The sequence below is a fragment of the Lactuca virosa genome, chromosome 4, assembly GCF_052849685.1.
Source record: "Lactuca virosa cultivar CGN04683 chromosome 4, Lactuca_virosa_CGN04683_v6, whole genome shotgun sequence".
Lineage (NCBI taxonomy): Eukaryota > Viridiplantae > Streptophyta > Magnoliopsida > Asterales > Asteraceae > Lactuca > Lactuca virosa.
In genome coordinates, this window is record NC_136429.1 from 67,595,887 (window position 1) to 67,667,975 (window position 72,089).

A 72,089-nucleotide genomic window follows, 5' to 3' on the forward strand; every position below is an offset into this window, starting at 1 on the left:
TACTTATCAGATGGAACTTAGTCATTCACTCTCTTTAAACTAGTATAACATAAAAGACCTTTAGTGGCTAATTCTATAATTCCTTAGTTTATACATCAAAGTTATATATAAGTAATATCCAATTGACAGTGAAATGTGTGACTTCCGCATTACTTCCTGTTCCTTGTTTGGTTGTGGGCTTAGGGCAGATTCACCCATTTAACTGTCCATTCGATATTAGGTTATATATAACTAGTATAAACTAAGTAATTGCATAGGGAACTATTGAGGTTATCATTTTATCACATCAGGAAATATAGGATTTTCTGGAGGAACCAACGAACTTTTCCAAGAACTTAGAGTATACTTTATATAACTAAAATACTTATGAACTCACCAGCTTAAATGCTGATCTACTCTTTCAAAATAGCTTGTATTCTTAGGAATCCAGTAGACATGTACACTCCCGAAGCTTTTGAGAAGACTACCTAGTACCGTACTGCGACTCTTGTCTTCTACTGTATCTACTTTGATGTTTGAATATGTAATGTTTAAACACTTATGTAAAACTTATACTTATTAATGCAATGGTTGTTTGTACTTTGATTACTATATTGCATGTGTTGTGGTACTTACATGACGTCCTCCGCCCCCGAACGTTTCCGCCGTTCTGGTTTGGGGGTGTGACAGATTAGTATCAGAGCATTGTTTATAGTGAACTCAGTATATTAGTCAAAAAAGATATACAACTATAAACCCATTGGGATAAAACACTCTGACCAAGAGTTATACTTTTAAAAATATAACAATATTTTATAAAAGTATAAGTACATGCAGAATATATATACTAGAATGAGTATCACAAGAAGAACAAAACAAAAGTATTTGGATGTTGGACATTACAGTTAAACCTGGACAGTTATGTAATCATATCTGGGATCAATATAGCCTGATCAACTATATTCATTGGAGATATGACCAACATGTGTTTGGGAGTGATTGTAGTTTTGCAACAAGTCTAAAACTTACCTAGGTACCAGAAGAATTCTAGAACCAAACATAAAGGTTAAAATATACTATAGGAGTATTTTAGGATGCTATAACAAGAAAACTGAAAACTTATCAACTTCTTATATCTAGAAGTCCAAGAATCAAACTTATAATTAAAATACCATGGAAGTATTTTAAATACCATAAATAAACTTTTGGAAAATTTTAAAAGATCTTTTCTAGTAAGTCTGTAATTACTAAGTGGATACATTAAGGTTATATATACTTGAGATTTTATAGACTTAGAATATGTGATTTTCACTCTACTTCCTTTTCCTTGTTTGGATGTGGTTTTAGAGTAGGATTACTTATTCGAATGTCTATTTGACCTGAATTATATATAATCGGTACACACTATGTGATTATAGAAGGACCAGAAAGGATCACCTTCGTAAAAATTTAAATTTTCTCATAGATTCTTTAGACATTCCCATTCTCGTATAAACCCCTTAGATAGATGTAGTCACTCCAACAATCAATAGAAGATTCAAGGAGGATCCAACAGAATTTCATTAGGAGAATTCTGAGAACGAAACAGATGAGAAGTAAAGAAACTATAGAAATCATTTAGTGCCCTTACCCTATTAAGGACACCAATGAGAGATTCGCATGAACTTCCAAGATTAAAAATCTTCATTATGAAGTAATGGGGATCAGTGTCAGAATCGGAAGTAAGACAGCTCAGGAATTCAATATACCTGCGGAGGAGAAGGACACCCTATAGATACCATGAGAGAACAAATCATTACCGCCCAGAATAGAACAGAGAACAGAGGAAAACCATGCGTGATTCATGTATAGTGTTTGAGCGCCTTTTCATCTAAGTAATAACTAGTAAATCGATTCAACCTAGAGAGTTAGTATTTACATTACTCACATTAGGTTTTGAGCTTATCTTCTTTTCCTGTCACGACTAATAACAATAAATCGGATCACAAAATCTCAATTGATAGTGATTACTTATCAAATTCATAAGTCTATTTTATGTAGACTTTATTATGAATTGTTTTCAAATCATTTCAAAAGTTGGAAAACGATATCCACCAATCGAAGGTAACTTAGTTCGGATGACACTCGGTTCATAACCATACTAGAAACTTATTTCTGCTCCTTACCAGGACTGCATCATAGGGATGTAGGTCGAAGCATTGAGAACAGTATAACAAAACGAAAATTTTATATGTAGATACAAATGATTAGAATACATCTAGAGCCAACGATAGTCGCTCACGAGCTCGTTTTCTTATCGTATAACAGGATCATGCCTCTGAAGAAACAAAACCAACCCACCAGCAAAACACCAATTCTTCAGATAGATTCGGCTACGTTTCAAGCTGCAGTCACAGCAGCTGTAGCAGTTGTCATGGCACACCTTAATGCTAACAACTCAAATGTTAGTGGTAATGCTATCGGCAATCACGATCGTAGTGATAACCAAGTACAGCAACGAGTACCTATTTGTAAGGACACTTCGAACCTCAAACTTAATATCCTGAAACGAAAGTTCGAGAACGAGAAAGGGATTTGTTCAACTCAAGAACCTAACAGAGGGCAACGATCTAGGGCAGTCAATACCCCCATCAGCCCTGTTATTCCAGCACCGACCACGCCGTACTTAGGAAACCTTCCACACTGCAACAAGTGTAACTAACATCATCATGGAGTTTGCCGAGAGCTGCATTGCAATAGATGCAACATGAAGGGGCACACTGCCCGCATCTGTAGAACTCCGGTTGAGTTCATCACTTCAACTACCAATGTTGGAACCATTCCAATATGTCACCTTTGTGGTGAAATAGGACATTTCAAGAGGGACTGTCCAACAGAGAATAACGACGGGGGAGCAGGAGGAGTTTGACCCCCATGGAATGGAGAAGCATCAAGGAACCCTGCTATATTTTGGTACGCTTCCAAACCCCAATAAATAATGTTAATTATGATTACTATCTCGTTCGAACCAAATCACAACATTCATATAAAACTTGAAACCCTAACAGGTAAGCTGTGATGGCTTAGTGTATACATAAGGGTCATTTATAATTAAGATTTGTAGACTTAGAGTGAGTGATCCCGCCTCATTTCCTGTTCCTTGTTTGGTTGTGGATTTAGGGCAGGGTTGCTCAGTCAAAGGTCTTACCAATCTTAATTATACATGACTTGTATACACCAAGCGATTATAGAGAGACCTAGTAAGGATCATTTCATGAAAGTTCATAATTTCAAATTATCAGAACCCTCGTATTGGTAGTACCCGCCAATTTCGAATCAAAAAGGGGATTCGTAACAGTAATAACAAAATAAAACCGGAAGCGCTGAAAACTTAGATACATAGGATAGTTCATCATTCTAGTAATCATTTCCCCCAGAACGACTTAATATCTATTTCGTCGAGAAAATTCCGACATCTTCATTCGACATGGTTTGGCCTGGCCCTTACCATGTAAAAATTATTATACTGTGTAAAAGAACTTTTTCCTTAATCAGCCGTAAGATGAAATTCTTCCAATCCATAACGCAAACCCTTATGTCATCTCTCACCTCAAGACCTCAGAAGTACCCATGCGAGGGATACCACACCTTTTAGCCTGCTCAGTAGATAGAAAACTTGAAGCGAAAAGCACCAAAGAAGTTTCAGAAGTCAGTAACCACCCGTAGTATACCAAATAGACCTCCGAAGAAGACTAAAGTTCAAGAATAAAGTATAAAGAACTCATTACACTAATCTATCACTGCTAAATGTATACTCAAGAGTGGCATATAGTTTAGACTCAACAAGATTTAGGATGTGTGATTCCACCCTATTTCCTGTTCCTTGTCTGGTTGTGGACTTGGGGCAGAGCCACCCAACTGAACGTTTTGTCAATCTAAATTATATATGACTCGTATACACGAGGTGATGATAGATGAGCCAAGTATGAGTCTTATTAAAGCAAAAGCTTGCAGGCTTACTACAACAACCAGAGATACCTGAGTGGAAGTGGTAGCGGATTACAATGGGCTTTATAATCAAGTTACCAAGGCAACAGGTGGACTTGATGCCATTTTGGGGGATCGTCGACAGATTAGCCAAGTCCGCGCACTTCCTACAATTTTGAAGAAACAAGCAAATAGATAAGATAACTAGAACGTGTGTTAGAGAGATTAGTCGGAGTGCACGATGTTCCAATATTTGTTATCTCCGTTGAGATAATAGAATCATCTCCCAGTTCAGGCAGTCACTTCAGAAATCTTTAGGAACTAGAGTAGTCATGAGCATATGTGATCGACTTTGGTAAAGTTTGGGATACCCATTTACCAATTAGTTGAGTCATTTACCATGCTAGCATTTAAAGTTGCTCCATTCGAAACCTTTTGTGGTCGCAAGTGCAGATCCTATCTGCACTGGACTAAAGTTGGTGACACGCAACTAACTAGAGGTCCAATTTCCAGACAGCACCCTTGCTGGACCGGAGTTATTCCAAGATACTACCAAAAAGAGAATACGAATCAGGAAGCGACATGAAGCTTCTAGAGTTAATCAAAAAAAGCTACGCCTTCGATAAGAGAAAACCCTTGGAATTCCAGGTTGGTGCCCTTGTCATATGAAGGTCTCACCCCGGAAGGGTAAGATACGCTTCAGAAAGCATGGAATACTAAATCCAAGGTACATAAGACCATTCGAGATTCTTACCAGAATCGGTCTTGTAGCTTATAAACTTAAACTACCACAAAAACTTAATAACATTCATCCCACCTTTCACATATCTAATCTAAAGAGGTGTCTATCCAATGAAACACTTGTTATTTCACTCGATGAAATCAAGTTAAATAAAATTCTACACTTTGTAGAAGAACCAATAGAAATCATGGATAGGGAAATCAAAAGAACCAAGCAAAGTCTTATCCCAACAGTGAAGGTTCGCTGGATTGCAAACCGGGGAGCTGAATTCAATTGGGAAAGGGAAGATTAGATGAAACGAAAATATCCACATCTTTTCCCTAGTCCATGACCATCACTTTAGACTTAATTTTAGGACGATATTCCCTCTAACGGGGGGATAATGTAACACCAGTCAAATTTAGGTTAAAAATAAATTGTTCAATAATCTTAATTGGGATGAACACAGTGGTAGAGATTTTAACAAGGTTTCCAAAAATATAAAGAACACTGAAATCCGAGTTATAACGAAGAAGTTATGACCAATCGAAGATCCGCGACAAAACCGGCAAAACATTGTTCAGTGTAAAAAGTGAATTTTCAATAAAAGGCTTTTTAGCCATAACAATCTAAATGAAAGTTGTATATTATGTTAAACCGAGAACTTTCATAAAAAGAACGTCAAAATCTGACTTCGTATGACGAAGTTATGATTTTTCTAAGTTTCAGTATAGCAATATACAACTAAAAACTCGAAATAAAGATCGAGTGATTTTTAGCCAACACAACCTAAACGAGAATTGAAGGTCTCGTCAATAGTAGTACAACGGTAAAAAGACATACAAAAACGGACGTCGGATAAACAAGTTATGAATTTTTAACAGATTTTCCTGTCCCGGTCTGTTAAAAATAATAATATTAAAAATAAATTCAAAATTAGCCGATGAAGTCTAAACGAAAATCGTAGAGTATAATTTTACCTACGGGTGCATATAAAGAATGTCGAAAACGGAGCTCGTATGCGAAAGTTATGAATTTCGCAAGTTTTGGGCACAAAAATCGAAAAATCTTGAAAACCGGGAAAAATCGCATGGCCACAATCCGGACACGTCACCTCGCATGCGAGACCTCCCCGTTTCAGACTGGTGTCCTATTCTGATTCGACCGAAGTCGCGGTCCACTCACGTTCCGACGCGCCTCGCCAGCTGTCCGAGGCGAAGCCTCCCCCTCGCCACCTGTCCGAGACACGCGTCTCCTTCCCCTTGCTTCGGATCCGAGGCTTCGGCCTATAAAAGGCCTGCGAGATCTCCCGGATCTTAACTCATTTTCACCCCAAATTTCATGATTTTTCACATTTTTCATCCCTTTAAACTTCCTTACAACCCCCCAAAGCCCTGATATCATATCTAACACTCGAAGCAAGCCCCGAAGCCCCAGAATTCTCGAGAAGCTAACCTCTTTCCAGTCGAAGTGCTGCCCGCGTAAAGCCCGGTTTTAATCAAAAACTCGCGGTTTCTTCGAGAAAGATCATTTATAGAAACGAAATGCTGCCCAAATCACCACTTATCAAGTGAGTTCATACCCCTATAATCTACCTTTTTAATAGTTTTAAATGCTTTTTAAGGGGGGGGGGGAATACAAGTTGAACACAATCTAAATTGTGTTAATAATTGTATGTGATATCAATCACACAAAGGATTTCCTTATGCTTTTAAGGATTACCAAATACTTCCAAAATGACTTAAAGTCATGCTAAATCTTTATAGTCATGTAAACTCTTTTTGAAATACTGTTAAAACTATTTTAATACTCTTAAACTCTTTGAAAAAGGTTTTATAAACTATTTCAAATTATAATTATCAATATCATGTTCATATATGTATAAGTATATAAATAAAACTTAAAGGGCTTAGGACTAATGAGTTGCCTTATCTCCTTTTCCTTATTTGGATGTAGATTTGAGGTGAGGTTATTTGTCCGAAGGTCGTTTCCTTCTTAATTATATACATTATACATATGGGAATATAAAAGGTTACTTCAGTCGGTATCATTACCTTTGTATCATGCCGAGCAAAGGGGTACATTCAGGAGAGATCATGTTAATCAGATAGAACGTATAAATTATAATAGGTATAATTTATGATTCAAAACTAAATATACAAGTATGATTCACGATTGTATACTTTTCATTCCGAGTATATTAGGAAAGGAAAGTACTAACAATTCATTTATCTACACCAGGATACGTATAATACTTTTAGTATATGGATAATATATTAAAGAAGTAATAATACATCATACCGGGTTTGCATTAACAGGGGTACAAATACAACGTACCAGTGTTAGCAATCACGGGGTAATAATACATCATACCGGGTTTGCATTAACAGGGGTACAAATACAACGTACCGGGGTTAGCAATCACGGGGTAATAATACATCATACCGGGTTTGCATTTACAGGGGTACAAATACAACGTACCAGGGTTAGCAATCACGGGGTAATAATACAAACTAAATTAGAAGCAAACGAGAAATCTATTTTTCTAAATAAGTATACGAGGTCTAAACTACTTTATCAAGAAAAGGATATAATTCGATCTTTACTCAAACTAAAATGTGATGGTATGTCTTCAGGACATAGCAATACTTGCTATGTTATATCCTTGTAACCAGAATCTCCTGGAGTGAGAGCGGGCATTGTGTGTATAGATCTATACGGGACCGACAATCCCACATCCCGACTGCTAGCTACAGTCCGGCAGACCAACCATGGGGTGACAAATGTCATATATTCAGTTTCGACACCAGTAGGTCGTCGTGTTCATTCTAGTCCAGCATGGTTACAACTTTATCACATTTTAAACCCTAATTAACCAGGTTAATATTAGGGTAGTTATTCATCGGTAGTTTATTTTTAAGAAATACTACTGTATTAATCTTCTTCCATAAATAAAAATACTATTCAGAAACGGATTTTTGGGGATTTAAAACTACTTATAAGAACGGTTTTATGGGGATTTAAAACTACTTATCAGAACGGTTTTATGGGGATTTAAAACTACTTATTAGATGGAACTTAGTCATTCACTCTCTTTAAACTAGTATAACATAAAAGACCTTTAGTGGCTAATTCTATAATTCCTTAGTTTATACATCAAAGTTATATATAAGTAATATCCGATTGACAGTGAAATATGTGACTTCCGCCTTACTTCCTGTTCCTTGTTTGGTTGTGGGCTTAGGACAGATTCACCCATTTAACTGTCCATTCGATATTAGGTTATATATAACTAGTATAAACTAAGTAATTGCATAGGGAACTATTGAGGTTATCATTTTATCACATCAGGAAATATAGGATTTTCTGGAGGAACCAACGAACTTTTCCAAGAACTTAGAGTATACTTTATATAACTAAAATACTTATGAACTCACCAGCTTAAATGCTGATCTACTCTTTCAAAATAACTTGTATTCTTAGGAATCCAGTAGACATGTACACTCCCGAAGCTTTTGAGAAGACTACCTAGTACCGTACTGCGACTCTTGTCTTCTACTGTATCTACTTTGATGTTTGAATATGTAATGTTTAAACACTTATGTAAAACTTATACTTATTAATGCAATGGTTGTTTGTACTTCGATTACTATATTGCACGTGTTGTGATACTTACATGACGTCCTCAACCCCCGAACATTTCCGCCGTTCTGGTTGGGGGGCGTGACATTTTCTGTTAGGCCTAGATGTTTGGACTATTGATGGGCCATCCAAGAACAAGTATATGGACTAGAATATTTGGATTGGGCTTTAGGACAAGTCTCATTGGACAGGCTTGGGCCTAATTTGGAAAATTAGGCCATAATTAGGCCTTGATGGTTATGAGATATTGGACCATCAGAATGTCAAGTGTTGGACCAAGAATAAATGGTTGGGTCTTAAGGCAAGACCATGTAGAGGTTTGGGCCCAATTTGAAAAATTGGGCCATAGTTTGGCCTTGGTTGACTATTAGTATTTTGGGCTTTCAGAGTACGAGTTTAGGCCTTAATCTTGGACCAAACTAGGTTAGGGTCAAAATGGTCCTTTTACCCTAGGTGGGGATTTTAGAGTTATGCATTGGAAACCCAAATGGTTAATTGGGTTTTATTTCGATGTTAACGGTTTAGGGATCTGTCAGCTAGCAACCAGATACTTATTTGCGGGACTCCAGTAGTGCGAGGTGAGTTTTCGTTCAGTAGGAATGGGTCTAAGGCACCAAGGCCGACCCGTATATGTGATATGTTAGTAGCTGAGTGTGGGCGGGGACCATATCTCATTATTATCAGAGTATAGATATCAGTCAGTTTGTTGGATTGCTATACTTTTTGTCTGTGTGATACTTGTATGTGTTTGTTTATGTATGTGAGTGTGGGCGGGGCCCGTATCTCAATATTATTTGAGGGCGGGGCCCGAATCTCATAGTAGTCGAGTGTGGGCGGGGCCCAAATCTCGTAGTATTATTTGAGTATAGATATGTGACTGCTTGATAGGAGTAGATATACTTGTTGTCTGTGTGATACTTGTATGCATGTTAGTAGTGGAGTGTGGGCGGGGCCCGAATCTCCTAGAAAGCGGAGTGTGGGCGGGGCCCGAATCTCCTAGACAGCGGAGTATGGGTGGGGCCATAATCTCCTAGACAGCAGAGTGTGGGTGGGGCCCGAATCTCCTAGACAGCAGAGTGTGGGCGGGGCCCGAATCTCCTAGACAACGGAGTATGGGCGGGGCCCGAATCTCCATAAGAGTGGGCGGGGCCCGTATCTCTTAGTTTCATGTTATATATATGGTATGTGGTAGTTTGGGGAGACTCACTAAGCTTCGTGCTTACGGTTTTTGGTTTTGGTTTCAGGTACTTCCGGTAGCAAGGGGAAGGGATCGGGATGATCGCAGCGCACACACCATTTGTTCAGCCTGGGATGTTTATACTATGATATTTTGATATACATTGATATGATGTTTGAGATATAATGACATGTGTTTTGGATAACTACGGTTTATTAATAATTAAAAACGAAATTTTTGGTCTTTATTTTTGGGAATTTTCAGCGTACTCATGCAAGGGTTTGATCGGGGTTCCAAAGGCGTACGTTGGGCGTACCGAAGTGTACGCGGGGTGTCTGTAATGAATATGAGAACGCTAATTTCTAGGGTTGGCCACTATATAATCACCTTTATGGGCATGGAACCCTCATTTTCTCAGCCTCCTCAAACCCTTAAGCATCGTACTCGAAAGTCGAAACCCTAAGCCCCTCTCTTGCATTTTGAGCTTATAGTGTTCATTTTGGTGTGTTTTGTCCCATTTTCAAGAAAAAGAAGACTGGAGCAAGGTGGTGGTTCAAAGAGGAGCTTGTAGATCCAGATTATATGCTCTATTTCTGAGCTTGTAAGGTATAAAGTTCTGAACTTGTTCTTTAGAAGCTTAGATCTTCTTGTTTAAGCTTTTGGACCCTTTTTGGTCCCATATAAGAGATCTTGTGGTTTAATATCCTTTCAGAAGATTAGAGTTGCCACTCTTGGTGTTTTTCTTGTCTTAGATTCATAAAGTTGTCACCTTTGAAGCTTAGATCCATCGATGCATGAGTAATGGCCATTTTTATGAAAGTAGAATGTTATAAACCGAAGTGGGGATCTTTTGGGGCATGCAAAGTCACCAAGTCAGTGACTTTATGGTTTTAGACGTTGAATATGACTCAGATCTGTGGTTTGGACCCTTGGACTTATGCATTTAAGAGCTTAATGGAGAAATGGCTTAATGGATAAGTACGTTGGGCGTACAAGCCCGTACACGCAACATACAAGCCATGCAGCGTGTAGGCTTAACGTACAACTGAGTACGCCCCGCATACTCAGTGGTTAGGCTTCACATCATTTTGGGCATCAAATGGGCTACTTCTTGGACATTGCTACTTTGGGTCTTAATGGACCATCTAAAATCGAGCCTTTGGACTAAGGAACTTTATTGGGATTAGGGGTAAGGCGTATTTTGGGGGTTTGGGCCCAACTTGGAAAATTGGGCCATAAATGGGCTTTAGAGGAACAATTGGTTTTGGGCCTTTTTGCTTTGTGGATTTGGGCCTTAGTCTTGGATCAAATTAGGTCAAGGGTAAAATGGTCATTTTACCCCAAGTATGGATTATTGGATATTGAATGGAACCCAAGTGTTAATTGGGTGTTATTTTGTACTGATAGCTCGGGGAGTCATCAGGGCAGCAGCTAGGGATTTCTTTCAGTGAGATTCAGCATTCAAGGTAAGTTTCCTCATTGGGTTTAATGGTCTAAGGCACCCATGCCGACCCTTATTGATAGTGCTAGGATGCTAAGAGTCTGCGTGACCCTTGCATGTGTTATGTGTTGCTATGTATATCGGGTGGGCTCGATGTCTGGCGAGGCCTGATGACTGCAACATATGTTAGTGTTTATGATCGTTATATGTGTTAACATGATTGTGTGAAATTTACTGTATGTGTATACTGGGCGAGGCCCAATGACATGCGAGGCCTAAGAATAACAGATTTGTATACCAAGCGGGGCCCGATGCCGAGCGACGCCTGATGTGGGGCAGGGGCCCCATATGTGATTTATTATGAATGGTATTGGGTAGTTTGGGGAACTCACTAAGCTTCGTGCTTACGGTTTCCAGTTTATGTTTCAGGTCCTTCCGATTCCAAAGGGAAGAGCTTGGAAAATTTAAATTTGGAAAATTTCCGGGTCTTTTTGGGGACGTTACAAGTTGGTATCAGAGCCTTGGTTTGAGGAATTCGGGCATACTCTCGGGTGTGTCTGAACTCTAACTATGGATTTGGTAAAGTTTTTTTAAATGAAAAAATGATTTAAAGAGGAAAAATACGTTTTTAAGACAAGAAATTGTGTGGTGTATGCAATCGACCGAGCTCAAGTAAGTTCTACCAAATTACCCATGCATGTTAATGTGTTATCTGATATGATTTGATTTATGAATCTGTGAATCGCATGCTAGTTAGGGCTAAGGATCTTCTCAGTATTTGCATGAAAGAATGCTAGGAGAGATGCCTTGTATCCCTATTGTATGAGCTTGTAGACTTGCATGCTAATTTTGCTTGGTCAGTGATAGATTGGCCTTTTATGTGATGCCTTGTAGCCTAGGAAGCATGGGATGCTGGTTTGGGTATAAATTGTATGCGTAAGGCAGTCTATAGCGAGAGTAAATGTTCCTAGTAGGCGTGTTCGTTTGGATGGATAGGTTTAATTCGATCCAATCAAGTGGATCAAAATTGATCTCGGTTTTCAAAACATGGATCCGAATAGTCCAAACCAAAATCAAATCCGATCCTATCCGATCCAATTAGAATTCGGTTGGATCGGTTTTTATAATTCGGTTTTCAAAAACCGAAACATTTTAAAACAACATAAAATTATAATATTACTCAACTTTACACAAGAAGCGAAAACAAATTATTTAGTTGTGATTTGAAATTTATAAACAACTAATAAGAAGATATATTATATTTATATATTTTACAAATAGAAAACTTTTGAGAGAAAATGCATATTAATATTTTTTTTATCAGGTGAAACGATTTGAACCTTTTTGAAAAAATAAATTACAAAATTAATAAATAACTATAGATATATATTATAAATAAATAAATTATATATGTTTATTCGGTTTGTTTGGACTACTCGGTTCTTATTTTATAAACCAAAACCAATCCAAAATCGAAAATAATAATTCGGTTTTGTTGAAAACCAATCCAAAGATCCGATTATCCGAACCAAATAGTCCAATCCAAATTGTCCAATTGGACAATTCGGTTTTATCCAAATAGTGAACAGTCCTAGTTCCTAGCAAGAGTTGTGGTGCGTGAGATTGGATGTTCCTTGGTTATTCTATGGATTGGAGTGCTACTGCACGAATGCTGCCTGCTTTGTGCTTTGTGGGGATCTTAAGTGGTATGAGTTAGTTGTTAAGTGAATACGTTAATTCACATGTAATAAAGGTTGAATTATCTCATAATGATGGATTTGACCCTATTGTGCAGCTCTTGTTTGAGTCTAACCGTTGTAGGGGTGAGTCTTTTACTCGAAGGATTATCTGAGCTTTGTTGCATGTGATTGTGTTTACGAAGTAGGTCACTGACATTATGAGGAGTTCTTCAATAGCTGATGGCAGGGTGAGGTAGGGAACCTATCGAAGCCTAGGTAGTGTTTCGGTGGGTTTGTTCACGCTGCGTAACGAGTATTAATAAATAACTATAGATATATATTATAAATAAATAAATTATATATGTTTATTCGGTTTGTTTGGACTATTCGGTTCTTATTTTATAAACCAAAACCAATCCAAAATCGAAAATAATAATTCGGTTTTGTTGAAAACCAATCCAAAGATCCGATTATCCGAACCAAATAGTCCAATCCAAATTGTCCAATTGGACAATTCGGTTTTATCCAAATAGTGAACAGTCCTAGTTCCTAGCAAGAGTTGTGGTGCGTGAGATTGGATGTTCCTTGGTTATTCTATGGATTGGAGTGCTACTGCACGAATGCTGCCTGCTTTGTGCTTTGTGGGGATCTTAAGTGGTGTGAGTTAGTTGTTAAGTGAATACGTTAATTCACATGTAATAAAGGTTGAATTATCTCATAATGATGGATTTGACCCTATTGTGCAGCTCTTGTTTGAGTCTAACCGTTGTAGGGGTGAGTCTTTTACTCGAAGGATTATCTGAGCTTTGTTGCATGTGATTATGTTTACGAAGTAGGTCACTGACATTATGAGGAGTTCTTCAATAGCTGATGGCAGGGTGAGGTAGGGAACCTATCGAAGCCTAGGTAGTGTTTCGGTGGGTTTGTTCACGCTGCGTAACGAGTATTTGGGTATCAATTGAGAATGTGACTTAGAGGATTATGGATGATTCTTGAGGAAGTTATAGATGGGTGTGGAAAGTTTCAAAGAATCTAGGAAACATGTGGGATGGGGATCCTTGAGTATGTCCTGCTCATTGCATGTAGTTTCTCAGCATGGTGATGAGCTCTCAGAAAGGAGGATCCTATTGCTAGCTCTTGTCATTGGGATTGGAGGTGGGTTAAGCACCATGTTTTCAGAAGGGTCGATCCCATGATTAAATTGTCGTGGAGGTTTCACTAGCCTTACGCGAGGAGTTACCCGACATCATTGGGAGTGTCATTGATAGATTGATCGTCGGGTTCAGGGGTCGGACCTTGGCTGTTTAGGCGGATGATAGATGGTCGGGGTAACCCAGGAGCAGGAGATTTATTTGGAGCCCCAGCTGGGAGGATCCAAATATTGCAGTGTCGGTCAGGGGAGACCAGGATTCCATTAGGTACTAGTGTGGGTATGTTATCTTTTACTTTATTCTTGGTTATTATCGGAAATTTGTATTGCTTTGGAATTTTGCTTTGGTCTGGCTAAGCATTATCTCGGGTTGGTTCTCTGCTATTGTATGGGTTATATTATCAAGAAATGTTATATGTCATTCTGCATACCGAGAGTCTTTAATGAATCATTAGTGGGTCATATCTTGTTGAGCTGGGTTCATTATGTTCGGTTGATATTTTGGTTCTTTGATGGGATCAATTCAGGGGTATCACTTGAAGGATCTATGGTCAAGATTAGTGGGTTAGTTCTCCAGTGAAGTCAGGGTTCAGTTGTTTTATCTTTTGATCTGGTGGGATCGGAAGTCGACTATGGAAGAACTTTTGGGTTCAAACACTACCGTTGCTAGGGAGGAGCGATAATAAGAAGATGGTGGTGACAGTTGCATGAGTTTTTTGGTTACTAGAAGTGTCAGAGGGAAATTTTATATTTCGTGGTGGATGATTAGAATTCAATAATTCTTTAAGGATGGAAGTTGGGGTGAAGATTCACCAGTTCAGAGCAAGGGTTATGGTTTTTAGTCACCAGCATAAGAACTTAATGGAATGGTGCGGTGTCATGGGAGGTGATTGGAGTTATCGGACTTGCAAAGATTTCAAGGAATATTCTTCTAAATTTCAAGAGTTAGGCGGTTCATGTTATATGAGGTTGGATGGGTTGGGAACCAGTCGGATTTATGGGATGGGAGAGCTTCGACGAATCCAAGTGGGGGAGAATCGATCAATTTTTTTCGGGAGTTGGATCAGATGTGGAACTAGGGTAAGTTTCACATGTTGGTCAGGAAGTGAGAGGACCCAAGTGGCAGTTTTGGATTGAGTTTGTTTAAGTGGGTGATGTGAATTGGTCCTCGTATGGTGGTGTCGTACATCTCTGATGATCTCGATGAACCTGCAAGGTCACAACGAGAAAGAATCGTCATCCGTTCTCCGGGAGGAGGCTCCCTGGAAAACGCTCTGACGGTCAAGTTAGTTGATAGACTTAGGACTGTATTATGTGTAAATTAGGAGAATACGACTTACCTTCCAATACACCTGGGATGGCCTTTTATACTGAGTCCCTCAGCTAGTCCATACGGGACAAGGGCATCAGACCCTACAAGATCAGGGATGCTGATTGGATGATTGTGCTCCTTAATCTGTCAGAGCCAATGATTGGTTCAGGCGTTAATGTTATGAGTATCTGCCTTGTCGCCTGAGACCATTATATTTGTCCAGGAATAGAGGGCGCCCCTGGCGGGGCCGAGCCTTCTCCACGAGCGCCCTGCTCTTAGAGGCACTGATGGGCACTAGATTCCGTCGGGCTTGGTCCGCTAGGCGCGGCATGCCTTGGGGCATTATATGGCACATCTACGCGCAACTTCTTCATTCGTTCCAGGGGTACGTCATCAATTCCCCTAGTCCAGTAGTCATAGCGTTGCTAGACTAGCTATAATGTTCTGGTCTTAACCGCTCGGTACACGCATCAAGCTCTGATTCGGTCGTCGCTTCGATTTTTACGGCGACGTGACTGCCCATTATGACAGTCGGTTATATCATCACGTCAGGGATTTTGAACACCCCACCTTTCCTTATTCTTTATAAGGTCAAGGGCGTTCCTTATTCACGCCACTTTTTCCTCTTATTTCTTATTATTCTTCTTCAACTAGGGCTTTCTTCTTGGTTCCATGGCTACTAAATCTGGTACCATTCCATCCAAAGTTGAATTCAAGCTCCTTAGTGATGCCTATGGCCTTTCCCCGACTGGCGGAGTAGAGTTCTCGTTGCCTGATTCGATGATCTTATCTCCTCCCCCAGGCACGATGGGTGTTTATCTGAAAACCTCGACGCTGGTCTGCACCTCCCCCTTACTGGTTTTCAAGAGGAGCTTTTGCAGAAGAACGGTTGTAGTATCCAAATGGTCACTCCAAATGCTGTCAACAAAGTGGTGGCGTTTGAGATGATTTGTCTGGCCAATGGGGTGCTCCGCGACTGCTTTGCCTTCAAGTTCTCCTTTAGATTATGCTCTATAGGTGACAAATATATGTTCTTTGTTCAACGAGGAGGGAACACCTTGGTTCCTGATGGCAAGACCCCGAAGAACTGGCAAGATAAGTGGTTATGGGTCAACCAGGATCGGGTCGGATGCAGGCGATATTGGGCGAACAACTTTGCCGATGTTACTCCTAATTTATACCCTCACAACTAGGCTATTGTTGATATTATAAATACCATTCAGGTTGTGCCTGAGGAGTATTCAGAGGTTTTGCTTACCGGTGTTGGGATGAGTCCCTCTTAGAGGCGCTGGGGGAAGATGCCCATCTTTTACACTGTTACTGATGGTGGGTGGTTCTACTTTCTTTCCTACTATTCTTCCTTCTCCCTCTTAGAGGCGCTGGGTGGTTCTACTTTCTTTCCTAAAAAGATAAAAAGAAGGGTTCGTTCCTGGAAATGTTGATTTCATTTATATATTATTGGCTTGCTTTTGCTTTTGTAGGTGCTGAATCCCCTCTTTCTATGGACGAAGTCCTGCAGAAGCGGTATCGGGGAAAGCTGGAGCATTGGGAGACTAATCTTGTTGAAACGCTTCCTCCGCCTTGCTGGGCCGATCGGCTTGCCGTGACTGCTCCTCCAGTGTTACCGGTTGTGGAAAGGTCATCAGTGACTGTCGGGGAACGGCTCCTGGCTTCCCAGCCTATCACGACGGTTGCTCCATCTTCTGTTGTCGGTTCTGTCCATACGGAGGTAGTCGAGGACAGCAAGGATGGCATTATTTCTTACGTTTGGCGAGCCATGACTAAGAGGAAGGTCATCCTGGACATGGGGGAGACCTCTACCGATGTCTTTAACATCGGTCGAGGCACAATTTTACTTATTTATTGAACTCGATCTCCTCCATGCCCGAGGCGGTTGTTCTGATCCCTGATGACAATGTGCAATAGTCCGAGGGGGATCAAGGGGCGATTAAGAAGCCCATTATTTTTGTTCAACCTATCCCGCAATCTTCTTCTGCTCTCCCCCCCCCCCCCCCCGAGGCTCCCGGGGGTGTTGAACTGCATCAAACCCCGACCCGCAGAGGGATCCCTGGGGGTAGACCTGGCAATTCAAGACACGAATACACGAATCTGTGAGAGACACGACACTAAACGAATACACAACACGAATACCTCTTGAAAATTTAGATAAAGCTTATTTCTCATCATGTAATTGTATCTGTCAAATTCATGGCCGTCACGTTTTCATGACACGAATACACGAATTGCCAAGTCTACATGGGGATGATTTTGGATCTAACGTGTGTGTTTCTGCTTGGAGTTTGCATAACGATTCCCATTTGTCTATCGACACCAATGTTGTAGAATTTGTTCGCCATGCATTTCCGCCTGCTGCCGTCGCTGATATAGAGGCCATGGGCAGCCCCGTCTTGTCTCATAACATGTCATATGTTGCTACCCAAGCCATATTTTATCTGGTCGCTGGTGCCCGTCTCATCCAACTACTTAACGATATGGAAGTCGCCCATACGGGTTGTGGTATTCGGGAGGTCAAACTGAAACGCCAGATTGTTGAGCTCGAGAAGGGTGTCCGTGGCTTTGACCAGAGGTGTGTCCTACTTGCTTCGGAGAAAACTGCTGCGGAAGAAATTCGATTTTCCCTGGAAGTGAAAGTGGACTCCTTGACCCAGGCTAACGAGGGGCTCATGATTCAAAATGAGAGTGTGGAGCAAGATGTTTGTGACCGTGATAAGCTCCTCGAAGAGGCTCGAGCTGAGGCAGAGGATGTTCGTCTTGACCAGGATTGGCTCTTACAGGTTGGAGTTGTGCGCATCATGGACAAGATATTGAGCATCCGGAGTTCACCAATGTCGTTAGTCGGATCAGGCATGTTGCGTTCATCGCCGGTGAGGAATCTGGCCACAACGGGTTGAAAGCTGAGGTGGATTCCAGTTCTTATGATCCCAATGCCAGTGATTCCCGATCCAGTTACACCACTAGTCTCAATGATTTCCTGCTCGCTTTTGCCATCATGGATCATGCTTCTCTCTTGGGCTTGGAGCATTTGGACATGGGGGTATACGACAGCTTTGTGCTCTAGAAGATGTTGACAAAGTTCCTTATGACATGCTAATTGAGGGAGCTGGTGGAGATGGTTGTGCCAATGACGGTGATGGCGATGGCAACAAGAGTGGTGGCGGCGGTAATAGTGGTGATGACGTAGTTGATTCTTATGGAAGTCGCCCATACGGGTTGTGGTATTCGGGAGGTCAAACTGAAACGCCAGATTGTTGAGCTCGAGAAGGGTGTCCGTGGCTTTGACCAGAGGTGTGTCCTACTTGCTTCGGAGAAAACTGCTGCGGAAGAAATTCGATTTTCCCTGGAAGTGAAAGTGGACTCCTTGACCCAGGCTAACGAGGGGCTCATGATTCAAAATGAGAGTGTGGAGCAAGATGTTTGTGACCGTGATAAGCTCCTCGAAGAGGCTCGAGCTGAGGCAGAGGATGTTCGTCTTGACCAGGATTGGCTCTTACAGGTTGGAGTTGTGCGCATCATGGACAAGATATTGAGCATCCGGAGTTCACCAATGTCGTTAGTCGGATCAGGCATGTTGCGTTCATCGCCGGTGAGGAATCTGGCCACAACGGGTTGAAAGCTGAGGTGGATTCCAGTTCTTATGATCCCAATGCCAGTGATTCCCGATCCAGTTACACCACTAGTCTCAATGATTCCCTGCTCTCTTTTGCCATCATGGATCATGCTTCTCTCTTGGGCTTGGAGCATTTGGACATGGGGGTATGCGACAGCTTTGTGCTCTAGAAGATGTTGACAAAGTTCCTTATGACATGCTAATTGAGGGAGCTGGTGGAGATGGTTGTGCCAATGACGGTGATGGCGATGGCAACAAGAGTGGTGGCGGCGGTAATAGTGGTGATGACGTAGTTGATTCTTATGGAAGTCGCCCATACGGGTTGTGGTATTCGGGAGGTCAAACTGAAACGCCAGATTGTTGAGCTCGAGAAGGGTGTCCGTGGCTTTGACCAGAGGTGTGTCCTACTTGCTTCGGAGAAAACTGCTGCGGAAGAAATTCGATTTTCCCTGGAAGTGAAAGTGGACTCCTTGACCCAGGCTAACGAGGGGCTCATGATTCAAAATGAGAGTGTGGAGCAAGATGTTTGTGACCGTGATAAGCTCCTCGAAGAGGCTCGAGCTGAGGCAGAGGATGTTCGTCTTGACCAGGATTGGCTCTTACAGGTTGGAGTTGTGCGCATCATGGACAAGATATTGAGCATCCGGAGTTCACCAATGTCGTTAGTCGGATCAGGCATGTTGCGTTCATCGCCGGTGAGGAATCCGGCCACAACGGGTTGAAAGCTGAGGTGGATTCCAGTTCTTATGATCCCAATGCTAGTGATTCCCGATCCAGTTACACCACTAGTCTCAATGATTCCCTGCTCTCTTTTGCCATCATGGATCATGCTTCTCTCTTGGGCTTGGAGCATTTGGACATGGGGGTATGCGACAGCTTTGTGCTCTAGAAGATGTTGACAAAGTTCCTTATGACATGCTAATTGAGGGAGCTGGTGGAGATGGTTGTGCCAATGACGGTGATGGCGATGGCAACAAGAGTGGTGGCGGCGGTAATAGTGGTGATGACGTAGTTGATTCTTATGGAAGTCGCCCATACGGGTTGTGGTATTCGGGAGGTCAAACTGAAACGCCAGATTGTTGAGCTCGAGAAGGGTGTCCGTGGCTTTGACCAGAGGTGTGTCCTACTTGCTTCGGAGAAAACTGCTGCGGAAGAAATTCGATTTTCCCTGGAAGTGAAAGTGGACTCTTTGACCCAGGCTAACGAGGGGCTCATGATTCAAAATGAGAGTGTGGAGCAAGATGTTTGTGACCGTGATAAGCTCCTCGAAGAGGCTCGAGCTGAGGCAGAGGATGTTCGTCTTGACCAGGATTGGCTCTTACAGGTTGGAGTTGTGCGCATCATGGACAAGATATTGAGCATCCGGAGTTCACCAATGTCGTTAGTCGGATCAGGCATGTTGCGTTCATCGCCGGTGAGGAATCCGGCCACAACGGGTTGAAAGCTGAGGTGGATTCCAGTTCTTATGATCCCAATGCCAGTGATTCCCGATCCAGTTACACCACTAGTCTCAATGATTTCCTGCTCGCTTTTGCCATCATGGATCATGCTTCTCTCTTGGGCTTGGAGCATTTGGACATGGGGGTATGCGACAGCTTTGTGCTCTAGAAGATGTTGACAAAGTTCCTTATGACATGCTAATTGAGGGAGCTGGTGGAGATGGTTGTGCCAATGACGGTGATGGCGATGGCAACAAGAGTGGTGGCGGCGGTAATAGTGGTGATGACGTAGTTGATTCTTATGGAAGTCGCCCATACGGGTTGTGGTATTCGGGAGGTCAAACTGAAACGCCAGATTGTTGAGCTCGAGAAGGGTGTCCGTGGCTTTGACCAGAGGTGTGTCCTACTTGCTTCGGAGAAAACTGCTGCGGAAGAAATTCGATTTTCCCTGGAAGTGAAAGTGGACTCCTTGACCCAGACTAACGAGGGGCTCATGATTCAAAATGAGAGTGTGGAGCAAGATGTTTGTGACCGTGATAAGCTCCTCGAAGAGGCTCGAGCTGAGGCAGAGGATGTTCGTCTTGACCAGGATTGGCTCTTACAGGTTGGAGTTGTGCGCATCATGGACAAGATATTGAGCATCCGGAGTTCACCAATGTCGTTAGTCGGATCAGGCATGTTGCGTTCATCGCCGGTGAGGAATCCGGCCACAACGGGTTGAAAGCTGAGGTGGATTCCAGTTCTTATGATCCCAATGCTAGTGATTCCCGATCCAGTTACACCACTAGTCTCAATGATTCCCTGCTCGCTTTTGCCATCATGGATCATGCTTCTCTCTTGGGCTTGGAGCATTTGGACATGGGGGTATGCGACAGCTTTGTGCTCTAGAAGATGTTGACAAAGTTCCTTATGACATGCTAATTGAGGGAGCTGGTGGAGATGGTTGTGCCAATGACAATGATGGCGATGGCAACAAGAGTGGTGGCGGCGGCAATAGTGGTGATGACGTAGTTGATTCTTAAGGTACTTTCGTACAGTGTGTTGCCCCTTCGGGTGTGAAAGAAATGTATGAAGCTTTTGTTATTTGTTGTTGCATGGTTTGGTAGTGTTTGATAGTGGTGGCCTTCTTAGCCTTGTTTTTAATAACTTTTCAACGTTTGGTAATATGAATGGTGTTTGTTTACGCTTGTTTTTATTGCTTTTGCTTGCGATCTGTTGTATCTTGTGTACATGGTTTTGTTTTGAACCCCTGTTATCGTTTCTTTTCATTATTCAAGCGTAGGATTGCAATGTAGTGATGGACGGTTGCTTTTGGTCACTAGGCGCAAGGGTTACGTCGGTTATCTTTGGTAATGGTTGTTATGCCTACGGGAGTGTCAGATACTAATGTAAATCGTCCCAATGTATTGGGTATAATGTGGCTTGTTCTTAGCCTTGTGAATACACTAAGTATTTTAATTAGATGGCTATTATTAGCCTTGTAAATACACTAAGTATTTTAATAAGATGGTTATTCTCAGCCTTGTAAATACACTAAGTATTTTAATAAGATGGCTATTCCTAGCCTTGTATATACATTAAGTATTTTAATTTGATGACTATTCTTAGCCTTGTAAATACGCTAAGTATTTTAATTCGAATACACTGAGTATTTTAATAGGATGGCCATTCAAATACAATGAGTATTTTAATAAAATGGCTATGCTTAGCCTTGTAGATACACTTACTACTTTGTTTTCGTAAAAAGAAAGGTGAAGTGGTGTGCCTAGGTGCACTGAGCCTTGGGCGCTGAACGCCCCCTAGGTGATCAGTCTAGGCGGCGTATTAGAAATGAAACTTCCTTAGATTTATGACGTTCCACGTTCTTGGGATTTTCCTTCCTTCCATTGTTTCGAGCGCATATGCGCCGCTGCGGTGGGCCTCAATGACCTTGTATGGTCCCTCCCACGTGGGGCCTAGCTTTCCTTACAGTTGGGCGTGGCTTGCCTCATTTCACCTTAGGACGTAATCCCCTACTTTGAAAGCTCTCACTTTGACTCTTTAGTTATAGTACCTTTCCACAACATTTTTGTAAGCCGCTTGACGGATTTTTGACCGTTCACGCTTCTCTCCGATGAGGTCCAAGTTTGCTCTTAGATCCTTGTTATTGCTTCCTTCTTCGAAATGGTTCGTTCGGAATGACCCAACCGTTAGTTCTACTGGCATCATCGCTTCCGTGCCATAGGTTAGGCTAAAGGGAGTTTCTTTTGTGCTCGCTCTTGGCGTCGTCCTGTACGACCAGTGCACTCCCGGTAGTTCTTCAACCCAATGACCCTTAGCTTTTCCCAAGCTCTTCTTAATTCTATTCACCAACGTCCTGTTGGACACTTCTGTTTGGCCATTGACTTAGGGGTTCGCTACCGACGTGAATCATTGCTCCATTCCTTTCTCGGCGCACCAACCTCAGAACGGGGTCTCGGAAAATTGCAATCCGTTATCACTGATGAGTACCTTCGGTATTCCTAACCTTGTTATAATATTTTTCCATAGAAACTTTATCATCTGTCTTCCAGATATGCATGCTAATGACTCAGCTTCTATCCACTTGGTAAAGTAGTCTACTGCTACTACCAGGTACTTTACTTTGCCCGGGGCATCTAGGAATGGTCCAACGATATCAATTCCCCACTGGTAGAAGGGCCACAGACTAGAGATACTTGTCAGAGGCGTTGGTGGGTTCCTTTGGATCGGGGAGTAAGTCTGGAACTCTACATATTTTCGTGTTACCTCCAACGCATTTTGGTGTATGGTCGGCCAGTAGATGCCCATCCAGAGTATTTTCCCTGTAAGGGCCCTTGCCCCTCCGTGTGCACCTGCTGAGCCGACGTGTATCTCTCGCAGTGCCTCTTTTCCCTTGGCTTCCTCTACGCATTTTAGCCATGGCATCATGAATCCCTTCCGATACAATATTCCATCCATGATTGTGTATAGTGGTGCTTTGATCCGTACTCTTCTAGCTTCTTCATGGCTATCTGGAAAAATGTCGTGTTACAGGTATTCAACTATCGGTGTCATACATGTATGCTGGGACAGCGCTAGAGTGTGTACCCTTCGTTCGTCTATACTTCTCTCTTTGAGTACTTCCACTAGGACCTTCTTAGACAGGTGATCGAAGCATGTTGACGCTATCTTACTGAGGGCGTCAGCTCTTCTATTTTCCCCTATTGGGATTTGTTTATGGTGAACTCTTTGAGAGGCTCGACAAGCCATTACACGACCTTAACATATTTCTCCATTCGCTTGTCTTTCGCTTCGAATTCTTCGTTGATTTTATTAGCTGCTAACCTTGAATCCGTCAAGGCTACTATCGTTTCTACGCCCATCTGCTTTGCTAGTCGTAGGCCGGTGAGTAAGGCCTCGTATTCGGCTTTGTTGTTAGAAGTGTGAATGGAGAGTGTAAGTGATCTCTACCCCTTCTGGGCTTGTTAAGATCAGGCCAACCCCCGACCCTTCTTTACTGGATGCTCCGTCGGTGTATAGGGTCCATCTCTAGCTATCCCTTGGTTGGCCTATCCCCAATGATTCTTTTGTCTGGATTGTTGTCTTTGCTTCGCCTGGAATTTCGAGGAGAGATATGATAACACTTGCCCCTTGATGCTGGTATGCGGGCGATAGCTGATGTCATGTTCCCCCAGCTCGATTGCCCATTTCGCCAGTTGCCCGGATGTTTCTGGCTTGAGTAGTATTTGTTTGATATGGCTGTTTGTTAGCACTTCTATCTGGTGCACTTGGAAATAGACCCTCAAGTTCTGTGTTGCGTTGATGAGTGCTAACACTAATTTTTCGAGGATGGGGTAGTTGGTTTCGGGGCTCTGTAGCGCTCGGCTAACGAAGTAATCTGGTACTTGCCTTCCTTCCCTTTCTACAACCAGTACCGAAGATATGGCTTCGTCTAAGGCTGAGAGGTATACTTGCAGCGTTTTCCTGGGACAGGACTGGCTAACGTAGGTAATTTGTGCATGGCTTCCTTAATTTGCTGGAGTGCTGCTTCCGTTGCTGTTGTCCATTGGAAGTTGTTCTTTTCGATGCATCCTTTGAGGGTGTGGAAGAGCGGCAGGGCTTTCTCTGCTGATTTGGAAATGAAATGGATTAGTGCGGTCAGTTTACCGTTCAACCCCTGGGCATCCCGCAAGGTATATGTGGATGGCACCTCCATCAACTCGTCCACCTTGGTTGGGCTAGGCTGAATTCCTTTTGTGGTGACGTAGTACCCCAAGAATTGGCCTTCCTCGACACCGAAGGTATATTTTCCTAGATTTAATTTCATCATGACCTTCTCCAATGTTTTGAATGTTTATTCCACGTCTTCCAGTAGCCTCCTGTCATCTGGGCTTTTATGACCATATCATCAACGTATACTTCGATGTTTCTTCCGATTTGTTTAGCGAAAATAGAGTCGACAAGGCGTTGATATGTTGCCCCTGCATTCTTCAGTCCGAACGGCATCTTGGTGTAGCAGAAAGCCCCGTGGTACGTGTAGAAAGCTATTTTCTCCTCGTCCTCTTTGCTCATCAAGATCTGATGGTACCCCTTATATGCGTCCAAGAAGCATTTTAAACTGAAACCTTGCAAGGATTCAACTTTTTGATCAATTTCTGGCAGGGGGTAGCAGTCTTTGGGGCACACCTTGTTTAGATCGGAATAGTCGATGCACATGCGCCAAGAGCCATTGTGTTTTCTCACCATGATGGGGTTGACAATCCATAATTTCTGATCGGATGAATGACAATATTGTTATGACATACATTAAGTAAGTTACTTGATTTACATTGTTGATTCTCGATAACACAAATATTGCAGATGCTATAGAAACCATAAAACCACATTCCCTAGAAGAATTCGAAGTTTTTGATGCATCGGTAATGAAAAACATCTAAAATATTAGATTTCTTATTTAATTCGGCTTCGTTTTCATAATAATTTTTATTTGGTTTACAGGATTTGACCGAAGAAGACGAATTATGTTGTTCTCCAATAATATCCTCTTCACTTGCTACTGATAGAAAAACAGAAAAAAAATTGAGGGTACCTTAGATGATAGAACCGAGAAACCTAGTCCTGTATCGGTTCTCGAGCCATTGTTCTCAGATGACGATATTAGCCCTGCCAGAACCATTTCTCGGTATGGTAAAAAAATTGTAGTTTTTGTCTCATTGACATCTGTTTTATTGTCTTAGTCTGCATACCAAATACAGTACAACCTGTTTCATGTTAACTTAATTTTATTCACATTTTCCAGGAGAAACTTCTATTACACCACTATGTGTTTGATTTGAAGAACCCGTTACACCAACCGAAAATCAAGAAACATCTATCCATACTCTTGTTGAAAATGAGGAATCTGCATTTGAATACATCGAAACGGTTCTTTTAGCATCGAATCTCAATTGGGATGAGTTTGAAAAAAAACGGCTTTCTAATGCTCAAATATTGGGTCGATCATTATACGAAGAACTACAAATCTTTTCAAGTCAACTAGTTTGCGATCAATGGCTCCTATTCGATTCCACTAATGAAATTCTCAAGGAAATATGTGATCAATCCTTGGGTTTGTTTCCCGAGTTACCGTTTTTTAAAACAAATAGATTTTTGATTCCGAAAGGAATGGAGCTGATAAATGAGGTATGGAAAAGAATCAAGTCACGTCTCAACTGTGTTTATCTTCGGTCGTTGGATCAACTTATAAGTAATGACATGGACATATCGAGAATGTGGATGGATCTTTTGTTGGGGACTCAAGAAATAGTTATGGAAACTGAAGAATGGATATTGGAGGATTTGATCGATGATACCCTTTTAAGCTTAATGGATATTAACTAACTAACCTTAAAATGATAGGTAACATAGTTGCTACTCTTTGTATTGGTAGAAACTAGAAAGTTTAAGTAGCGATAACATAGATTTGTAGGTCGGTTTGTGTGGAGAGTGTGTTGTGATTTGTGTAGTGTGCGTGTGTTTATTTATTTATTTTAGCCCTAGTTTGTAACTATATAATAAATGAATTCTCATAATAAGGCCAAAAGGAGTGGATTCGCCAAACAAACTCGTTAAGGTCGCTAAGGCCATTGAAACACCGCCCCCTAGCGTCGCTAGGGGGCTTGCTAAGGTATCCTCGACTTGAGTTTGGTGAGAAGAGTGAGAAACGCAGGAAGCAATATGATTGGTGGAAGAGGTTTTGGAAGGATTGCTTATATTTTGACCATATTTAATTTCCTTCGCCGTCTTCTTTCCAAACATAATAAATTTTATACTTTAAATAAAAAAAAAGCGTGAATGGATTGCTTTATCTTTTTCTTTGAATTGCAAATAAACCTCCTAACAAATTAACACTTTAATGTTTTCAACCCAATTTACGGTTTTAATGTTTTCAACCCCCAAAATTAAATTCTCAATTTAATTTTTCACCAACTTCTTATTTAATTACTAAAATGTTTTTAATAAAATTCATAATATTCAAATACTATAAATTAAATCACACATTCAACATGACACACACACAAAACATTATCTCCTTCACATTCTATCTCAATTCATCAAACATCATCTCACCCAAACAAAACCCCAAGGAAAAAAAAACTTCAAACCTTCCATCACTAAACATTCCATCTCCAAACACTCCATCCCCAAACCTTCCATCACCAAAATGTTATCGACCTTCATTTGATCAACCCATTCACTCACCTACTAGCTACTACTTTCCATCTATGGCTCCACAAATGTATCAATTCAATCTGAATGCTTCTCAACCCATCCACTTTTACCAAAACCAATCCCAACCAATACCTCGTCCAAATTTGGATCTTGATCCGTTTGAGACGGTTCAAGAAACTCAATTCTTTTCACAACCTCAACCCTAAAGTAATTTTCAATGCCAACCACGCGCCTACTCGACGAGTCAACTGATTCCTCCGATGAAGGACCCGTTGAAGAGTCATTTCAAGAGCTCCAAGAAAAGGGAAAAGGGAAGACTCCAAGAAAAGGGAAGGCTCGATGCAAAAGGTGGACAAATGATGAATAAACGACACTAGCGCAAGCATGGCTAGATGTATCGGAGGATCCAACGACGGGAGACGACCAAGATTTGATGACCTTCAAAGCTAGAGTTTGGCATAATTTCTGTCACCGAATGAAAAGGCAGTAACGCAATTCTGATCAACTTTACTCCAAATGGAGGATTGCCAACAAAGCCTCAATAGAGTTTAACGACATCTACATGAACGCGATCCGCAACCCCCAGAGCGGTGCAAATGAGGTGGATGTGTTAGCAAAAGTTCGTAAGATTTACAAGGCCAAAGTCGGAAAACCTTTTGGCAATGAGGCGTTTTGGGGATTTGTGAAGGAGAAACCGACATGGCTTAATCTAAGAAGTGTTGATGATTACGTGGATGCTTCCAAATGAAGCAAAACTTCCGAGACCACTCACAGCAACTCTTCTGATGCACGTATCAGAGGGATTGACCTCAACAATAATGATCCTTATGAAGTTCCAACTCGTCCTATGGGGCAAGACAAAGCAAAAAGAAAGATGAAAGGAACCCAAAGTTCATCGCCTAAATTGGAGGAGATAAGGAGCGAGATCAAAGGGTTAGGCGATAAGCTTGACGGTTTTTTTGGAATTAGGAAAGCTAAAAGAAAAGAATCGTGCGATAAAAGAAAAGAACCGTGCGTTACAACTTTTCTTAACCCCGGTAGAGAATATGTCCGAGGAGGATCGTCAAATTTTTAACAAGGCAAAGCAGGATCTTGCTAAATAATACAGCTGGGATTAGGCGTGTTAAGTCGTGTTTTAATTTATGCGTATTGTAGAAGGTGTGACTTTAGTGTCTGAGTATATGAGGCAACACCCGGATGCAAGAGGTACGTTAGGCTTAAAAAGCGTTGGCAGATAGTTGCAAAAGCATCCATGTTTCGTGATATTTCTACTATGACAGAAGTGATGTATACATGTATCATAATGCATAATATAATAATAGAACATGAAGGAAATGCGATATGTGTGTATGACGAGAATGAAGTCATCCCAAATACCCAACCACTAGAATATGGTGGTCAAGAATGGATACAAAGAATGAGGATAATTCACAATCCAATAATCCATACCGATTTTCGCCGTCATTTGACCGATCATCTTTGGACGATGGACAATCTTGATCTAAATATGCCACCGGAAGACGAATTGGAAGACCAATATTCGGAGGAAGACCTATTGCTTAGTGTGTTTTTTTATGAAGTGTTGTTTAGTTATGAAGAGTATCTTTTATGTATTAAATCGTGTTTTAGGTCTTAAGTATTATTAAATCGTGCTTTAAGTTATTGTAATCGTTTTTATTTAATATGAAGTGTGTGTAGTTAAAAAAAATTATGCCATATTAATTAAATCCAAAAAATGTTTGTGCAATATTAAAAAAATATATTTTGTATAATATTAAATAAAAAATATTTGTTTATTAAAAATAAAGTAATTAAATTAAATTAGAAAAAGATCTTAAAAAAATATTTTATATAATATTAAATAAAAATTGTTTTTTTATTAAAATAAAGTAATTAAAGTAAATTAAAAAAAAAATAAAACAAATGTAGTGTTAGGACGACTCCCTACAAAATGTTAAGATTAAATGTTAAATGAAGAAAAATGAGGTGACATTTAAAAAACTAACGTAACAAGATGTTATGAATGTTACCACTCCTTTAGCTAAATGATGATATGTTTTTTTTGGTGAGTTTATTATATGTTTAAGTTTCATATAAAGTATATCAACTATTTTAATTTTTTCGTTACAAACTACCAATTGTTGTAAAACAAAAAGACAAATTGCAGATACAAATGATACATATGTATTTTATTATTTAGGCCCAAAATTTAATCCAGTTGCTTTGGGCAGATGGGCATATCGGCAATTAGAAAAGCGAACAAAACGAAGGCGCTTAATACCCTAATTCCTAAACAAGAGTCCACTGATGACGCTCAATCTCACGCCCCGAATTCCGCCGTTCTCGATTTTATTTAAACTAGCAAAGAACTCGCGGCTACGCCGCTTTTGGGGTAATATAGGGAAAATCGGCAAACTTTAAAAAATACGTGCTGAAAGTGTAAATCACCGCAAATAGGAGAGAAAGTCGACAACCCCTAAAATTAGATGTCCAAAGTGTACGACAACCAAAAGAAAGGACACTGGTGGAGAAAATCCAAAAATATTGTGGCAATAATGTGAAAGTTGCCAAAGTTGAGAAAATATGGTGGCAAAATTCTAAAGGAGGTTTTTTGTGTTTTTTATGTCAAAATGTAAAAGTTTTGACTATAAGGACGAAAAGTGTCAATTTCATTAAAGATTTGTGGCAAAAACACCATAATATAAAACTTTTCACTGCAAGGACGAAAAGTGTCAAAGTTACTAAATATTTGTGGCAAAACCCTAAAAACACAAAAACTTAATCAAAACACAAAATTGTAAAAGTTTTCACTTTAAGGACTAAAAGTGTCAAATTCACTAAACATTTGTGGCAAAAACCTAAAAACATAAAAATTACTATTGCTAACTTCCTTTAGATTTAATATATATATAGAATAAAGTATTAATCTATTGGAGCCCGTATTTCTGATTTCTTGTAACTCTTTTATCTGATTTGCAACAGGCAATCAAGATTCACAAATCGATTGGAGCTGTATATCTGATTCCTTGGTTACTGATTTTTGATCCAAGTCTAAGCCTGATTTCTGAGTTTTTTGATCGATTGGATCCCCCGGAGGACGCTGGAAACCTAGAAAGACTAATATCTGGTTTTTTTCTTTTGGATCATTTCTGATGTCTTGTGATTACTAATTCCTGGAAAGAGGAGGACGACTGGACGAGGAGTGTTGACAGGTAATTTTCTCATCTCTTGTGATTACTGATTAGTGATTTCTGAATTTCTCTACATTTTCTGATTTCTGGATTCTGAAAGAATTTCTGATGAAAGTTATTGCTAGGTAAATTTGGGTCTGATTAGTTGATTTTGAAATTTCAGTTTGTAAAGTATAGAATGGTCATTAATTTGTTGTCGTTAGAAAGTTATAGTTAATTTTGCAGAAAAACTGTTCCAAATCTTCAATCATCAAAATAGTTGATAAACTTCAAAATTTAAGTGTGGAATATGATCTAAAATTTAACTTTCAAATTTAGTTTAGAAAGACATGCTTGAAGGTATCGTAGGGGTTGTTTGATAGTTGTTGACTGAGTTAGATCCTGTCTGGGTATGAAGATGTGACTGCATTGCCACTAAAACAATGTTGTTTGATTACACATCCGACTGAGTGTCATGAATACTAAAAATGACCATTTTACCCCTCTGTTTTGTTTTGTGTTGAATAAAATCTATTGGTTTGAGAAAAAAGTAATAAACTATCTTATATTGGACAAATAATGTAAATAAAGATAGAATTCTATAACAAACAAATCAAAGTAGAATGTTATAACAATCAAATCATTACAATGTTGTAATTAAAATAAATACAAGCACAATGTTGTAATAAGAATAAATAAAATCATCAAAAGTAGAATTCAAGTGCTAGCTAGACAACAGCATATCACATGCTCTACTACCATGGAGACAAACACAAAAGTACCAGAAATGAAAGAACCCACTACAAGTATAGTCAATGTAGTAGCAGAGAATGCACAAACTACATCACTTCAACATGTTCCCACTATTGCAGCATATGCTACAGCTTATCTACTTCATCATCTTGATTGCAATTTCCTTTCAAAGCTCATTACTTTTACAGTTTCTTGTCCTTATGGGATTCAATTTGATATGGAATTTTGAATACTTCAAGAAATCAAGATTTGTTACCTTCACATTGACATCACTTTTTATGACGACAAGTCTATCTGGAATTTTGGAGACGATGAATCTCTTTCAACTGCTGATTTGAGAAAGATCAATTTGGATCAATCGACTGGGACGTTAAACCCCAATATATCTCTTGGAACATGGGTTTGTTTCCAAACCAAACTAACATTGAGAACCAACTGTTTGGGGACATCGGGATCCTCCATTGATGATGAATTCATTATTCAATCCAAGCTATGGCTGCCTCTAATGCATCAAACAATCATAGATAGATCAGACATCTTCATACAGGTTATCATGTTGTGACGCCTATGAAAAATCGGCATACTGGTTATCTTGTTGCGAAGCCTATGAAATCGATTTGGAAATCGATTGTGAATCAAAAATCGTTTTACTGAACACTTCATCGAAATCAATCAAGAAAAGAAAAGAACTAACGATGAAGGAGGGCAATGCTGGAGAAGGACGGCGACAACGAAGACGTTGGGGATGGAGGCCGACGTTTGAGGATTGCGTTCGTTCATCAGCAACGCGAAAGAGAGATGTGAAGGAACGGGCGTATTTTGGAATAAGGGCAAAGAAAGGATTTTTTTTTCTCAGTCAACATCTTTTTTCAGATGACCAAATCAGATGTCTTTGGATCGAGTAAGAGCCATTAGATGTTAGTATCAAACAGTCTTGGTGGACCAAATCAGATTTTCACCTCTTACTGGATCCAGTAAGAGGCTTATCAAACAAGCCCGTAGACATTAAAATAATGGTTCAAATAAAAATAGTATTTCATACACAACCAATCCTCTTCTAAATGTCAAATAGCTTCTTAATCTTCTAAACTTTTACAAACAGTTATTAGCCTAAAAAAGAATATTAACATAGTGGGATTAGTCTTATAAGTAGTATACAAATGAACACCCGATATATATATATATATATATATATATATATATATATATATATATATAAACTCACTGATAGAGAATGTGATAAAGAATGAGTCTTATATAAAAGAGGGGAAAAGTGGAGGGACCAAATTGTAATATTTATGTTTTCTGTTTTGCACCCGATCCGTAGGCTATTATAAATAACTGTAGTCTTAGGGTTATTGGATCATTGAGTATTTTGCTTTTTAAGAATACGACGTTAGCTTGGATAGGGGGTTGTCTCTTTGGAGAGCCTCACTGATTAGGACAGGAAGGATAACCATTTGGGTTTCCTTCTCTGATTATATTTGTTCATCTTCAGATTAATACTTAAATTGATTAATCTGAACAAATATAATCAGAGAAGGAAACCCAAATGGTTATCCTTCCTGCCCTAATCAGTGAGGCTCTCCAAAGAGACAACCTCCTGCCCAAGCTAACACCGTATTCTTAAAAAGCAAAATACTCAATGATCCAATAACCCTAAGACTATAGTTATTTATACTAGCCTAGGGATCGGGTGCAAAACAGAAAATATAAATATTATAATTTGGCCCCTCCACTTTCCCCTCTTTTTTATAAGACCCATTCTTTATCATATTCTCTATCACTCACATATCTTCAAAATCAAAAAATCATCAGGCTAAAATTTGGGGAAAAACTTAAGTTAAGTCGAAGTATGTAAATACATTCTTTAAGACAAAGGGTACATGAAGCGAAGGGTATAATAATTGGCAATCAAATTCAATCTTTTTTTCCATTATCACATTTTTAACTAGGTTACAACCCGTGGAAACCACGGTAAAAAAGAAGACAATATTAAAAATTAAAAATTAAAATGAAAAACTAAAAATTTATAAAATTTTATTAAATTAATAAGATATAAGTAGTTTGACATTGTGAATCTTGTGGTTATTTTAGATTTGTAGAAATGTCGTATCTTATAATAATGTTTAATGTATTTTTTTATCATTTTTTTGTTTTCTATTTTAACATATAAGAAAATTGAATAACGGTTTTATATAAATTAAACTAATAAGTCAATTTTTATAGTATCTTAAATGCTTTAGTTTAAGAAATATAAAAAGTATCTATGGTCTAATAATCAACCAAGTATTTAGTATTTCCATCGAGTGCGCAGGCTAACAACAAACGTTGGACCATTAATAATTATAATGACTTGATAACTTGATAACAACAACAAAAAGTTAGTCTAAAACATATTGGTCTTTGCAGCAAAATGACAAATGTGATGTTGATAACATTATAACTTAATAATAATAAAAAGGAAGAAATAGAAGTGCAATAATAGCAACACACGTACACTCCATTGTTTTGTATGTTCAATATTCTCCTATACTCCTGCTAAGAAATATTATAAATATAAAATAATATTAAGTATTAATATGATTCGATCATGTTTAGCCATGAGGATCCATTTTATATGCTTTCTTCGCCCTTCATTAACCACATGCAAAATCACCCATCAGAATGAAAGCTACCCTATTTTTCTGACTTTTTGTATCTTCAAGCAATGTAGTTTTTGTTGTAGCATTGAACTCTCAACTTTTTTTAAAAGTACAATGCTATAGTGGGAAGAAGTTAAAGTAAGATGCTATAACAAATAAATCAATGATAGTAGGTTGCTATTATTTGAACTTAATTTGTTTACATAAGTAATTAATCATGTTATTCAAAATAAATTTCAATTGTAAATATGGTAGAAATGATACATCTTTTCTGTGAGGTTAAATCTTTAATCCTGGTATTCCGGTTACAATCTTCATAAAAAAAACCAAAAAGACATAAAAGGACTAGAATATCCATTTCCATCTTTTCTGTGCTTTCTCTTATTTCCGATGTATTCAATTTCTTTAATTTTTCGGAATTGACCGTTATATGCCCATCGTTAATAATACCAAATAACCTGTAGATGCAATTAGATGTAACACATATTATGGTAATTATCATACGAAAGCCAAAAATACCCTTTTCTCTTGATTCTTCCCCGATCTTTTGAAATCCATGTTACCAACTTCTTCTCAAGACTCCTTTCCCAAAACCCATAGATTATACCACATGCATAATCTTGATTTTTGTTCCTGTCTTAATAAAAGAACCATAAAGAAACAATTGAACCAATATATATATATATATATATATATATATATATATATATATATATATTCTTTTTTGCACTTACTTTTATTTCCGCTACATTTAACTTTTTTAATTTTCCAAATTTGACTATTATGCCCTGATAAATGGATTGAGTGCTTCCAAAGTGTAAAAGAGGACTAAAGTTATAAGATTATTACCTTGTGCAACACCAAACCTTATGCACTAACACAAATTCAGTCTCATTTTGTTTTATTTTTCTAAATTTAGAATTTTAAACATTTGAGATGAGGGAGCTTTTATTTTGAATGACTTCAAACAAAATGATTTATTTTACTCATAGAGCCAAAAACAGACACGGCTTCACGCAACCAAAAGAAAAATAGATAAGAGATATAAACAAACTCTAATCATAATAAAAACCTCAAAAACTAAAATTTTGCAATTATTGGGTCATATGATTCTAAAACGAACTTTTTATGCCGAAGAAGAATAATAACATGATTCCATTTCATATACCAACCCAATTTTTTAGTGTATCCATATCTTATCTTTTCGAAATAACGTCATACTTTAACTCTTTGTTATAGTATAGCCAAACTCTTTTTCGAAATAACATCTCACTCACACCAGATGGATCGTGCTTAAACTCCTTGTCATTAATTGACTAAAAAAAGGTTAGAAACTGGCATTAGTTAACTATAGCATCCTAGTTTTTTATATTACAACATTCTATTTGTAACTTATTTAGTATTAAAGCCATTAAATTTCTCAAATAGTTTATTATCTCATGTAAATGGGAACGAACAAAGTATTGGCAACAATATTGGAGGTTATTTACCTTACCCATTAGGTTTATCTCATTGTAAAGGTACATGCCACAAAATTTTCATAATGGCCTGCAATTGGGAAAGAGGTCAAAAATATGAATTTAAAAAATTAGTAAAAAGAATTAACATTTTGAAGATGATGATGTTCCTCTCCATAGACTAATACATGAATCTCATCTCGAAACAAAGTAGCTAAATCAACCAAACAACATACATCTACTATGTTACTATCAATCAATTTTAGTATTTAGAATCATAAACAAATAACCTACAAGTGGAAGCCAAATGGCGAGCATCCTACAATAGAGCTCCTTAAACTGGTGCTCTTAGTGGCTCACATACCTAGAAATTAAAATAACATTTATAATCAATGTTCTTGTGACATAAAAACAAAGACATTCATTTCAATTTTAATGTCAAATTCATTACATACCCATCTCAAAAAACTTATTTATGTTGTTAATTTTTTGTAAAGTTTTATGTGATTAATAAAAGTTGTTCCAGAACTCAAGAGATAACTGTTTGAGAATTGGTTGCTAAACTCTAAGAACTGCTGATAGAACTTTATACGACAATTTATTAATGTTTACTAGATCTGATGATCTTAGAATCCATAGCCCCAAGTGTAGATAAAGTGATAAACAAGCAAACTTCTATCCATAATAGACAAAGACAACTTGATACTAAAAGACCATATATATATATATATATATATATATATATATATATATATATATATATATATATATATATATATAGGCTTAGATTATTATATTCAAAGTAATTATTGTATTATTGTATGCATAAATATGGGCCAATCATTTTACTTATTTTAAGAAAGTGATTAATACATATTATTGAATTAAATATAATTGAAAAATACCATCTAATTTAACTAGAAGGATATTTTAGTCAATTAATATATATTTAATAAAGGAAATTTGCATATTCTAAGGGATCATAGATTCTATTAATTTTAAAAATCCGATTTTACGAATTATAAGGTTTTTAATTCGAACATTCTGACAGAATATGTTTGAGTATGTTCAAAATTAAAAATATTCTTGAACATATTTCTTGATCATGACTTTAAAAATATCTTGTAGAATAACAAAATTTTCGAACCATCAATTGAAGAATTAAAACAAAAATTACATTAATTCTTATAGAATACAAGTAACAATTGCTAAGAATTACATTTATTGTTAAAGAATAAAACTAAAAAAACTTTCAAATCTGGAAAAAAAAACATTAAAATCTAACAAATACACTAATACATTCTAAAAGAATAATGTTGTTAAGAGACGTCGTTCAAATTTCGTGGTCCGTTCTTCAAACATCAGCTTCTGTGGAAACAAATCCAATGAATAAATTAATGAAAAAATATTCATATTTCATTCCAACATAATTGTAATTCGTGATTCCATTATGATAGAATTGGAATTCATTTACCAAATAATTCTATTAATTCGGGGAATTCTAACAGAATATGTTCATTATTATCATAAAAAACATTCTTTTCTGATAGAATACTATAAACGAAGAAATATCATTCAGTTGAAGCATTTTAGCGAGCGCTTGGTGTGCATCAAAATAACTTTCAATTTCTTGTAAAAATTAGACAATCAGAACAAATTCCCAATTCACCCAAAATATTACACCTTGAAAGAATTAGACAATAACCCTAAACACATCCAAAATTTCTTTGATTTCTGTCAAACAATCAACCCAAAACATCCATTCTATATATTGAAATCAAATCAAATTAAAAAAACCCATTTGAAGATTAAACTTCATTGGTTTACAGTAAATCAATCTAAAGTACATCTGCAAACAAGAACACGTTTGTGTTTCCTTTCCTTCCGTGTCAAACACCCAATCCAAATACCCATTGGTTTCTATCAAATGAAACAAACCCAAACACCCTAATGATTTCTATCTAACAGTCAAACAAAAAGAAAAGGGAAGAGAACCTGTTACTGATCGGAGCAACACCCCTCACAACCCCTCTTCTTCTTCCGTCGAGCAAACCCACCGAGGACCCCGACTTCTTCACTTCTGCTGATCGCGACACCCCACCATTTTCCTTCGTCCCTTCAACTTCGTCAAACCACGAAGACGACCTCCCCTGTCGCCGATTGAAATCGCTCCTCCTATATTCGCACCTCTGATTCGGAGGAGAAAGAGCAAAATCTCGCTGCCTCGTGCCTTCCTTCCTTTGGTTCGGCCAAAAACTGGAGATGGTCACTTAGTTCGATCGATGGTGGTGGTGGCGATCTTCTGTTTTGGAGCTAGGGTTAGGGAGGATCGAATGGGATAGAATACAATATTGTTGATTGTTTTAAAAAAGGATAAAGGTAGGTCAAAGTAATTATCATAATTATAGGAGTGTATTTGTAGAAACTATTTATCAAATTACTAAATTACCCTTATTTATTTGTTTGATTATTTATTTATTTTTTAAATTTTGATTGGCCCACATTTATGCATACAATAACACAATAATTACTTTAAACACCTGAAAATAAATAAATAAATAAATATATATATATATATATATATATATATATATATATATATATATATATATATATATATATCATGTATGTAAGCTTAGATATAGAACTTAATAACATTGCTATTAAAACTACATAGTTTCACTAAAAATAAATTACATCATTTCTTTCTTAATTAAAATTCATATTTTAGTCGTATAATTTATCATTAATGTTACAACCATTTAGTACAAAATATATATATTTTTCATTTGCGAACATTTGGTACTAGCCTATGACGGCTTAAAAATCAACTTCAACAACATACAAAAAAACAATGAATAAACTATAATATGATGAAGTTTACGATAATGTAGAGTTATTTGTTTAATCATTAATTGTTTATTTGCAAATGAAAGAAGATATTCATAGTTTACTTCGTTAGATTGTTTTATTTAGGTTATGTTAGTGATCATTTGAATAATGTACGTAAGTAGGGATTGCATAGTAAAAGATGATAAAAGACATATTATGTTAGAGCTAAATTAGGAGGAAATGTTCTGAGGAAAAATAATCATGTATTATTATAAATGATTTAATCAAAATTAGGTAGTTTTTATATGTTCTATACCTAAGTTTAGATACCTAACAGCCACATATTACAAAAATATATAATAATATAAATATAAAAGTATACTAAACACCAAAAGATCAATACTTTAATTCATATAAAAGTATGAGTGAATGACTAATTAGGATCCAGGTGTTGTGAATGGAGTGATAAAAAAGGATTGGGTAATTGATTTTGGCTGTTTTGGGGCCATTGGAACCTGAAAACATGAACATCTTTCAGCACAAAGCAACATACACTTCACAACAGATCATCAACTTAGCCTATGAAGTTTTGATTCAATATGACCTGAAAACCTTACAACCCTCAGACTACAATCACAATGCGCAATATATATTCTTATTAAACATGAAGCTAATTACAAGATATAAACTAGTTTATATGTGCCAATAACTTTGTAAACACCAACATTCTACTAAGAACATAGAAAGCATCTCGGAATCTATAAGAAGATGCGAGATAACTAAAAGTACAACGAAGCTATAAGCAATTTATAGCACTCCTGCTTACACAGACACACGATTCATTCAGAAAGCTTGAAATGTACATAGTTCAGAATTTACGAAAAGCATATCATATCAGGTTTCTATTCAAACACGCATTAATTCGAGCAATGAATGCAAGAGTAAGCCATTGTTAGAGAACGAACCGTATAATTTCTTCCTTCCGGCTGTCGCGTTTTACCGATGCGGCTGAGGAAAAATAAAACCCTAATTGAAGTTTTATATGAGAGGTTGGAATTTTTATTATAGCAGACTTTTATTAATGGGCCTCTTTTCATGGGCCTTTTAAGAATCATCTATCCACAGTCCAATCGATTATCGAGTATCGAACTATTGAAGGAACTCAAGTTCAACATCTGAACTCACTGCTATTCCAAATTGCAATTCAACGATCGATCGCCAAAACGTATCCATCGTCTTCGACGACGAATCTCGTCAAGAGCTCTCTATTGCTAGCGTCGTTACTATCCCAAACCCTAGAATGGCAAGTCTCCATCTCTCGATATCTATTAATTTTGCTTAGCAAAAGCCCTATCCTAATCCAAGTAATTGGTTAACTCAATCTTTCATTAATTTTACTTAACTTTAGCCTCGAATCTTATTCGTTAAAGGTATAATAGTTTTTTATGCAAATTGATGTTGCTTTGGAGATTTGAAGTAGGAGAAAGCTTTGAATTTCTAAAGATATTATGAGCACTTTGTTATCTAATATCTATCTGTTCTAGAATCTCTAAATTGTATGCGCACTCCATGAGTTTTATTGTAATTTCAGCCTACTTATCACTGATAATAAGTAGCCCATTAGAAGAGAGCTTTGAATTTCTTTGATATCGAATTCCAGCATGCTTATTCAAATTTGTGCTTACATGCATAACTGATTAGTGACGTGATGTTTCAAAGTTTTTCACTTGGAGTAATGATTATTTGTTATTTTGGTGACAGTAGATGTGACTGGTGATTTGAATTTAGAAAAGGCAATAATGGAAGATCAACGTTCTTTCAATAGCCCTAGAAGGACTCTTAGTTATTCTAGAAACAGGGGAACAACTTTCTCTGTTTTTGAAGCAGACAACAAAAAGGCTTCAGGTGTTGGTGTTTCAGGAGACCATGGTCCTAACCTTTCTGAAGTTTATGGTTTTGTAGGATCTATTTCAACTGTTGTTGCCACAGGTATTCTTCCAATGATTACAAAGTAGAAGATTCTTGAAAGATCCTTTCTTTTCTCAAAATTTTGGTTAGGTTTCATTTTGTGTTCAGAGGATCCTAATATTATATTGCTTTGTTGTTCTAATAGTTATTTTCATGGTATGGGCATACGTTCCTGATCCTTGGTTACATTCCATTGGTATCTTCTACTATCCTAGCAAGTAAGTAAATGTGCATCGGATAAATGATGTTATATTTTCTTTTTTACATAAAACTTATTATGAAATTTTATATAATGTGCTGTTTTTTTTAAAACTTTTCAGGTACTGGGCATTGGCACTTCCTACTTATGCCATGGTGATCATTGCAACAATCTTCATATTCTACATGGGCCTCAATTTTATGGCAACTCCACCTCCATCATCATTCAACTCAATATTCGGTGAGTTAATCTCCCATAAGGCTTCTTATTTATGCAACCATGTTTCACGTGTTCTCAATTTATGCAACAAAGTGGTCTTTAGATGAAATATATAACCACGTTAACATGTTTTAGTGGTTAAAATGTGTTTGCATATTTTGTGTTAGTTTCTTAAATTGGTAAAAGAAAGTATAATTTTGTAAGTATATTTATGACAGATGAAAACAGTAGAGAACTTGTATGTTTTGATTCTGTGTTGGAGGAAGATGATCGACCTATTGAGCCTTACTCTGATATTGGAATTGATCAGATCAATGAACTCATGTTCAAAGACTAGAGATAACGGTTACCAAAAAGATAAGATGATTGATTGTTCTCAAATGTATGCAATTATAATTCTTGAATTTCTAGCATTTGTATTTGAAGGTTCCTTTCCTATATTATGCAAATGGTAATTTTCATCATACATGTAATTGATTCCCATATTTTTACACTTTATATGATTAGTTTATGGAGAATTTGGATATAATTTTTTAAGGGACACTGCAGGTATAATAATTAGGTAATTTTACTTATACATGAACGAAAACTTCTTATTACAACTTTCATTGTTACATTTGTATTGTGTTAACTACATATTTTGATTTTTGATAACAAGTAATAAATATAATATAAAAAGAACTAACCACGAAAGTGACCAAAAAACTCAAAAATATCACAAATAGTTGTATTTTCAAAGTGCTTCATAAATGACAATCAATTTAATAATGTGATAATGGAAAAAAAGATTGATTTTGATTGCCAGTTATTATACCCTTCGCTTTGGTTTATGAGTTCATGTACCCTTTGTCTTAAAGAATGGATTTACATACTTTGACTTATCTTAAGTTTTTCCCCGAGTTTTAGCTTGATGTTTTTGTGATTTTGAAGATATGTGAGTTTGTACGTTTGTATATTTGTATATATATCATGTGTTCATTTGTATACTACTTATAAGACTAATCCTACTACGTTAATATTCTTTTTTTAGGTTAATATTCTTTTTTTAGGTTAATAGCTGTTTGTAAAAGCTTAGAAGATTAAGAAGCTATTTGACATTTAGAAGAGGATTAGTTGTGTATGAAATGCTATTTTTATTTGAACTATTATTTTAATGTCTACGATACCTTCATGCATGTCTTTCTAAACTGAATTTCGAAGTTAAATTTTGGGTTGTATTCCACACTTAAATTTTGAAGTTTATTAACTATTTTGATGATTGAAATTTTGGAACCTTTTTTCTGCCTACGCCGACCGGTTGGTCCGGGTATTCCCCATTGATGATTTCTTTGTCACCTGCCGACTTTACCCGTGAATTCTTGCTCTCCTACATGATCTCTTTTGGCTGCATGATTTCATAACATTGTAACTCCCTTGGCGGCGTTGCTAGAACCGTTCCTGGTCCTTCCGTTGCGTTGAACTTTATTATTCCATGCATTGTTGACGGGACTGCCCCAAATTTGAGTAGGGTCGTCCGTCCAAGGATGATGTTATGGTCCGTTAGATGCCTTATCACGACAAAATCTATGAGACCTGTCTTCTTCTTTGCTTTGTCGTGGTTGGTCAACGTGAAGGGCAAGTGGATCGTGCCTAGGGTCCATACGCTTTGCCATGTGAAGCTTTTTAGTCGTCCTGTTGCAGGTTTGAGGCTCTCCTTCCACCTGTCAGGTAGAAGGCAGAAACAATGCTCGTAGACAATGTTCGCTGAACTGTCTGTATCGATGTACACCTGATGAATCGTAACATTTTTTATGTACCCTTAGATTATGAGTGGGTCGTCGCCTCGCCAGCCTGCCGATCGAGTATCTTTTATTGAAAACGTCAACCATTGCATGGGTCTAGTGAGATTGTCTACATCACCATGTTCCTCCTGCCTTCCCCTCTTGGACCATATCATTAGGATTTCGTGAGGTTGATCACGCTCCCTGGCTGCGTCCTTGACATTCTCGGCATCAAACTTGGCACAGAGGCTTCGTGCCACCTCGACGAGGTTCCTTTTCAATTGTTTTTCTTCCATCTCCCTTTTTAACACTGAGCAGTTGATGGTGTCATGTGTCTTACTCTTGTGGTACTCGCAGTATTGTCCTTTTCCTCCTTTCACCGGTTACTTGTCAGAAACTGCATCGATGTCTGGTTACCTGCCTCATCTTTCGTCTCTTTGGAATGGTCTAAAGCGTCCTTGCGAGCGCTTACCTCGCCAAAAGTGTCTGCCCCCGCCTTGGGTCTCGGGGTGAGGCGATGACGAGCTGTGGCACTTTGTGACCGAGGCGGTCATGGCCTTCATGTATACTTGCTTCGTTGCCTCCCCTTCCTCTTATCTCAGGTAGCGTTCTACTTTCTTTTTTAGTTCCGCCCGCGTTTGCAGTTTTTTCTGCATGAGCTTCTGAGACAACGGTCCTGGGAGGAGGCCCCACGTGAAGGCGCCTGCTACTAATCCATCGTTGTGGCGTGGGACGTCCATTGTGGCATTAGTGAACCTGGTAAAGTATTCTCGCACTGTCTCTCCTTCATTCTGCTTGCAGCCGATAATCGAGTGTGCATCTCCCTTACATTTACGCAGTTGCTTGAAATTCGTCAAGAAGAGATACTTTAATTGTCCGAAGTTGTAGATGCTCCCTGGTCGCATCGTCTTGAACCACTTTCCTGCGTTGTCGTCTAGGGTGATTGACAGTCTTGGTTTGGGATGGGGAGGGCACCCTGTGGGTTATACTGCTGAGTGGTGATGTAAGGCAGCATGAGCATGTTGTTGTATGCCGAGGAGTGGCCAGGATTTGGCCCATACAACGCTTGTTGTGGAAATGGGAAGGTTAGTGTTTTGGTGAGCAAGATGGGTGAGTTTTGTGTGAGAGGGTTATTGGGCACAAGTGGCTGATAATGTGGGATTGTGGTGTTGAAGGGTATGTTTGTCACAACGGAGGTGTTTGGAAAGCCATTGTTTGATCTCTCGCCATCTGGTTCAATGACGGTGTTTGGAAAGCCATTGTTCGATTTCTCACCATCTGGTTCAGCGGCGGTGTTTGGAAAACCATTCGTTGTTCGCCTACCACGTGATATAGTGGTGGTGGTTGCGAGAAAGTCGGTGTGACGCTGACGTTTTCCACCGTTGGCGGTGTTGTATTGCTTGATATCACCATTAGTTGTGGTGTTTGCATTGGAGCGCTTCATATTGTTACGACGGTGGACGAAGCTGGTCCTTCAATGGCCGATCTCTGTGACTCGGTTGTTGGAGAGGTGGTTACCATCGAGCTGCCATTTTGTGACGCTTCACCGGTGAGGAGTGTGCTTTTTTTTTGTTTTTCGTTACACTACGGATGACGCCAAATGATGTGACCTGGTCCCCGGGGTGGTGGTTGGTTCTAACGACATCATAGGTCTGATAGGGCTGGTTGGTGTCCCACTAGTTACATCGGTGTCGTCGGACGCCATTCTTTCACCGATGAGGAGTGTGCTTTTTTTTTGTTTTTCGTTACACTACGGATGACGCCAAATGATGTGACCTGGTCCCCGGACGGTGGTGTCGTACGTCTTTGATGATCCCGATGAACCTGCGAGGTCACAGCGAGAAAGAATCGTCAGCCGTTCTCCGGGAGGAGGCTCCCGGGAAAACGCTCAAATGGTCAAGTCAGTGGATAGACTTGGGACTGTATTGTGTGCAAATCGGGAGAAGACGACTTACCTTCCAAGGCATCTGGGGTGGTCTTTTATACTGAGTCCCTCTGCTAGTCCGTACGGGACAAGGGCATCAGACCCGATAGGATCGGGGACACTGATTGGATGATCGTGCTCCTTAATCTGTCAGAACCAACGATTGGTTCAGGCGGTAATGCTCTGAGCATCTGCCTTGTCGCCTGAGACCTTTATATTTTTCCTAGAGTGGAGGGTGTCCATGGCGGGGTCGGGCCTTCTCCGCGAGTGCCCTGTTCTTAGAGGCGCTGACGGGCGCTAGATTCCGCCGGGCTTGGCGCTAGGAGCGGCATGCCTTGGGGCATTCTTTGGCGCGTCTACGCGCAACTTCTTTGTTCGTGCCAGGGGCACGTCATCAGTGGGAGTTCAGGAAACTTCCAACAGCTAGTCGACGTCTTCTTTTTATCTGACTTGTGGATGAATTTAGGTTGAGGGTTGTGTTAGAGCCTCGCTGCCTGTTCTTGTATGATGAAGGCTTTGGGGTTCGAAGCATGACATGAACACCTGATTGGATGCAGTTGGATGCGAGTTTCGACTCATGATGAGTGGGGTTGTGATGGTTTGGGTGTGGTAAGAGCATGGGTGGTAACCATGGTCGGTTGGAAGTGTTGTAAGACTGCGGTGGGATCGTAACACTCATCAGTTGAGGAGGTCATGAGGCGGAGTCGGACATGTGTAGCTCTAGATGGGAAGGACATACAGGAATGTCGGAGAGCATTTCTCTATTTTAGGTTGAGGACCATTGGGGACCGAGGCGGAGTCGGACCTGTGTAGCTCTAGATGGGTGGGACCCGTGGGCGAGGCGCGCTCCGTAGTATAATTTGGGTGGGACCTGTGGGCGAGTCCCGTGTGTATATGGCAATGCAGGTAGGACCTAATAGAGACCCTTGGGTCGAAGTATTGGATTTTGATTGGCAGGATTGAGTATGTGGTCAGTGTGTGGCGTCGAAGGATGCTTAGGCTAGGATATCCTTGTCATTTGGACTCCTGGGAACCTGGTGGCTGGACCAGGTGCGTGACTGGTAGTCTCTGCGATGGTTTAGGAACCTTTATGTCTCGGTTTAGTGAGGGGTTGTTTTGAATCATAAGGTTGAAGGTGAAATGCAAGTGTAGATCCTTCGATCTCGGGCTATGAGTTAAATATCGAGTGGGTTCTTAGTAGGAACTCACGTTGGGAATCGCGAGTATTTGTGTGCAAGGTGTAACGACCCAATTTTTCAAAAGAAAATTTTCATTTTTGATTAACCAAAATACTTTCCACACACCATGAAATCCCAAATACAATTGTTTTCGAAATTCATATCAAATACAATTTTATTACGAATCATCAGAGTGTCCCGTAAAAACGTCTATAAGAGAGTGCACGTCGCACCATCAGACCTTGCCCTTGCCCTTGGGCTCAGATGTACCTGAAACAAATCCACAAACTGTAAGCTAATGCTTAGTGAGTTCCCTACAAAGCATACCCCGCACACAATCCACATAACATATATCACATTAGCTATAAAAGCTACATCATCAAATAAGCCATGCATACAACATATAAGGAAGCCATGGAAACCATCCAGGGTCTTACACCTAGTGTCACTGGAACCCCCACATGGTCTTACTATCTACCATGGGAACCCCCACATGGTCTTCCTGCCATGGGAACCCCCACATGGTCTTTCTGCCATGGGAACCCCCACATGGTCTTCCTACCAAGCAAATATCATACAACTAATCATGCAAATATACTAGGATGCCATGAAAACCCTCCAAGGTCTTATACCAAATGTCACGGGAACCCCCACGTGGTCTTAACCTATTGCCACAGGAACCCCCCTGGGGTCTTCCATACAATGACATACTAACATAACGCATAATCAATCGACAATCCACATATCATAAAATGGGCCGGCCTTGGTGCCTTAGACCCATTGGTATGGTGAGAAGACTCACCTCTTGAATGCTGAACTGACAAGCTAAGTCCCAATTTATCCCACCTGCTGCTCCAACTCAACCTCCTATATTCATCATGAATTAATTTGTCACGATCCCGGAATACCATAAATACCCTCAAGGTCAAAAGGTGGTCAACGGTCAAGGTCAACAGTCCATGTTGACGTCAACTCGTCGACTGCATCGAGCAACTCGTCGAGTTACCCGAGTAACTCTTCAACTCGCCGAGATACCTATGTAACTCGTCGAGTCCCTCAATGTCCAGAAGACCGAAAACTCTAATCCCTCACCGAAATCACCCCGGATCCCGAAACGGGAAAACCCTACTCGACTCGTCGAGCCAGCTAAGGGACTCGACGAGTTCCTTCAGTCCCTTTCATGTTCAGTCCTTTTTAGTGGGATCTAAGGTCCCAAACTCCACATCCAAACTCTCCTGGTGTAGATACCACGTAAAGTTGCAAACTTTTCGTGCATGCTAGGCCCTTCAAGGCCATAACATCGAAAGTAGGCTTCTTACAAGGTTTTTGTGCATGCAAAGGGGCTAAACTATATAAAGTGAGCAACTTTATGCCATTGGGGACCTAGAGGGGTCCAGATCTGGAACCATATCCTTGTGATAGTTCCAGATCCGAGTTTGACTCCATTTTGCTCCAAAATGGTCATTTACTTTCAAGAGAAGGGATCTAATCAACTAGAGATCAAGGTGAAGACTTTATACCTCAAGATGATGACTAATATAGAGTAGATGTCGGATCTACTACTTCTCTCCTTGCTTATTCCTCTTCAAGCTCTAGAATCCTTCACAAAAACCCCAAAATTGCTAACAAAAGCTCTTACTCTCACTCAAGAAGGTACAAGGACGAATTAGGGTTTTCTTTGGCTAGTAGGGTGATAAGGGAGGCCACAAGAGGTGGAGTATGTTCTTTAAATAGGGTGCAAACTCTAAAATTAGGGTTTCTCTTCACAGCTCCTACTCGTCGAGTCGGGGCCTTCCGACTCGTCGAGTAGATCCTGAATCCCGCGTCCTCATAATAATCTCTACTCGACGAGTTGGAGCATCCAACTCGCTGAGTCCATGCACAAAACCCTAAAAATCATATAAATTATCAATACCTGGAACAGGTGATACATGTCTTCCCCACTTGAACTAGACTTCGTCCTCAAAGTCTGCTTACCCAAACAAATCCGGGTAGTGGTCTCGCACGTCGTCCTCCGGCTCCCAAGTCCACTCGGAGCCCCTGCGGTGCTGTCATTGCACCTCCACCAGCTTCACTTCCTTGTTCCGAAGAACCTTGGTCTTCCTATTTAAGATTGCAACTGGCCTCTCAATGTAGTTCATACTCTCATCCACCTGAATGTCGTCCAACGAAACGACTGCAGCCTCGTCAGTGACACACTTCCGAAGCTGTGACACATGGAAGGTGTTGTGGATCTGGCTAAGCTCATCCGGCAGATCCAAACGATATGCCACCTTGCCCATCCGGTCCATAATCCTAAACGGGCCTATATATCGGGGTCCTAGCTTACCCCTCTTTCGAAACCTGATGACCCCCTTCCATGGTGACACTTTCAGTAACACAAAGTCCCCCACCTGGAACTCAAGATCCGATCGCCGCCGGTCGGCATACATTTTCTGACGGCTCTGCGCGACTCGCAGCCGGTCGCGCACCTGCTGAATCAGCCCGGTAGTCTTGAGCACTACCTCAGTGCTCCCCATGACCAGGTGTCCAACCTCACTCCAACAAACCGGGGTCCTGCACCTCCTACCATATAACATCTCGAATGGAGGTCGGTCGATACTGGCGTGGTAACTGTTATTGTATGAAAACTCTGCCAGTGGGAGGTACGTATCCAAACTCCCTCCAAAATCCAACACACATGCCCGCAGCATATCCTCGAGTGTCTGGATCGTCCTCTCGCTCTGGCCATCTATCTGGGGGTGGTACATCGTACTAAAATGCAACTGAGTGCCCAGTTCCTTGTGGAACTTCTTCCAGATCCTAGATGTAAAGAGAACATCTCTATCAGAGACTACTGACACTAGCACCCCGTGTCTAGCCACCACCTATCGCACATAAATATCCGCCAACTTTTCAGCGGATATACTCTCAGAGATCGGAATGAAGTGGACACTCTTTGTCAATCTATCGACAATCACCCATATGGCTTCCACACCCCTCCCCGTCCTTGGTAACTTCGTGATGAAGTCCATAATGATCTCCTTCCACTTCCACATGGAAATGGGTAGCGGCTGAACCTTGCCATGAGGCCGCTGATACTCGGCCTTGACCTTCCTACAGGTCAAGCACCGTTCCACAAACCAGGCGATCTCCCGCTTCATGCAGGGCCACCAGTAACTCAATCTCAAATCTCCATACATTTTCGTAGCCCCTGGGTGTATGGAGAACTTGGACTTGTGCGCCTCCTCCAATATCTTCTGTCTCACTCCTCCAGTCACCGGTACCCACACCCGGCCACACTGTGTCAGAAGACCTCGGCTATCCTTAACAAACAAAGGATATTGTCCCCGAATCCAATTTTCCTTCTTCACACCCTCGACCTGGGCCTCCTTGATCATATTCAACAATGGAGAGATCACCGTCATCCTTAAACAAACGTTCCCAATTGGGGAACCTTCCGCCTTGCGGCTCAAAGCATCGGCCACCACGTTGGCCTTCCCGGGATGGTACAAGATCTCACAGTCATAATCTTTCAGCACATCCAACCACATCCTCTGCCGCATGTTGAGGTTCTGCTGATCCATCAACTACTTCAAACTCTTGTGATCAGTATAAATAGTGCACCGTACCCCATACAGATAGTGCCTCCAAATCTTGAGGGTAAACACCACTGCCCCCAATTCCAGGTTGTGAGTGGGGTAATTCGCCTCATGAGGCTTCAACTGCCTCAAGGCGTAAGCTATCACATGCCCCCTCTGCATCAGTATCGCGCCTAACCCTGAGTTTGATGCATCACAGTACACCACCAAATCATCTAACCCCTCAGGTACCACTAGAATCAGAGCCTCGCATAACCTCCGTCTCAGGGTCTCAAAAGCCAACTGCTGATTCGTGCCCCATCAAAATGTCACATTCTTCTTGGTCAAGCGGGTCAAAGGCACATCAATCTTGGAGAAATCCTGGATGAATCTCTGATAATAGCCCGCTAAACCCAAAAAGCTATGGATCTCGGATGCGTTCTTCGATACTTCCCACCGCATCACAGCCTCAACCTTGGATGGATCAACCGAAATGCCCTCCTGATTGATGATGTGCCCCAGAAACTGTACCTCTCGCAGCCAAAAATCACACTTGGAGAACTTTGCATAAAGTTTCTCCGCCCTCAGAGTCTCCAATACGTCTCTCAAATGCTGCTCATGATGCTCCTTGGTCTTAGAATAGACCAGGATATGATCAATAAAAACGATCACCGACCGATCCAACATTGGTCTGTACACTCTGTTCATGAGATCCATGAACGCTGCTGGGGCGTTGGTGAGCCCAAATGGCATCACCGTGAACTTGTAGTGCCCGTACCGAGTCCTGAAAGCTGTATTCGGTATGTCCTCATCCCGAATCCTCATCTGATGGTATCCCGACCGAAGATCAATCTTGGAAAACCAAGATGCACCCTGCAACTGATCGAACAAATCATCGATCCTCGGTAATGGATAACGGTTCTTCACTATTAGTATGTTCAGCTCTCGGTAATCAATTCACATCCTGTAGGATCCATCCCTCTTTTTCACGAACAGGATCGTAGCTCCCCACGGGGTACTGCTCGGACGGATAAACCTTCGATCTAGCAGCTCCTGAGGCTGCGTAGATAGCTCCTGCATCTTGGGCGGTGCTAGCCGGTATGGTGCCTTCGCTATCGGAGCGGCACCTGGAACCAAGTCAATACAAAACACCACTTGCCTCTCCGGAGGCACTCCCGGTAACTCATCGGGAAAAACATCCTGAAACTCTTGTACAACCGACACACTTCCTACATCTGTCGTGGTCTCAACCCACGTATCCGAGATATATGCCAGAAATCCCGTACAACCTTGCTGCAGAAATCTCCTAGCTCTCGCAGCTGAGTAGAGGGTCAGTCCCAGCGAGGCCCTCTCTCCATGAATAACCAGTTCTACCCCACTTGGGGTTCGAACCCTCACCATCTGGTGCTCGCAATCGATCACGGCCCCGTTGGCCCCCAACCAGTCCATCCCGACAATCACCTTCTGCCCTCGCAATGGTATCAGGACTAAATCAACACGAAACCTCTCTCCAAGAACATTCAGGACACAGTCCCGATACACCCTTGCTGCACTCACGGTACAGTCGTCTGCAATCTCTACCTCAAGCGGGGAATCCAAAGTTTCCGGCGCATCCCGAAACTTCTTGCTAAGCGCAAGAGACACAAACGATCGGGTAGCTCCCGAGTCGAATATAACGTGAGTAGACATACCATTGACCAAGAAGGTACCTATACATAAGCATAATGTATACATAAACAACGCAATAAATCTAGAGCAGGGAGATAAAAATACGTACCGGCCACAACGTCTGGTGCTGCCCGAACCTCCTCAGTAGTCAACTGAAATGCACGGCTCTTCACCGCTGGAGCATCCGCCTTAGCAGGGCGGCCATCAGTAATCCTCATTGTGTCAGGCGCAGGCGCCGCCACTGCTCCCCCCTCCTTGCAACCTCGGAAAATCGGCATTTTTATGGCCAATCTGGCTGCAGTGGAAACAAATCAAGCCCTTCTTGGGGCAATCCCTGCTCACGTTGCCCTGTTGACCACAAGTATAACATGTCGGGCCCGTCCCCCCGGAAAACTCCACCATGAAATCTCCCACACTTAGCACACCGGTCACGGCCCTGCTGGCCCCTACTAGATGAATCTGAGGTCTTAGGCTTTTTAGCCTGACCTACTGCTGTCTGTGCCTGCTTAGGCTTCCGCTTAGTGCGGAAGTCCAACTCCATCTCCCGCTCACGGGCCTTCTCCACCATCTCATTCAGGGTTTTGTACCCTGTGAAGCTCACAAACTCCCGGATATCATCCCTCAACATGGAATGATATCGCGTCCTCCTCATGTCCTCATCGGTAGCATACTGTGGGATCAACAATGCTCGTTCCCGGAACTTGGCGGTGATCTCCGCAACAATCTCGGTGGTCTGCTGGAACTCCTGAAACTTCCTCACCAACCGCTGCATCTCAATGGCTGGTGCAAACTCCAAATCAAATCGCCGAACAAACTCGGCCCATGTCATCTCATCCACACCGGCTGCTCCCACCTGACTAGTCACCTCTCCTCACCAGTCTCGGGCTCTGTCTCTCAGCATACACGAAGCAAAACCCACCTTTGCCGCATCAAGGCAAGAACTCGTGCGTTGGGCGTTCTCTATGTCCGCCACCCAGCGTAGGCTAACAATGGGGTCCCTGACCCTGAAGAACTCTGACGCTCGCCTTGACCATCCCAAAGATAACTGGGGTAGCATCAAGGATGCCCGCTGGTAACCTCTGCTGCAATAAGCTCACGCAGCCTCTCGTCAATGGCCTCGGTAGTGTCACCTGATCCAGCCTTGGATCCAGATCCCGATCCTGATCCCCCTGCTCCAAACCGTGTCACCACCATACTGAACTGCAATTCCATAAACCATAATGATCAGGATACCCAAATAGGGGATCTTTCCACACCAGTCCTCCTTAGATCTTTCAGATCTAACATTAGTTCGGGTACAGGTCCTATGCTTTCAGTAGTACGGGCCCAATACTACCTTCCACACCTACCTGTACCTTCCCCAAAGCTCTACCTGATAACTCCAATTCGTTCCAAAATATATCATATCCAGCAGACTAACGCACATCTCAAATCCTAGGAGACCCTAAGATTTGCTCAACCCACACCAACCAGACCAATGATAACAGGTTGCCTTTATGCATGCAAATTATACACAGAAAAGGATCAAATAGACTTTCGAATAATAGATTCTACCCTAGGACCACAACCAGACGAGGAACAGGAAATAAAGCCAAATCAATCATTCTAAGGCTATAAGCTGCTAACCGTATACAATTTTAAGAGCATACACATAGCAAGGTCCATACGATTATCATAACTCAAATATCATTATAACATGGCTAACATATTGGCGGAACTACTTACTTGGCTCGACCGATCACGCGCGTTGCACTCTCCTCTTTTCCATTCTTTAAAAGTTTTAACTTTCATTTTATTTTTGAAAACAATTTTACCATTTCCTTAGTTTGAGTCCCGACACACCCGAGGGTGTGCCTGAATCCCTCAAACCAAGGCTCTGATACCAAAATACTATCCACACACCATGAAATCCTAAGTACAATTGTTTTCAAAATTCATATCAAATACAATTTTATTACGAATCATTAGAGTGTCCTGTAAAAACGCCTATGAGAGAGTGCACGTCGCGCCATCAGACCTTGCCCTTGCCCTTGGGCTCAGATGTACCTGAAACAAATCCACAAACTGCAAGCTAATGCTTAGTGAGTTCCCCACAGAGCATACCCCACACACAATCCACATAACATATATCACATTAGCTATAAAATCTACATCATCAAATAAGCCATGCATACAACATATAAGGAAGCCATGGAATGCCTCCAGGGTCTTACACCTAGTGCCACTGGAACCACCACGTGGTCTTACTATCTGCCATGGGAACCCCCACATGGTCTTTCTGCCGTGGGAACCCCCACATGGTCTTTCTGCCATGGGAACCCCCACATGGTCTTCCTACCAAGCAAATATCATACAACTTATCATGCAAATATACTAGGATGCCATGGAAACCCTCCAAGGTCTTATACCAAATGCCACGGGAACCCCCATGTGGTCTTAGCCTACTGCCACGGGAACCCCCCTAGGGTCTTCCATACAATGCCATACTAACATAACACATAATCAATCGACAATCTAGATATCATAAAATGGGCCGACCTTGGTGCCTTAGACCCATTCGTATGGTGAGAAGACTCGCCTCTTGAATGCTGAACTGACAAGCTAAGTCCCAATTTATCCCACCCACTGCTCTAACTCAACCTCCTATATTCATCATGAATTAACTTGTCACGATCCCAAAATACCATAAATACCCTCAAGGTCAACCCTGGTCAACGGTCAAGGTCAACATTCCATGTTGACCTCAACTCGTCGAGTGCATGCAGCAACTCGTCGAGTTATCCGAGTAACTCTTCAACTCGTCGAGTTACCTATGTAACTCGTCGAGTCCCTCAATGTCCAGAAGACCGAAAACTCAAGTAGACCGAAAACTCAAGTAGACCGAAAACTCAAGTAGGCCGAAAAATCTAATCCCTCACCGAAATCACACCGGATCCCGAAAACGTGAAAACCCTACTCGACTCGTCGAGTCAGCTAAGGGACTCGACGAGTTCCTTCAGTCCTTTTCATGTTCAGCCCTCTTCAATGGGATCTAAGGTCCCAAACTCCACATCCAAACTCTCCTGGTGCAGATACCACGTCAAGTTGCAAACTTTACGTGCATGCAAGGCCCTCCAAGGCCATAACATCGAAAGTAGGTTTCTTACAAGGTTTTTGTGCATGAAAAGGGGCTAAACTATATAAAGTGAGCAACTTTATGCCATTGGGGACCTAGAGGGGTTCGGATCTGAAACCATATCCTTGTGATAGGTCCAGATCCGAGTTTGACTCTATTTTGCCCCAAAATGGTCATTTACTTTCAAGAGAAGGGATCTAATCAACTAGAGATCAAGGTGACGACTTTATACCTCAAGATGATGGCCAATACAGAGTAGATGTCGGATCTACTACTTCTCTCCTTGCTCCTTCCTCTTCAAGCTCTAGAATCCTTCACAAAAACCCCAAAATTGCTAACAAAAGCTCTTACTCTCACTCAAGAAGGTACAAGGCCGAATTAGGGTTTTCTCTGGATAGTAGGGTGATAAGGGAGGCCACAAGAGGCAGAGTATGTTCTTTAAATAGAGTGCAAACCCTAAAATTAGGGTTTCTCTTTACAGCTCGTACGCGTCGAGTCGGGGCCTTCCGACTCATCAAGTAGATCCCTAATCTCGCGTCCTCATAATAGTCTCTACTCGACGAGTTGGAGCATCCAACTCGCCGAGTCCATTCACAAAACCCTAAAAACCATATAAATTAATCAATACCTGGAACAGGTGTTACACAAGGTCTTCTTTTTCAGTGGGATATGAATTAAGGAATAGATATACCAAGGATTTCAGTTGAAGGGTTCAGGGTAAAGTATGGTTTTAGTTTTGATGCTATATCAGGCTCTTGTGATTGTGTTTTGGTTTGGTTCTATCGGGGGGGGGGGGGTCAGGCTAGTATTGGGTTTCGGAATTTCAGCAGTGGTATGTTAGTTCGGCAATTCAAGGAACCAGTGTCTTGATCAGCACTAGAGGATTTATCTTCCAGTTTGTCTCGTGTTACTCATTATGGTCATGGGATTGTTATCATCAGGATGAGCCTCTCTCGAAGGAATATCTAATCCCTTATTCAAATGAAAGGTTGCCGGCATCAGCGTATGATCTGTGATTCTGTTTCTAGCAGGAACCTCAGGTAATCAGAAATTGAGTAGTCAGTTGGGAGATAATTGGAATGGATTTAGAAACGGTTCGGTGTGGTCGGTCTATCAGGGAGTCAGAACAATTCGAGATTTCAGATTTCAGGTTGAGTAGATGTGGCTCTTCTGCAAGGGATTGATTTAGGATGGGAAAGGATTCGTTCATTTTTGGATTTGGAGAGGCCTGCTACGGTTGGGCTCGGTTGTCGTGTGGAAATGTGTTGTATATTTAGGATTATGGTTGTGTTTCTCAAGTTGTCTAGCGCCTGGGATAGTAAGGAATGATTTCGATGACGAAATCTAATTTAAATGGGGGAGAGTTGTAACGCCCTGTCCGAATGGTTTCTCATTTGGGTGTGGGTGACGTAATTTAGATGATCTGGGCGTTCAATTTGTGTTTTGGAGACAAGGGGTATTTCGGTAATGTGTCAGCTCAGACTCTTATGGAAATTGGATTTTGTTTGGGAAATCTTAAGGCGCATATGAGTTGATAAAAGCGTAAAGCTTCTCGTTACCTTTCCGTGGATATAAGGATCGTTGAAATCGGATTTATAATAAATAAGTTATGGCCTTCGGAGTATTTTACGGTTTAAGGGGAAACCCTAGTATGTGGGGCGTACATAGGGAGTACGCGGGGCGTACACTGGTGTACGCTAAGTGTACCAAGAAGGATGGATCGCGAAGCCTCGGCCTCGTATGCTGGGCGTATGTGGAGTAGGTTGGGCGTACGAGGAGTGAAGGAAACCCTAATTTAAGTGTGTTGTACCCTATTTAAGGACCTTAAGTCTTTAGGGATGGCCTTTTTACCAGCCACCAAACCTCCTAAAACCCTAAATCGACCCTTAAGCCTACTTGGTGGTGTTTTGAGCTCTTAAGAAGATTGCGGTGTCTCTTTTGTCCATTGTGAAGGAAGTAAAGAAGTTTGTATGTGCTTTGCTTGATGAGGAGCCTTTAGATCCAGAATCATCACCCTTGTTGCAAGACTTTGGAGGTATCAAGTTCATACCTTGGCTTGTATATGTTTAGATCTTTTTATGGCTTGATTTGTTATGTTTTTGGTCCCTTTTTGGGTTGGGTGTCGAGTTAAGATGTTTGAAGGACTTATTCTTTTAGATTTGAGCTTATTGGGAGTTCCTTAAGCATAAAGGTGCCAACTTTATGGGGTATTGGATCTCATGAATGCATTAAGTCACATATTAAGTCCTTCCTAAGCTTAAGAGCTTCATTTAGACATGCATGGACGTAAAGTTAGTAACTTTTTATGATAAATCAGTCCAAGGAAGTCAGATCTAGGTTGTGATGTAAAGCCTTTATGGAATAAGAGCTTAATATGGAAGATTGGTTGTATGCGAGGGTACGCTGGGCATACAAGCAGGTACGTCCGGCGTACTCAGTAGAGTGGGCCTCGGATCGTTGGGCTTCTGTTTGGGCTATTCTTGTGGGCCTAGATGTTAGGGCTTTGTTGGGTCATCTGATTTCAAGTGTTTTAGTCTGGGAACATTTTTGGGTCGTGGGTTAAGGCCATGTAAGGGATGTGGGCCTAATTTGGAAAATTGGGCCATGATTGGGTCTTGTATGATTAATTGGTTTTTGGGCCTTTTGGATAGTAGGTTTGGGCCTTAGTCTTGGACCAAACTAGATAAGGGGTAAAATGATCATTTTACCCTAATTGTGGGATGATAGTTATCGATTGGGATTCAAGTACTAATTGGATGCTATTTGATGTTGATAGCTCGGGGATTTATCGAACCGGAAGCTAGGGATTTATCAGTATGGTTCAGCAGTTCGAGGTGAGTCTCCTCACTGAGTTTAGCAGGTCGAAGGCACCAATGCCGGCCCGTGGTTTTATATGTTAGGATGCTAGATGTCTGCGTGACTCTTACATATGTTATGTGATGGTATGCTTACTGGGAAAGGCCCGATGCCAGGCGGGGTCTGATGACTATATTGTATGCTAGTTATCAATATGTGTTTTTATGTTTACCGGGCAAGGCCCGATGCCGGGTGGGGCTCGATGATTGTATAGTATGCTATTGTCTTAGTGATATCTACCGAGCGAGGCTTAATACCGGTCGAGGGCCCGATGACTGTATTATATGATATTGGTTGTGGTTATAGCATGTATTAGTATGATTATATGTTATATGTTTATGTGTTTGTTATGTGTACCGGGCGGGGCCCGATGTCGGGCAGGGCCTAATGAATGACAGATCTGTAATCCGAGCGGGACTCAAGGCCGAGCGGGGCTCGATACCAGGAGGGGCCCGAAGTAGGGTGGGGGTCCATTATATGGTATGTGGTATTTTAGGGAACTCACTAAGCTTTGTGCTTATAATTTTCGGGTTATGTTTCAGGTGTTGTTTCTAAAGGGAAGAGCTTGGGTTGATTGTAAAGCAAACACCACATGTTACCGCATTTTGTGATTTGCTCGGAAAACGATGATGTATTGATAAAACTTTAATTACTTTGGTTTTAAGAAGATATGATTTACTATTTTAGTAATTTGAATTTGGAAAATTTTCGGGTCTTTCTGGGGACGTTACAGAACGACCGGTGTGAGAATGAGGAACATTTAGTTGATGTTGCTCAAGTTGTAGCATGCTTCTTGCATTGTCCCAATTTGGTGAGCTCTGGTTGATAAAAGAAGTGGCAATGACATATTCGGTAGGAACACGGCCGACCCAATATCTGGGCGACTTGGGCTTAGGCCCAAGGCAACGAATTTCTAGGAGCATAAAATTAGTCTAACACTGTTTATTATATATATATATATATATATATATATATATATATATATCAGTGGCCCAATAAAATTAGCCCATATCTTTGTAATTTGATTTCGGACGTGAAGAGGGCAACGAAAACACTTCGCTAAACAACCATCGATTGTTCCGCGCATAGAAAATCGAAACGTCTAGCGCTTTGAAACTTGTTGCTATCGATTGAAGAACTGTTATCTTTTTTTTGGATATCTGTTAGTCGATATTCGATAATACATAACTCCTAATTTCTTTCTCTGACTTCCTTTTCATTGATTTCTCTAAAGCGCCCAATTTCTATGATTTCTTTTTCACTTTCGTTGGATTTATTTTTCTATGATTTCTTTCTCTAACATTGTTCGGTGGTTCACACAAAATCGTTGTTCAAGCCTTCTGATTTTTGATACAACGATTCTGATTCAGTGATTTGGCATCATTCTGATTTTGGGCGAGTTTTCATTGTTCTCATTTTAATTTCAGAAGTGATTTATGTTTAGTGTTTTTGTTATTTGTTTTAGAATTCAGTTTTTTTTCTTGTTGGGTGTTCCAGTGAAAGCCTTCTTTTTTATTACAGGGAAAAAGATTGAATTGTGGTTCAAACTCATGTTGGATTTTTCATATTTGTATCTGATTTCTTCACTGTTTCATAAATCAGATTTGGGTTTGGTTGTTTCAGAAATTGGATTTAGGTGAGCTCATTCGATATATGTGTTTATTTAGGGTTGTTTGAGAAATCTGATTTATTTATTCCTTCTCTATTTGATTATAGTAAAAAAGAGTTTGAGCTCTGAAATCGTATTTGTATATGATTTCTCCTTTGTTTCCGAATTCAGATTTGGGAAATTTCTCAAATGTTTTCTCCAAGTTTAAGCTCTAAAATCATATTTGTTTTTGATTTCTCTATTGTTTCAACAATCAAATTTTGTAACGCCTGATTCCTGATACACATTTAATTTATAAATTATTCTTGTTTGCAGAGCAACTCGACGAGTTGGAAGCCCCAAACTCTTCGAGTAGAGATTGTCAGGACTGCGTGATTCAAGTAATCTACTCGACGAGTTGAGAGGCCTCAATCGACGAGTAGGCTGGCTGGGATGAAACCCTAATTTCCAGGGTTTTGTACCCTATTTAAAGGGCTTAATCTCCTCCCACCAGCCCTCATCAGCCTCCCTAAACCCTAATTTGTATTGTGAGCTCCTTGGTGAGAAACTTGAGGTTTTGAGTGGATTTTTGTGTGTTTTTTTGCTTGGTGAAGGACTTGGAAGAACTAGAAGGTCATTGAGCTTGAGGGGAAGCACTAGATCGGGGATCTCGTCCATCTTTGGCAACTTTCTGAGGTAAAAAGTCTCTAACTTGATGATTCATAGCTTAGATCTCTCTAAGTCTTGTTTTATGGGCCTTTTTGTCCCCACTGTTGGAGGCATGATAACCTTCATAGTCCTGAAGCTACTAACTCCCATTCTCAGTGTTATTTGGCCCTTAGATTCATAAAAAAGGGTCCTAAACCTGTTCTTGTCCAAGAAAAGACCATGTCTATAGAAGTAGGTTGCTATATTTCGGGATTGGGTCCATTTGAGGCGTGCATAGCCATCAAGTTGTCAACTTTACATAAATATGTCATGGAAACAATGTAGATATATATTTTGGAAGCTTAGATCTGAGGAAAGGGCTGAATAGACTAGAAATGGAAGAAATCGGCGAGTTTATAGAGGAACTCGACGAGTTGGGTTGAACATTCCCGATTCTGTTAATTGAACTCGGCAAATCCACAAGGTAACTCGACGAGTTATACTAGGAAAGTCCTGTTGTTGTTAAGAAGGAGGAACTCGGCGAGTTGGAGGAAAACTCGACAAGTTAGATTGCGATTTCGCAATTCTGTGATTCATGAGAACTCGTTGAGTTGAAGGGTAAACTCGACGAGTTAAGTCAACTCGGAGCTTTGACTTTGACTTTGAGTTGACCAGAGTTGACTCTTAAGGGTTATGAGTATGAAATGATATCTAAGGGGTTGTTTTGGTCCAGGGAGTGTGTAACACCCCGTTTATTAAATAAATAAATGAACAAATTAATAAATGATTACTAGCCTTAAAATTCGTTGTTATATAGCAAGATGTTGGTTTCGTGGAGTTTACTGGCATAATTTAGAAGTTGGGGGTTAAAAATGTAAGTTCCAGACTAGGTTTGTAAATATTTATGAAGGCAGGGGTAAAGAGTAAATTTTGGACCTAATTTGAAAAGGATTTGTAGAGGGAGGGACTGTTTGGTAAAATTCGGACTAAATTTGTAAAGGATTTCAGGAGGCAGGGTTTAAAGGGTAAATTATAGACTTCTTTTGGAAAAAATTTATGGAGGAGGGACCGGAATCGTCATTACGGAAAAGATGTGATATGAATGGGGTTTATAACCGATGGCTTCTTAGTCCAAACCCTAACCCTAAAGGATAGATGCAGCCGCCATCTCTCCACCCATATGTCTCCCACCGGCCGCCACCCTCTTGCTTCTCCGACCACCGAGCCGCCGCTGTGCCTTTCCGCTGAAGACGTGAGCCACCACCACTAACCGTGGATGCTAGCGATACATTGCACTGCCGTATCTTCCTTGCTCTCAGACTCCGCCACCATTTTAGTCGCCGGACGTCGCGTACAGATGGGGAAGAACCACCGTGACCCTCCAGCCGCCGCCTTGGTGAGGCGATCGCCATCTGGTCGCTGCTACTTCGCCGTCATGGAGCCTCCTATGGTCGCTGCCATCCTCCTCCGTTGCTGCTGCTTCACTTCATCTTTTCTTCTCTCTTAGTTCGTCGAAGTGCCACCACCACAGTCAGGTCAGCCGCCGCCGCAGCCCGTACCCACTGAAGACAGAGCGGTCGCTGACGCTAGCTTCTTGTCGCCGCCATTCATGCTGTCGTTTCCGCTCCGACTGCCGCCGTCAACCCCCTTCAAGATCGATGAAGAGCTGCTCGTTGGGTATTTTTGCACATGTGTGTGATGTAGTGTATGGGTGAGAAACGCTTGGCCGAAATCTGAAAAGAAGTCACCACCACCACCGTGAGGTGGTGGCTTCCACTCTCTACCGTTGCCTGCCGCCACAAGGTGGATGTATGTGTGTGTTTAGCTTAGTGTGTGTGTGTTATTTGAGATGTTGCATTGTATGATGTAATCGGTAAAGGAATAATGGAAAGAAAACTCAAAAACCACCACCGTAGGGTGGTGGCTGCCGCCTCCTGCCGCCATCAGCCGCCGTGTTGGGTGGCGGCGTGCTTTAGCTTATGATTAGTTTACTTTTGTGATGTTTGGACTTAATCGGACTAGAACCCTAACCACCACTGTGAGGTGGTCGTCGTCGTCGTGATGCGCCGTTAACCACCACTACCCGAGGTGGTAGTGGGTGGTGCCCAACTTGTGAAACCCTAGTGGGCCTAATGAAACCCCTAATGGGCCTAATGACTTAGCTTTTGGGCCTAATTGGGTTGTGAGGGGTTAGAAACCCTAATTAGGGTTTAAAAAACCCTAATTTTGGATATATGGGCCTTGGACTTATCGGGACCCACATTTGGGCCATTGGAATGGAATTGTGAAATACACCCAATCACACCATATGATTTATCTAGTAGAGTGATGGACTTAATGGATTACGTCCTTAATGGGTTAAGTGAGAAACACTTAACCCTAATTGTCATTTTATGTGAAACCCTAATCTTACTTGGGCCTTAAGTTGGGCCTTTCTATTGGGCTTTGGTGATTTGGCTACTGATGGGCCATCCAAGAACAAGCATATAGACTAGAATATTCGATTGGGCTTTAGGATAAGGCTCATTGGATAGGCTTGGGCCCAATTGGGAAAATTGGGCCATAGATGGGCCATACCTGGGCCTTGATGATTATGAGATATTGGACCATCAGAATGTCAAGTATTGGACCAAGAATAAATAGTTGGGCCTTTATGATTATTAGATATTGGGCCATTAGAAATGCCAAATGTTTGGACTGGACTACATGGTTGGGCCTCAGGGTAAGACCATGTAGAAGTTTGGGCCCAATTGGGAAAATTAGGCCATATGTTGGGCTTTGACTCATTGTTGAATTTTGGGCCTTTGGATTGGGCCTTGGGCTTGAATCAAGCTAAGATAGGGGTAAAGTTGTCTTTTACCCCAAGCATGGACTTATGGGTACATGTGATGGAACCCAATTATTAGTTGGGTGTTATTTTGATGTTGACAGATTCGAGAATCTGTCATCCAACAACTAGGGTTTTGTCAGTAGGACTTTAGCAGTGTGAGGTGGGTTTTCCTCCAGTAGGAACGGGTCGAAGGCACCAATGTCGGCCCGTTTATGTATGTTAGCATATGCCGGACTTAGGTCCGATGCCGAGGATAGCCCGATGTAGCTTATATGTTCCGGACTTCGGTCTGATGTCGGGGCAGTCCCGAGAAGCGTTTATGTATGCTTGATGTCTTTGTGATTCTTGCATGTTATGTGGTATGCGTTCCGGGCTTCGGTCCGATGTCGGGGTAATCCCGATGAATGTTTAGCTTATATGTTATGTGTTATGTGTTCCAGGCTTCGGTCCGATGCCGGGGCAAGCCCGATGAATGTTTAGTTTATATGTTATGTTGTATATATGCCGGGCTACGGTCCGATGCTGGGGCAAGCCCGAGGAATGTTTATATGCTTATGATATGTGTTTATGTTATATGATATGTTATATGTATGCCGAACTTCGGTTCGATGCCGGGTGGGGCCCGATGCCTGATGCGGTCGGATGTCGGGCGGGGCCCGATGCAGTGGGCTAGGCCCAAGTTATGCTTATGTTATGTGTTTATGTTATTTGCATTATTGATGTGTTTATATGTATACCGAATTTCAGTCCGATGCCGGGCGACGCCCGATGTAACGGGCAAGGCCTAGTGTATGGTATGTGGTAGTATGGGGAGACTCACTAAGCTTCGTGCTTACAGTTTTCAGTTTTGGTTTTAGGTACTTCGGTTTCCGAAAGAGGAGCTCGGGATGATTGCAGTGCACACACCATTTGTCTAGCATGGGATATTTATACTTTGATATATTTTGACAGATGTTATGATATTTCGAGTTACATTATTTATGATTTCTATATGATGTTTAATGCCTATGGTTTTCTTAATGATTTAAAACGAAATTTTTGGAATGTATTTTTGGGATGTTACAAGTTAGTATTAGAGCCTTGGTTTGAGGGATTCGGGCGCACTTTCGGGTATGTCTGAACTCAAACTAAGGAATTGGTATGGAAATTTTCAAAAGAAAACCATGTTTATAAAAGTATTTTGAGAAAAGAAAAGAGTTTTAGAAAAGCAAAAAGAATATTGAAAAAGAGAAAAGGGTGTGGTGCATGCAATCAGCCGAGCTCAAGTAAGTACTCCCAAATTATCCATACAAGTTTATGTTATGATATGATTATGAGAACTGCATGCTAGATTAGGACTAAGGATCTAGGAATGATGCCTTTTGTGCCTATTATATGTGTACCGGCTTTATGAGAACTGCATGCTAGATTAGGACTAAGGATCTAGGAAGGATGCCTTATGTGCCTGTTATATGTATCTCAGCTTTATGAATCGCATGCTAGTACAGGTTAGTCAGTGATGGCCTGAATGAGATATGCTTGAATATGTTTACTTGATGCTCGAATGCTGCTTGCTTTGTGCTTTTAGGAGTTCGTTATCTTTTACTAACTAGTAAGTGAATATGTTAAGTTACATATTGCAAGGACTAAATAGTTTTAGAAGGTTAGGTCTAGCTCTATTACGCAGCTCTTGTTTGAGTCCAACCGTTGTAGGGTAGGATCTCTCATTCGAAGAATTATCTAGTCTTAGTGATATGTAATAATATTCACGAGCTAGTTAGGGGGAGATAGCAGGGACTCCTTATGCAGCTGATAGCGGAGAGTGGGTTAGTGATTACCCTAGGGCAAGCCTAGGATGAGAGTAGCAGAGAGCGGTAGCAGTAGAAGGGACTTGGTGGAGTCAAGGCAGTTCTTGAGGAAATCACGGATAGATGTGGAAGGTAGTATGAGCTTGTACTACTGAAAGCAGAGGATCCGTACTTGAATCAAGGAAGGCTGAGATGAATCCAGGGAACTTGTGGCGTGTGAGATCCCTCGAGTTATGACGAGTATTATGGTGATTGTGATGGTATATTTCTGAGTATAGTGACGCTACGTGGTAGAACAGATGGTAGTTCTGGTGCCGACGAGGGATCAGGCTCGGACTTTTGAGTCGGGCAGCTTGATGGTCAGATGAGGGAGTTCATTTCATCAGAGAGTACGTACAGTATCACTTATCAGATTCCTGTGATCTTCGGTATGATCAAGGAGAGCATTTTAGAGATTTGTGATGAGAGGCTGAGTGCATTCTACATCGAGATAGCGGTCATGATAGGGACGCGTACGTTGATGTTTCGGGAATTCAGATCTTGTGAAGCTCCAGATTGTCATGGGAGTTAGGGGCCCCATTGTTAGTAACAGATGGTTGGCAGATGTTGCCAACACTTTTCGTACCAACCGTTGTCTCGAAAAGAGACAAGATCCGACTTACTTCCTGTCTCATGAGGGATAAAGCACGCGATTGATAGGAAGAGGTTGGTAGTGAGTTGAGTGATGAAGCGGTTGATGCTATGTCATGGGATGACTTTTTGACCAGATTCCGGGCGGAGTTGCCCCGGCAATTGAGGCGCAACAGTTGGCGCAAGAGTTGTTGGATCTCCAGCAGACGACTGAGACTGTGGCAGGGATCACTACCAAGTCTCAGGGTAGAGCTTACTTGGTACCGCAACATGCAGCGGATGAGGAAACGAAAAAGGTAAGGTATCAGGACATACTCAGAATGATAGCAGGGAGATCGTGAGTATCTCGGGGTGCGAGACCCTAAATGATATGACTTCTAGAGCACGAGAACGAGGTATTGACTTGGAGCACATTAGGAAGAGGGAACCAGATCAGTTGCTTATATTGAAGGGTCTCGGGAGGAGACCCAAGATTCCATATCAGCTTTTGAGAGGCCTGTAGGGCCAGATTCGGTGCAGCACTTGCAGGATTGGGAGAGTACATCGTCATCTTGGTTTATTCCAAGACTGAGGAGTAGCACGAGGATCCCTTGAGGGAGGTGCTAGAGACTCTGATGAGGAAGAGATTTTTTGCAAGGTTCTCTAAATGTGAGTTCTGGTTGCGCGAGGTGCAATTTCTTGGGCACCTTTTCAACCAGAAGGGTATACTAGTCGATCGGGCCAAGATAGAGGTCGTGATGCAGTGGGAGATTCCGAGGTCTCCAACTGAGATTCGGAGTTTCCTGGGTCTAGCGGGTTAATACCAGAGATTTATTCGGGAGTTCTCCAAGATTGTAGTTCCTTTGACCCGACTAACTAAGAAGTCGGTGTCCTTTTGCTGGGGGCATGGGCAGCAGGCAACCTTCAAGACTCTCAGACAGCGGTTGTGCGAGGCACCGATTCTCACCCTGCCATAGGGTGTAGATGATTGTGTGGTTTACTGTGACGCTTCGATCACGGGTGTGGGCGCAGTACTGATGCAGCGGGGTCACGTGATAGCAGGCCTTAGGGAATCAGGTTGGGGATCCTAGTTAGGACATGAGTTCGGCTTGGGATGTTAGGTCGTTTGTATGCTCGACGGTAATCCGCAACTGAGATAGTGAGAGAAAGTGTTGTAAGTCTGCGGGTGTAGCCGTAGCATTCACTAGCAGCCAGATAGTGTGAGAAGGTGTTGTAAGTCTGTGGGTGTAGCCGTAGCATTCACTAGCAGCCAGATAGTGTGAGAAAGTGTTGTAAGTATGCGGGTGTAGCCGTAGCATTCACTAGCAGCTAGATAGTGTGAGAAAGTGTTGTAAGTCTACGGGTGTAGCAGTAACATTCACTAGCAGCCAGATAGTGTTAGAGTGTTGTAAGTCTGTGGGTGTAGCTGTAGCATTCACTAGCAGCCAGATAGTGCTAGAAGTGTTGTAAGTCTGCGGGTGTAGCCGTAACATTCACAAGATTGGCAGATAGTGCTAGAGTGTTGTAAGTCTGTGGGTGTAGCCGTAGCACTCACTAGGTTAGTAGATATCATGAGCGTGTTGTTAGAATGCGGAAGGAACAGTGGTACCCATCAGTTCGGGTGCAACAGTGAGGGTGTGGCAAATCTATAGATTGGTTTAAGGATTTTCCCAGACGAATTAGACATGTTTGAGCCAGTGATGAGACCCTGGGAACGCCACCATAGTTATTAGATCAGAGAAGCAATGGACTGCTTAAGGTCGTTTGTGATATAAGGCTACCATTGGTAAGGTAGCAATCACATTTAACCTGGGATTTGGTGACGTCAGGATTCGACGTAAGGACCCGAGCGGTTAGATCAGAAGGTCGTTAGAGCCATAGTGGCAAGATGACTAATGGCAACTATTAATAAGACAAGGATTTCGTTCGGAAGTCGCGTGGGGCGACTGTGAGATTGCTCTTGGCTCAGCAGCCAGACAGGATGTCAGCATTCCAGATAAGCTGGAACCAGGGAGGTCTCGGTGGACTTTGGGGAAGCAGCCATGTGGCAGCGTGCTGTTCAAGCAGTTCAGTGTTCTAGGCAGTTCAGTGTTTCAGGCAGTTCAGTGTTTCAAACAGTTCAGTGTTTCAGGCAATTCAGTGTTTCAGGCAGTTCCAGAATTCCGGATAGTACCCGATTGAAACGGACCAAAGGGGAGGCCAGTACCCCGGTATGCTTAGCAGTATTAGCATTATAGGATTTCATGTATGGTTAGAGTCACAGATAGCTTGGGCTATGCAAAGTCACTCACAGTGGGATTATCTGAGCCTTGGCCAAATATAAGTGATCTGCAGGGATAATTGGGTCAATGATTCTGTTTGTAGTAGGAACCTCGAGACTGCAGATTTCAGACGGAGTAGATGTGATCTTATTGCAAGGAACTCGCACATCTACGAATTTTAGGGCCTTACGAAGGTTGGTCACGTTTACCCTGGGGAAGGCTAGGGTGTGCCCAGGGCTGTGGCCATGTTACTTTAGTGGTTTAGCGCGTAAGGAATGGTAAGGAATGATTTCGAAGACGAAATCTAATTTAAGTAGGGGAGAGTTGTAACACCCTGTTTATTAAATAAATAAATGAACAAATTAATAAATGATTAGTAGCCCTAAAATCCGTTATTATATAGCAAGGTGTTTGTTTCGTGGAGTTTACTGGCATAATTTAGAAGTTGGGGATTAAAAGTGTAAGTTCCAGACTGGTTTTGTAAATATTTATGAAGGCATGGGCTAAAGAGTAAATTCTGGACCTAATCTGAAAAAGATTTGTAGAGGGAGGGACTGTTTGGTAAAATTCGAACTTAATTTGTAAAGGATTTCAGGAGGCAGGGTTTAAAGGGTAAATTATAGACTTCTTTTGGAAAAATTTTATGGAGGAGGGACTGGAAGCGTCATTATAAAAAAAGATGTGATATGAACGGGGTATATAACCGATGGCTTCTTAGTCCAAACCCTAACCCTAAAGGATGGACGCAGCCGCCATCTCTCCACCCTTATGTCTCCCACCGGCCGCCACCCTCTTGCTTCTTCGACCACCGAGCCGCCGATGTGCCTTTCCGCTGAAGACGTGAGCCACCACCGCCAACCGTGGATGCCGGCAATACATTGCACTGTCGTATCTTCCTTGCTCTCAGACGCCGCCACCACTTTAGTCGCCGGACATCGCACACAGATGGGGAAGAACCATCGTGACCCTCCAGCCGCCGCCTTGGTGAGGCGATCACCACCTGGTCGCTGCTACTTCGCCGTCATGGAGCCTCCTAGTGTCGCTGACATCCTCCTTCGTCGTTGCTGCTTCACTTCATCTTTTCTTCTCCCTCAGTTCGTCGAAGCACCACCACTAAAGTCAGGTCAGCCTCCGCCGCAGTCCGTACCCACTGAAGACAGAGCGGTCACCGAGGCTAGCCTCTTGTCGCCACCATTCATGCTGCCGTTTCCGCTCCAACTGCCGCCGTCAACCCCCTTCAAGATCGATGAAGAACTACTCAGTGGGTGTTTCTGCACATGTGTGTGATGTAGTGTGTGGGTGAGAAACCCTTGGCCGGAATCTGAAAGAAGTCACCACCACCACCGCGAGGTGGTGGCTGCCACTGTCTACTGCCGCCTGCCGCCACAAGGTGGCTGTGTGTGTGTTTAGCTTACTGTGTGTGTGTTATTTGAGATGTTGCATTGTATGATGTAATCAATAAAGGAATAATGGAAAGAAAACTCAAAAACCACCACCGTAGGGTGCTGGCTGCCGCCTCCTTCCGCCACCAGCCGTCGTGTTGGGTGGCGGTGTGTTTTAGCTTGTGATTAGTTAGCTTTTGTGATATTTGGACTTAATCAGACTAGAACCCTAACCACCACCGTGAGGTGGTGGCCGTCGTTGTGAGCCGCCGTTAACCACCACTACCCGAGGTGGTAGTGGGTGGTGCCCAACTTGTGAAACCCTAGTGGGCCTAATGAAACCCTAATGGGCCTAAGGACTTAGCTTTTGGGCCTAATTGGGTTGTGAGGGGTTACAAATCCTAATTAGGGTTTAGAAAACCCTAATTTTGGATATATGGGCCTTGGACTTATCGGGACCCACATTTGGGCCATTGGAATGGAATTGTGACATCGGATCCGACCACCTGCTCTGAGAGAGTGCTTCTGTGCCGGAGACGGATCTGCGAGGTCACAACAGACAAGACCGTTAGAGCCGCCCCAGGGACTGTGCCCCGGGAGCGGACTCCGACGATCAAGTTAGATCATCTAGTAGATCTGAGATGGTTCTATTTAGCTAGAGAGAACCATCTTGGTGCTGGTGGTGGTGTATGGTGGCTGACGGCGGTGGGTGGCGGCTGAGCCACCCGGCCGGAGTATAGAATGGCGGCTGAGCCAAGGGGAAGATCCAGTGGCGGCTGAACCACTTGGGGAAGAGTCCCTCGGAAAAGGTCTAGGAAAGGGTCCCTCCTTCATGGAGGAGACACTATTCTATTTATAGTGGACAATTAGGTCAGGCCTTAGGCCAACCCAATTCAGGTCCAACTAGCAAGGAGCTGGGCAAGGCCGCCCGGAGAGGTCGGGCGGGGCTGGCGGGCGCGCCCCAGGAAAGGCTGGCGGGCGCGCACCAGGAAAGGCTGGCAGGGGAGCGCCAGGCCGGGCCGACAAGAGAGTCCCCAGCACGGCTGGCAAGGGAGCGCCAAGCAAGGGAGCGCCTGGTCGGGCCAGCAGGAGAGTCCCCAGCACGGCTGGCAAGGGAACGCCAGGCAGGGCTGGCAGGAGCGCGCCAGGCAGGCTGGAGCTCTAGAGCAGTCTAGGCCATGCTAATGGACCATATATCATCAATAGGGGTAAAGCTATCTTTTACCCCAAGCATGGACATATGGGTATATGTGATGGAACCCAATTATTAATTTGGTGTTATTTTGATGTTGTTAGATTCGGGAATCTATCATCCAACAACTAGGGTTTTGTCAGCAGGACTTCAGCAGTGTGAGGTGAGTTTTCCTCCAGTAGGAACGGGTCGAAGGCACCAATATCGGCCCGTTTATGTATGTTAGCATATGCCGGACTTAGGTCCGATGCCGGGGATAGCCCGATGTAGCTTATATGTTCCGAACTTCGTTCCGATGCTGGGGCGGTCCCGAGAAGTGTTTATATATGCTTGATGTCTTTGTGATTCTTGCATGTTATGTGTTATGCGTTCCGGGATTCGGTCCGATGCCTGGGCAAGCCTGATGAATGTTTAGCTTATATCTTATATGTTATGTGTTTCGGGCTTCGGTCCGATGTCGGGTCAAGCCCGATGAATGTTTAGCTTATATGTTATGTTGTATGTATGCCAGACTACGGTCCGATGCCGGGGCAAGCCCGATGAATGTTTATATGCTTATGATATGTGTTTATGTTATATGATATGTTGTATGTATGTCGGACTACGGTCCAATGTTGGGGCAAGCCCGATGCCGGGCGGGGCCCGATGCCCGATGCGGTCAGATGCCTGGCGGGGCCCGATGTCGGGTAAGCCGATGTCGGGCGGGGCCCGATGCAGTGGGCTAGGCCCAAGTTATGTTTATGTTATGTGTTTATGTTATTTGCATTATTGATGTGTTTATATGTATACCAGATTTCGGTCCGATGTCGGGCGGGGCCCGATGTAGCGGGCAAAGCCCAATGTATGGTATGTGGTAGTATGTGGAGACTCACTAAGCTTCGTGCTTACAATTTTTAGTTTTGGTTTCAGGTACTTCGGTTTTCAAAAGAGGAGCTCGGGATGATTGCAATGCACACACCATTTGTCTAGCATGGGATGTTTATACTTTGATATATTTTGACAGATGTTATGATATTTCGAGTTACACTATTTATGATTTCTATATGATGTTTAATGACTATGGTTTTCTTAATGATTTAAAACGAAATTTTTGGACTGTATTTTTGGGATGTTACAGAGTGAGTAGAGCTGATTCCAGACAAAGACGTTTCAGCTATCATCCGACAGTGAGGTGAGTTTCCTCCTGGTTTGAACGGGTCGAATGCACCAATGTCGGCTCGTGTATGTTATGTGTATTGATTAGTAGTTGAGTGTGGGTGAGGCTCATATCTCATAGATAGCGGAGTGCGGGTGAGGCCCGTATCTCATAGCATTATTTGAGTATGGATATAGGACTGAATGATAGATTTGGCTATACTTGTTGTCTGTGTGATACTTGTATGTATGCTTAGTAGCGGAGTGTGGGCGGGGCTCGTATCTCATAGTCAGCGGAGTGTGGGCGGGGCCCGTATCTCCTAGTTAGCCTAGTGTGGGCGGGGCTCGTATCTCATAGTCAGTGGAGTGTGGGCGAGGCCCGTATCTCCTAGTTAGCCGAGTGTGGGCGGGGCCCATATCTCATAGCCAGGGGAGTGTGGGCGAGGCTCGTATCTCCTAGTTAGCCGATTGTGGGCAGGGCCCGTATCTCCTTAAGTGTGGGCGGGGCATGTATCTCCTAGTAGTATGATTATGTGTATGGTATGTGGTAGTTTGGGGAGACTCACTAAGCTTCGTGCTTACAGTTTTCAGTTTTGGTTTCAGGTACTTCCGGTAGCAAGGGGAAGCTCGGGATGACTGTAGTGCACACACCATTTGTTTTGCTTGGGATGTTTTACTCTGATATATTGAGATGTGTATTGATATGATACTCTGATTTGATACGATGACTTATGTTTTTGGATGAAATGATTTTGATAACTATGGTTTATTTAATAATTAAAAATGAAATTTTTGGTCATGATTTTTGGGATGTTACAAGTTGGTATCAGAGCCTTGGTTTGAGGGATTCGAGAACACTCTCGGGTGTGTCTGAACTCAAACTGAGGACTTGGTATGAAAAACTTTCAAAAGAAAACCATTTTTATAAAAAGGATTTTGAAAAGAGAAAAGGGTGTGGTGCATGTAATTAGCCGAACTCAAGTAAGTTCTCCCAAATTACGCATACACGATTATGTTATGATATGAAATGTGAATATGTGAACTGCATGCTAGATTAGGGCTAAGGATCTAGGAAGGATGCCTTGTATGCCTACTGTATGACCTTATTGAACTACATGCTAGTACTGATTAGTTATTGATATGATAGCCTGATTAGGATATGCTTGGTTTTGTTTACTCAATGCTCGAATGTTGTTTGCTTTGTGCTTTTAGGAGTTCTAGTTACATTTAACTAACTAGCAAACGAATATGTTAAGTTACATATTATGAGGACTAAATAATTTCAGAGGGTTAGGTTTAGCCTTATTTCGCAGCTCTTGTTTGAGTCTAACCGTTGTAGGGAGAGACCTCTCATTCGAAGGATTATCTGGTCTTAGTAATATGTAATGGTATTCGCGAGCTAGTTAGGGAAAGGTAGCGGGGACTTCTTATGCAGCTGATGGCGGAGAGTGTGATGGGGATTACCCTAGGGAAAGCCTAGGATAAGATTAGCGTGTGAAGCAGTAGTAGTGAAAAGGGACTTGGTGGAGTCAAGGCAGTTCTTGAGGAAAGTACGGATAGATGTGGAAGGTAGTATATGTTGGGTTTTGAGCATTCTAACACTCCTATGGTGTACATGCAACCCTATAAACCTTGGATCTATGTTTTCTCTATTATACATGCAAATATTAACTATTCCAAGGTTTCATCCTAACTAGCATATTATGAAGCACCTATACTACAAAGTTCTAGTTAGATGACATACCTTTTGATGTAGCTTGATGTCTTCAAGCTTTAAGAGCTTAGCCCCAATAGTGTGGAAGCCTCAAATGGAATCACAAATCACCAAAACACCTTGGAAGAACTTGAGAGAATATGTATGCACACTAAAATCGGCCCACTCTTATTTTCACACACTTGTGTACAATTTTGTGAGCCAAGGACCCCTTTATATATTATGGAGGATTAGGGTTACATCCATGTAAACCCTAATACCCATGACCTTTCATTTACATAGGATCCATGGGTTAAAAGCTCCATGGACCATCCATGAAAGCTTAGCCCAACCTAAATGAACTTGGCCCATTCCATATATATAAGAGTCCATATTTAATTAGTTCTTTTTTATCACTTAATTAATTCTAAATTAATTCTTGATCAATACTAATTAAATAATATGATTCCATATTAATATATTAGAACTTATAATATATTAATATAAATCATAAATATACTATTCTCAAAAGACTATCCATATAAATTGTGTCGGTGAAGTGCAACCCAAATGGACCACGCCGGGTCGGGTCAAGTACATACCAAATATAGTTATGGACTTAGACATTAATCCAACAGTATGTGCATGTACTATTGAACGTAGAGGAACCGTACTCGAATCAAGGAAGGTTGAGATGAACCCAGGGAACTTGTAGTATGTGAGATCCCTCGAGTTATGATGAGTATTCTGATGTTTGTTATGGTGTATTTTCAGTATGGTGACGCTATGCACTAGGCCAGTTGGCAGCTCTGGCGCCGGTGAGGGATCAGGCTCGGG

At 41.4% G+C, this 72,089-nt stretch overlaps 1 protein-coding gene and 2 long non-coding RNA genes across 6 annotated transcripts; 1 reads left to right on the forward strand and 2 right to left on the reverse strand.

Annotated features, from left to right (window-relative positions):
• The first annotated feature begins 29,778 nt into the window (after nt 1–29,778).
• LOC145105174 (phosphatidylinositol N-acetylglucosaminyltransferase subunit P-like) lies at nt 29,779–40,585 on the forward strand. 4 transcript variants are annotated; one of them, XM_079042308.1, is made up of 5 exons: nt 29,779–30,036; nt 39,443–39,670; nt 39,795–39,867; nt 39,970–40,088; nt 40,286–40,585. In XM_079042308.1, the coding sequence occupies exons 2-5, from the start codon at nt 39,481–39,483 to the stop codon at nt 40,402–40,404; spliced, it is 501 nt and encodes a 166-aa protein (XP_078898434.1). In that variant the 5' UTR covers nt 29,779–30,036; nt 39,443–39,480; the 3' UTR covers nt 40,405–40,585. The 4 variants fall into 4 exon arrangements, with proteins under 4 accessions (XP_078898434.1, XP_078898433.1, XP_078898432.1 ...); XM_079042307.1 differs by having other exon boundaries at nt 39,446–39,670; XM_079042306.1 differs by lacking the exon at nt 29,779–30,036 and adding an exon at nt 38,815–38,984.
• On the reverse strand, nt 33,651–35,214 carry LOC145105177 (uncharacterized). The gene is made up of 4 exons (XR_013707253.1): nt 35,144–35,214; nt 34,883–34,940; nt 33,912–34,025; nt 33,651–33,850 (listed from the first exon to the last, which is right to left on the reverse strand). It is a non-coding gene; the product is annotated as an uncharacterized LOC145105177 (long non-coding RNA).
• On the reverse strand, nt 36,551–38,802 carry LOC145105176 (uncharacterized). Its single transcript, XR_013707252.1, has 2 exons — nt 38,647–38,802; nt 36,551–37,151 (listed from the first exon to the last, which is right to left on the reverse strand). It is a non-coding gene; the product is annotated as an uncharacterized LOC145105176 (long non-coding RNA).
• Nucleotides 40,586–72,089: the final 31,504 nt, after the last annotated feature.

Coding starts and splice junctions, on each gene's coding strand:
- LOC145105174 (XM_079042308.1), top strand. CDS start 39,481: ATGGAAGATCAACGTTCTTTCAATAGCCCTAGAAGGACTCTTAGTTAT. Junction 39,671..39,794: donor TTCAACTGTTGTTGCCACAG/GTATTCTTCCAA, acceptor TTGTTCTAATAG/TTATTTTCATGGTATGGGCA. Junction 40,089..40,285: donor ATCATTCAACTCAATATTCG/GTGAGTTAATCT, acceptor TATTTATGACAG/ATGAAAACAGTAGAGAACTT.